Below are 72,089 nucleotides of genomic sequence, written 5' to 3' on the forward strand. Positions count from 1 at the left end.
ATGTAAATAAATGCATTCGTTTAATTCCGCCCTTTTCTGAGAGAGATGTTGATAAATACTTTGTGTTATTTGAGAGGGTAGCGACGACCTTAAAGTGGCCTAAAGAAATTTGGCCTCTCCTGCTGCAGTGTGTGTTTACGGGTAAAGCCCAGGAGGCGTATGCTTCTCTTTCACCTGAAGTAAGTTTAAATTATGATCAGGTGAAAGTTGCAGTCTTAAGGTCTTATGAGCTGGTTCCTGAGGCTTATAGGCAGAAATTCCGTAGCTATAAGAAAATTGAGGGTCAGAGTTATGTTGAGTTTGGTCGTGAGAAAATTGCACTTTTTGATCGTTGGTGTTCTGCACAAGACGTGAAAAATTTTGATCAGCTTCGCGATTTGGTTCTTATGGAGGAATTTAAAAATTGTCTACCGGACAAAATTGCAACATACTTGAATGAACAAAAAGTGACTAAGGTGTCTGCTGCTGCGATATTAGCAGATGAGTATGTTCTGACGCACAGAGAAAGTTTTGAGAAATCTTTCTTCTCTCCATCACAGCGTGGTCCTGTCACGCAAGTGTACTCTAGCGAGCAGGTCAATTTTAAAGATACTGCAGCTAAGGCGAGGCCTGTATGTGCTTATTGTAAAAAACGTGGGCATTTGATCAACAATTGTTTTTTGCTGAATAAAAAGAAACCTAAACCTGTCATGTTGATCGAAACCCCCTCAGGGTCACGACCTTTTCAGTCCGAATGTGCGGATTTGGACATTTATTCTCCTTTTATTATGAAGGGTATCGTTTCATTGACTAATAGCGGCGTAAAAGTTCCAGTAACTATTTTACGGGATACAGCGGCTTCTAGGTCTATTATTCTTCAAAATGTGTTGCCTCTTTCAAATGAAACTTCATTAAACTGTAGTGAGTTAGTGCAGGGCTTTGGAATGAAGTTTGTTAATTTGCCCATGCACTCAGTTAAGCTCGAGTCGGATTTGGTGTCCGGTCTAGTCGCGGTGGCTGCGTGCGACACCTTTCCCATTAAGGGAGTAGATTTCCTTTTAGGAAATGATTTGGCTGGTGGGAAAATTCTGGTAAACCCTGAGGTCACTGCTGTTCCTCTGGTTGCTGAAGGCCCGGATGAGTTACAGAAGAAATACCCTACAGTGTTTCCAGTGTGTGCTGTGACACGTGCTATGGCTAAAACTAAGGAGTGTGATGTCTTAAATTTAGAGGATGGCACTATATTAGATCTAAATAGAGAGTCTGAGTTGTCATCTGACAGTAGCTCTACCGTTATCGCACGTTCTACACTTATTGATGTCGATTCCACAGTAGTGGATGAAAGAAGTGTGCACAGTTCACTAGAGCTGCAGAAGTCGTTGGGGGGTGTTGGGGGTGAGCATATGTCTCGAAAGCATCTGATTTCTGAACAAAAATGTGACCAGTCACTAAATTCTTTGTTGGAATTGGTTGTTTCTGAGGAAAAGCTGGCAGATATGGCTACGGGTTATTTTATTAGAAATGATGTCCTGTTGCGTAAATGGACACCATCGTACGCTTCTGCACAGGATGATTGGAGCATTGTCACACAGATTGTTGTACCAAGTCGTTTTCGTGGTGAAATACTTAGCATGGCACATGATAATCCCTTAGCTGGTCATTTAGGGGTTAAGAAAACGTATGACCGTATCTTGAGACAGTTTTTTTGGCCAGGGTTAAAACGGGACGTGAAGCTACATTGTAGAACATGTCATACTTGTCAAATCTCTGGGAAGTCAAATCCGCCCATACCGCCATATCCTTTATATCCTATTCCAGCAGTAGATGCGCCATTTGATCATGTGGTCGTTGATTGTGTGGGTCCATTGCCCCGTACTAAATCCGGTAACCAATTTTTACTGACCATTATGTGTGCCTCAACGCGTTTTCCTGAAGCGATACCTATGCGTAAAATTACTGCGCCCGCTGTTGTAAAGGCACTAATTAAGTTCTTTTCATTGTTTGGACTCCCTAGGGTAATTCAAACTGACCAGGGGACAAACTTTATGTCTCGTGTTTTTGCACAGGTGGCCGATCAGCTGAACATCACCCACCGCTTTTCGAGTGCTTTCCATCCGGAGAGTCAAGGTGCACTGGAAAGGTTTCATCAAACCCTTAAATCGATGCTCCGTGCTTATTGTCTTGAATTTGAAAAGGAGTGGGATGATGGGGTACATCTCTTGATGTTTGCTGTTCGAGAAGTTGTGCAAGAGTCTACTGGTTTTAGTCCAGCAGACTTAGTATTTGCTCATAATGTGCGTGGCCCTTTAAAGTTACTGCAGGAGAATTGGTTGAGTGAGTTTAAACAAGAAAATTTGCTTGATTTTGTCAGCTCTTTTCGTTACAAGTTACACAGGGCTTGTGAGTTGGCTAGCAAAAATCTGATTGCTACTCAGTCCAAAATGAAAGGTTGGTTTGACAAAAAGGCCAAGATTAGACAATTTAAGGCTGGGGATAAAATTTTGGTATTTTTACCTATCCTTGGTTCTAGTCTTCAAGCACGCTATAGTGGCCCTTATGTCATAGAGAAGAAGGTTAGTGACAGGGACTATATTGTAGCTACTCCTGACCGTGCCCGTAGAAGCAGACTGTGCCATGTCAATATGATCAAACCTTATTATGATCGTGAGCAGTTGGACAAATCCAATTCAGGGGAGGTAAAGTCGGTTCTGGCTTTGTTCAATGTTGAACAGCCTCAAACTGTGTGTTCTCCTGTCTGTAGTGTTTTTCAGGTACCTGATTTCTCTGAGGTAACATCTGGAGCTGAAACTGTCCCTGAAGCCTGGGAGTTGCTGTCCGGTTCTGAAGTTGATTGTGGTATCGAGAGTCCTTTTCTGGCTACAGTTCAGGGCCGGTTAAACAACTCTGAAATGCTTGCTAACCTTGATTCCTGTTTTTTGCATCTGCCCTGTTCACAGCGTACAGATGTCGTAAATCTAATTAATCGTTATGTTTTACTCTTTTCAGATGTGCCGTCCCAAACACACATATTACAGCATGACATCGATGTGGGTGATAACATGCCGATTAAACAGCACCCGTATCGTGTCAATCCTGAGAAACGTCGGCGTTTACAAAATCAGGTTGACTATATGCTGCTGCATGGTATTGCAGAACGTAGTGCCAGCTCATGGAGTTCACCCTGTATTCTCGCTATTAAGTCTGATGGATCTGACCGTTTTTGTACAGACTTTAGGAAGGTTAACAATGTCACGAAGCCTGATTGTCATCCTCTTCCTCGTATGGAGGATTGTGTTGACCGCGTGGGGTCTGCAATTTTCGTGACAAAGTTGGACCTCCTTAAAGGCTATTGGCAGGTGCCATTAACTCCGCGTGCCAGGGAAGTTAGTGCATTTGTTACTCCGGATGCCTTTTTACAGTATTCTGTAATGCCTTTTGGGGTACGTAATGCGCCCGCTACCTTTCAACGATTGGTTAACTGCGTTTTGGGGGGGGTGCCGGGTTGCGAGGCATACTTGGATGACATTGTAATTCACTCTGCGACATGGGATGAGCACATCAATCAGCTACAACAAGTGTTTCACAGGTTGGCTGAGGCAAACTTAACGGTTAATTTGGCTAAATGTGAATTTGCGAAAGCAACCGTAACCTATCTAGGGAAAATTGTGGGTGGTGGCAAGGTAAAACCGGTAAATGCGAAAATTGAGGCTATTACATCATTTCCAGTTCCTTCTACTCGTCGTGAACTACAACGGTTTTTAGGAATGGCGGGGTATTACCGCAGTTTTTGTAAAAACTTTTCTGCTGTAGCTGCCCCACTTACTGACTTGCTGAGTCCAAAAAAAAGTTTTAAATGGTCACCGGAATGTCAGTATGCTTTTGAGTCCCTTAAAACTCTCCTGATGCAGGCACCTGTTCTCGCTGCTCCAGCGTACGATCGTGTGTTTAAACTAGCTGTGGATGCCAGTGATGCGGGAGCAGGTGCAGTTTTGTTGCAGGAGGGGCTTGATGGCATTGAACATCCGGTGTGCTACTTTTCAAAAAAATTTCAAAAACATCAAAAGTCATATTCAACAATTGAAAAAGAAGCGCTTGCCTTAATTCTGGCCCTTAATAATTTTGAGGTCTATATCGGCTCTTCTTCATGTCCGGTTACGGTTTACACGGACCACAACCCTCTCGTGTTTATTAACCAAATGCGCAACTCAAATCAGCGTTTAATGAGGTGGGCTTTGTTTGTCCAATCATTTAATTTGGAGATAAAACATGTAGCCGGGAAGAATAATGTGTTGGCAGATACATTGTCGCGCACTGTTATATGGTGATTGGTGGGTTGTTGCTGTTTTTTTTCTCACCATTTGGCGGTGGGGGTGTTACGCGCGTATCGCGAACGCCTGGCCTGGAGTCCTCTAATTAAGGTTTATTATGTTAATTATGTTAATGTTGTTTTGTTTCCGTTTTCCTTAGTTTTGATTGGTGGTGCTGGGGAAGGACCGGAGATAAAACGGAAGGAGGTGGCCTTGGGAGAGGAAGCCGCTCAACGCCGTTTTTGCCTTTTGTTTACCGTTTTGAACTTGAGTTAGGAGCGGGGAGTCTCAGCTGTGGGTTGTATTTCCTTTCCCTTTGTTGCTGAGCTCCCCGTCTCTTATTGTTTGGTTAATTTGTGAGTTGTTTGAGTTATAATAAATATATATTTTTGGATCACGCACTTCGTTGTCGATCTTTTATGTTATGTGTCCCTGAATCCTAGACGTATGTTTTGTGGGACCGTAACAATTAGTATATACACTACACAATTTTTGCCAATTGAGTATTCAATATTATCAATATTCTTTAAAATCTTATTTAGGTCTATGGTCTGTGTGTCTGCTGTTTCATGACACGACAACCATTAACAATGAGTAACTGTGTTTTTCTGAGAACTAACTCACTGCCACTGTTTTGAAGTAAATATTTTTTAAGTTGGATTCTTGCAAAATGCATATATGGGATTTCCATGTCAGTATGGGTCTTTAACAGCCTTTGAAACAATGTACTGAAAAGACGTATAAAAAAACATTCATTCTGGCTCCTGTGAGGACGTCTTCTGGATGTCTTACAATTACGTCTAGTGTTCTAGATGACTTTTTGCTCGCTGGGCAATTTTACCGTCATCAAGATGGCAGTGTTTTCACTTACAATCTGAGGCTTCGAATCTTTTCCCGAAACAATCAGAGAAAAGCTTCAAAGATTTAAGAGGCTTCAGTTCTCCATCCCTAATCAATAGTTTAGGCCCTTTTGCAAATGTTTCGAGAGCGTTTACTCTTGTTTTTGTATTTTTTAAATTGTTTTTAATATTAGGCCTATTATTATTTTTATAATCTAGTTGAAATCTGGTTTATCTTAGTCTATGGGTTTGGATGTTTTATTGTAATCAGTAAAATCAGTGTCCTTCAGTGAACCTGCAATGATGCTGAAAAAGTTAATAACGGCTGTAACTGTTCACTCATTTTGAGTCTGGTTTAAAACATGAACTGTATATCTGTAATGTTTTCGTGTGCGGAAAAAAAGCGCCAATACATCTTAAAACATCATTTAGCCTACATGTGTATTTTGTTCTTCCGGCTGTTTGATCTGTTCTTCCTCTTTTGAGGCGGGACTCAGAGAGAAGAAAGAAGAAGAAGAATGGCGGAGCATTGCAAGTTTGATGTTGTTCATTTTGGCTGATTTTTAACGATTTAGACCTTGTTTGCCTGTTATTTATGTTACGAAAATGGTTTAAACTAAACAGAATATATTAGTTCCGTACGTTAAGTATAATTTAGTTTCTATCGTCGCGCTTTAAAACTCTTCAAGCTCGAGCTTCGTCAGTTTCAATTTTCATGAGGACGCAAAATACAGAAGAGCTTCGATCAAGACTGCAACCAGGTTTGTCTAGTGTGATGGGTTACTAGTGTACAGTTTGCAATAACTGATTGAATTTGCGAGGATTAAGTAACGACGCACCGTAAACCTGACAAAAACGAAACCGAAAGGGACATTTGATATAGGCCTATTAGACTTTGTTTGGAATAGAAATAAGCGTAAGCTCGTGATTCGGCTATATGATTAGTGTCTTCAGTATATATATAATTTTTACTCAAAATGAGCCCTTTGTAGAGAAACTTGAAACTATATTTTACTGATATTACTGACCCGTTTCCACAGAGATGTTTGATTGGTCTGTTGAGGCTAAAGTGTGTCTTTATATGGCCATGTGCAACTATTATTTTTTTGCCTTCAATATCGTAACTTTTCAAGAAACAAATGAAAATATAAATACACGGTGAATAATATGTCGTTGAAACCAGAGAAAAAATAAGTCACGTGTGTTGTATTTGAGTTACTTCCTGTGTTTTTACAACTAGGTGGTGTTTTGGATTGGAAGAACACAGAAACGTATTGTTAACTTGTTTTTTGTAGTCCAGTGACATTTAATAAAGTATTGTTTAAAACCAATAAGAGCTTCTGTAGACGTCTGACAGAGATGCAGTTTATCTGGTTAATAACAAGTGAAAAGCGCAGTGAATGCAGCATTTGAAAAAGACAAGAGGTATGAAGTGATTGGCTGCCAAAAAACACCCTTCAATCTTTAAGGTTTTAAAAATTCATATTTTATTCATTTGTTTTCATTTATTGTATTATTTATTTTAGAGCTTTTATAGGAGACCATTTAAAATACATCTTATTTTGTCATAAACACAAAATACCTTCAACAGTTTTGTTTTATAACACACATCTTTTTACTGTGTGTGTGTGTGTGTGTGTGTATATATATATATATATATATATGTATATATATATATATATATATATATATATATATATATTAGATAGATAGATAGATAGATAGATAGATAGATAGATAGATAAACAGATAGACACACACACAGAGAGAGAGAGAGAGGGAGAGACCTATAATTATATTATATATCAAATTGTTTAAATACAAAAATTGGGGGAAAAAAATCTGAGTAATGAGTGTTTATTTGTAATTAATTATTTTGTGTTTAGCAGATAACTGAAGAGTTGTGGAGGTCTTCTGTGAGGAGGAAACAAGATGGAAGAAAACCCTGTGAGTTAAAGCTTATGTTCATTAAAGGGGGGGGGGGGGGGGTACAATGGTGTTTCATGTATTCAGAGTTGTTTACAGTGTTAAAGAGATGGATTCTCATGCTTAACATGGCCAAAGTTTTTTAAAAAAATTTTGGACGAATAACGGAGAATTTCTGTGCCGAAAATCTTACTTCCGGGTTATTACAAGTTTCGGCTGGTTTTTTTCCGACCGTGGATCTAATGACGTAGACCAGAGTGGAACTCCTTATATGAGCATTTCTCCCGGAAAAGCGCGCCCGCGCACACGTCGACCAGAGGAGAGCGAGACCGCGCACATCAACGCGCTTCAACAGGAAATCATCGGCAGCGCTGCATAGTGTCTCCAAAGTGTGTTTTTGGATGTGAGGGAAAGCTTCCCAAAGAACCCAGCGTTAGGAACAGTGGATGCAGATTGTTGTGTAGACTGTTTGTTCCCTGCATTTCGACGATGAATGTTTTATAAATGGATTCTCTCTATGGCTCTGGCTTCGCCCACACGGCCCGCCTCCAGGCGCTCGGGTTTTTCCGGAAAGACTCGGTACAGCCTATCTTACTTTTATAAATATAATAAAACTAAAGACTTTTTGGAGATATGAAGGATGCTATACTACTCTATAGGTACTCAAGATTAACAGGAGATTGAGTGAAAATGAGCATTTCACCCCCCCTTTAACCTTATTTGAAGACGTAAAACTATTAACCTGCAATAGTTTAATTTTAATACATTTGATGTATGATGATTTGATAGATCTGTTATTGAATTTGTAATCAATTGTAAGTTCTGTAACAAGTATGGCACCGTATACCAAAATATTTGTTGTTGATATTTTTTTTTTTTTTTTTGCCTTTGTGCAAAATGGAAATGCTATTTTAAAGGGGCTATATGCAACTGTTTCCCCAAAATAAACGTAACAATAGCCTTTTTATTTGACCATGTATGACTCAAACATCTCCTGATGAGCATACTGACACCTTGTCAGCTCACAGTGGGTGCACTTATAAGCCTGTATCCTATTTTTCCTATTTTCTGTCGGGTCGGATTTTTCGCGCGCTGTCTGCGGATGTGACGTCAAGCGCGTTCATGTTAAACGTTTCAGATCATTCTGCCACCACCACTAGTCAGCAAACAAACTTAGTTTCTCAAACAATATACTGTATGTATTTGACTGTTCTTACCTCTGTAAACATAATGTTGACTTCTTTGCAGCGGATGACTTGTGAAGTGTGCACGTACGAGAGCGAGCAGAAAGGAAGAGCAGTTCCGTTTTTTGGCCACAGGTGTCAGTCGCGAGTTTAAATTTCAGAAAAAAGCATATAGCCCCTTTAAATACTATACAATTAAAAAGGTTGACAGATGAGAATATAAATGTAAAAGTAAACACATCTTAAAGGGTTAGTTCACCCCAAAATTAAAATGATCCCATGATTTACTCACCCTCAAGCCACCCTAGATGTATATGACTTTCTTCTTTCAGCCAAACATAATCAGAGTTATATAAAATAATATCCTGCTCTTCAAAGCTTTATAATGGCAGTGAATGGTCCCTTAGGTTTTGAAGCCCCAAAAAGTGCATCCATCATCATAAAAGTAATCCATACAACTCCAATAAAGCGAATGTAATGTTACGTGACATTGTTTACAAGCTGTTTTATTTCTGCGGATGAAACACTGATTGAGCGATTACTCCAGATACTTTTCAGTAAGTTGTTCTGAATCTTTCAACGCTCTGATGTCATTCATGTTTATCTTGTTAATGATAGCGAAGAGGAAGATATGATAGCGTTATATCACGCTTGATTCACTCATCTCAGTGTCAATCCCTTATCAAAAGAGTTACATTATTAACAGACTTTAATGTGACTTAACCACCACTGTGAAACTACAGCAAGAGTTCCAACAACACTTCTTTATAATGATGGATTTTTAAGCGTCATGCACAAAAATTAAACAACATCCTTTAGAGTCACACACAAACATAAAAAATCAGCATATCAATCTCAACAATGGTGAAAAAACAGCTACAGAAGTCACAGCAAAAATACAAGCAAATAAAATACTGTAGAGCATTTTGCTAAAATTTTGTTTTACAATTGCAAACTGAGTGTAAAGCGTATAATGTGCTTCATGGGCGGCGCTAGGGAGGGGCTAGCAGGAGCTTCAGCACCCCCAAGAAAGACCAAAGCACCCCCATAGCACCCCCCATTAATTTCTGGAAGCATATATATATATATATATATATATATATATATATATATATATATATATATATATATATATATATATATATATATATTGCCTATAATTGCGCAGCTCCCCCTTGTCAATGATCTAGCACCCCCTCAGCACATGCGTTAAAAATGATCTGGCGCCACCCCTGATGTGCTTGTAGTTTTGCAGACTTGGTCTGAAGATTCGGCACATGAGTGAATGCTTTCACTGAGTGAGCCTCAAGTAACACTTTTACTGTGCAAGCAATTAAAAAAAATAGCCAGAGAAAAACCCAGACAATTTCCAGTAAATTTAGATTTGTTCTGCAAGTAGTCTGGCAAAGAGCTCATTCAAGCCCATTTCTAATCCGTCGAAATTGCGGCACCAATCAGAAATGTTGGGGTGGGCTTTACACAATGACGATCGCTCTGATTGGTTAAATGCCTATTCAATTGCGCCCAAAGGCATTTGAGCGACGTCCGTTGGTGAAGCCACCAACTTTTAAATGCATTATTATATTCAAATTGCAAACAAATGAGGACAGTCTCCATGAAAGACCCACTGGCAGATGAACGTGCGACTACATTTCTCTGAAACAGTAGGAAATGAAATTAGATTTAATAGAGGATTTTAACTGTGACACGATGATTGACAGGGCAGTTTACGTGACAGGATGCACGCGACAGATCCGTCCGATAAAGATGACGAAGTAGTATGTCCCAAAGTTTGCCTATTTTTTTGCTACACATTCAAAAGTAAATACATTTTCTTCACAAAAAGAGTACATACTTTTATGGCGTAGTGAAACTTAGGCGAATTGGGATTAGGGGTGGGAGATATTGACAAAAATCAATATCTCGATTTTTTTTTCCAATATCTCGATATCGATATTCAGACGATATTTTTGCCATCCTTCAAAGAAATGTGTGCAAACTGGCAAAGAAGGTCCAGTTGGTCTTTTGACTTGCTGCATTTGACCTATTATTGTAGGCTTTAGAAAAAAACAATAAAGGAGCTAACTAAGAATCTGAGGTAGCCCCTACTTTTTCCACTTAAAAAAAAAAAAACAAAAAAAACAAACGGAACTAGGCACCTCTGGCAACAGTGATTATTAAATCAAACAACAATATTGTTGATGATAAATTGAAAGTAAAAAAAATTTTTTTTTCAAAATGCTATAAATCCATCCATTTTTTTCACCAAAACGCTATAAATCCTTTTTTTTTTTTTTTTTTCAAAAAATTGATGGTTTGTCTTTTAAAAAAAGTCTTTTGTCTTTTATTTTTCGTGTTCGCATTTATGAGGAAAAAACAATATTACATGACAGTTCTCCATTATGGACGTGAGTGCTCTGAAAGCGGCACTAAAAGACTTTCAAAGTTTCACAGAGACCTCAAAACAGAAAGCACTTTAGCACTTTCTTTAAAACGAATTTCGTTTTGTATTAATTGTATCTTATTTTTTTATACATTTTTCATTAACACATTTCCTGGATTTAATACATAAAAAGTAAATATAGGCTAGCAATCACAACATAAGGTGCTTGAACTGGAGATCATCATGAACCGGACCGTAGCCTACTCGCCTCACAGGCCTAACAAATGTGAAATATATTTACAGAAAGCTGGTTCTAAACAAAACCATCCAAAAATAAAAGAAACTATGTAGCCTAATAAATGTGCATTTCTCCGGTGCGTTCACTAGCCTACTGCGAAGATCGCGAGTCAATAGCCTATCGTCAACTTCATCTTTGCCAGAAGTTAATAAACAATTAAAATGTCTTATTGCAATAGTTTACATATTCATAATCATTACTTTTGCTGGTTCTTTGAGGCAGCTTTTTAGGTTTATGGCGTTTTGGAAAAGAGCTCTTCACGTACAAACACCGTTTCACCAAGGCACAGCAGCCCTTCAGCACATAAGAACAAAAAGAGAAAAAGCACGGACTTACTAATTACGAAACTTTGATGTGGTTGAACAGCTGAAACAGTCACAAATTCCTCTGCAACTCAAACCTTCTCAGTACGAGTTATGAAGGAAGAGAACAGCATTACAGTTTTCAGCACGTCCTCCTTTGATTGCTGTGTTGTGACTGAAAAAGTGCATGCAGGAGCACATGCGCAAAACGTAGGTTTGTAAAATGTCCTTTTGTAAAATGACATATGATAAAATAAAAATAATTCATATATCATTTTACAAAACGGTTTTGCAGCTTCTGCGCGCACTATTTGGAATTTACGTATGAATGTGTGTTTTTGACGACATGGGACCATGGGCTGGGCCACTCGGAGGTTGCTTCCAGGAATAGTACTGCCCTACAGTATTAAAAATCGCTACATATAATTGTTTAGAAGGTTATAGTGTGCGTTATTTTTCTCTTTAACTTCTTTCAGCTCTTTTCATGTTTGGGGGGTCGGATTGTACAAATTATGAAATATTCGATATCCCAATTTTGCATATCGGATATTGGATATTTTGGTCTAAATGAAATATCGCCCACCTCTAATTGGGATGCAGCTAGTGCTGGCGGGTTGACCAAAAATTGATATCACGTTTTTTTTCAAAATTGTGCCGGTTTATTAGCCTGGCTAACGTCAGACCAAGTCTCATTGAGACTTGGTCTGGAAACTACGTGCGCATTTTCTCGTATTTGAGGCGTGGTTTACGAATGCCCAGAGCCGTTTATTGGGCGCTATGAATGTCTATCAAATGCGCCTGTATGTAGCTCATAGCCAATCGCTTCAATTATACCAGATGACGTATGTAGAGTGAGAGAAATTCGACGAGGAAAAAGACGATGGGTCAAAGATTTATTTGTACACGATGGCGTTTAGCGAATATTACCGTTTGTGCAAGATAAACATGAGGGTAGAAGGTAACGTCGAGTCTGATATAAACAAACTGCTTCGGTGTCGTCATCATCTTGCTGCTCCCTCCCCGTTCTGTGATTGGTTCCCTTTTTCAGGGGAAAAATTGTCCCATGGTGTCCAGACTGCCTAGCAGCGTGAATAGAATCGCGCTGCGAGCAAGGCAGTATGGGGAAACCCAGGCTACCGGTTTATGGTTTATGACGGGTTTTTTTTTCATGCATATACAGGTGTTCAATTCATTTTCTACTGGTTGAGAGAGGAATTACTGCAGTAAACTGACTTGGGATGGTCTACTTTACTGTCATTAGTGAATATTGTAGAATAATTCCACACTAGTAATACAGGTTTGCATGGCCCCAGAAAATTATGCTGTTGTTTGCAAATAAGAGCCATTCATGATTCTAATGAAGTGAGGAATCAGAATGCAAAGACAATTGCAGTCAAAATACAGAACTTTTATTTTTATATTTTATTTTGAACAACACAATTAGAACAACTTGGAATACTTTTGCTAGTTCAAGTACAAGCCCAGGAACATTGCATGTATTCAAGTAAATATAAAAAGAAAACTTGTCTTGCATTGCTTTTGAGGTCTATAAAAACAAAATTATGTATCGTTTGCTTTTTCTGTCGTAGTAAGTCCCTTTAGCAAACGCGTCTTTAAGTGACATTTGGCTCGACTTTTCTTTAGCTTTCCCCATGTTACCTGCTGATGTGGAGGGCGCTGAGTCCGCGGCTGACTTTAATTTAATACATTCTTGATATTCCAAGACGTGTTTGCGGCTAAGGTGCTGGAGCAAATTGCTCGTGTTGCCGCCTTTGGCGAGAATTTCAGCCCGACAGTACTTACATAAAATGGTTGGTTGGTCGACGTTGGATTTTTGGAAACCAAAAAACCTCCAAACAATAGACCCGGCTCCCCTTTTTGGCACAAGTTCTTCTATGTCATAATTCTGACAGCAGCATCCATCGTCCCTGTAACGTAACAGAGCACTGCTGTTTGTTTACCCTCACTCGTCGCTGCTTAGAAGTGCAACATTGTAAAGGGTCCGTCTGAAAGAGTCGCGCGGCGCAGCGTAACGTTCATTCCGAACGTTGTGTAATTTAATACACCGGTATGGCGGTTTATTAAAAATCAATATCGTAACGAAAATATAAACCGGTTTTCGGTTTGAACCGGTTTACCGCCCAGCACTAGATGCAGCATATGGCTTTACACATGATGACGATCGCTCTGATAGGTGTAGGTCTATCCAATAGGCTATGTGCACAAGCGTCCCGACGAACTTCCGCTATTGTCAGCTGTCGGCATATCAGTTTCCGGTTTACGGCCGCTTCATAGGCATCCGCTGTAAACAAACAAGATGAGTGCTGCTGTTGTACGAAATAAAGAGATACTATGTGCGTGACACATCTAAGTTTCTAAGAACTATAGGTGGATCTTACGGCCGTTTCCCACATACTCCGTGTGCAGTGTGTGTGTGTGTGTGTGTGCGGTGCAGGAGCAGCACGCGCTATAGTGCTTCATATATGATGCGTTTGCAGTGAATAACTGATTCACGGCTGTACCACAAACACTTACTATTTTTATTTAAAATCCAGAAGTTACGCTGCAACTTTTATTTAATAAAATGTTTTTTCAGCATTGCGATTCTCTTTGTACACATATAACCTACACTCTTTAATGGACGCATGCACGTTTGAACACAATTTAAACAACGTAGGGCTATTATTCCATGCATTACTTATATTAAGTTGCTCAAGCAAGTGGTCAAATATTTAACTGTAAATTGACAAAAACAGCCGACTCTCATGCCTTTTCTTTTCCATTTAAATTTTAATAAAATAAATCTTGCATGTCACAAAGAACTTGTTTTTCCACCTCCACGAATGAGACTACCATTTATTTAATTAAACGCATTTATGGTGAAATTACTACATTTTCATGTCAATCTTTGTTAATTTTGACCACGAAACATGCGCTGTCACTTTAATTCAGCGTTTGCAGCACAGCAGAAATAGACTCGGTGCGGAAACGATCTAGATAAATTGTAATTTGTCAATAAATTATAGTAATCTCACCATAAATGCATTTAATTCTATAGGCCTACTACTATTTTTCACAGTCATCTTTTTACTTTTAGAAGACCGGGGTAAAGCAAGGTAAACTACAATTTACTTCAACAATGCGACATTATGATCAACACTCTCATTCATGGAGGTGGAAAAACAAGTTCTTGTTTGTCCGGTAAACACTACACATCGGCCGGGCTGCGATCAGACAGGCAGACGGGTCATATAAACGCCTAAAAGTCGTTTAAAAATTACCCAGAGAAACAGTGCATTGCTGTGCTGTTGATACACACGTACATTGCACATTTGGCACAAATTAGCTTATCTTATGTGACATTTTATCAGTGAGACTTCTCTGCAGTTCTCCTCGAAATTGAATGAGGGTCCACTAAACCGGAAGTTGGTTTACAACGGAAGTACTGGACAGAAGTAAAAGTGGGGGGGGGGCGGAATAAGGTGAATAGCGCGTGCTGCTCCTGCACCGCACACACACACACACACACACACACACACACACACACACACACACACACACACACACACACTGCACACGGAGTATGTGGGAAACGGCCGTAAGATCCACCTACAGTTCTTAGAAACTTAGATGTGTCACGCACATAATATCTCTTTATTTCGTACAACAGCAGCACTCATCTTGTTTGTTTACAGCGGATGCCTATGAAGCGGCCGTAAACCGGAAACTGATATGCCGACAGCTGACAATAGCGGAAGTTCGTCGGGACGCTTGTACACATAGCCTATTGCGCCCAGAGGCATTTGAGCGACGTCCGTTGGTGACGCCCCTTTGGAAATGAGTTATTAATGAAGCTTTGCCAGACCATAACTCAGTTACTACTGAGAATGGTCTGGTTTTAACCAGGCTATTAAAAAACTGTAATGTTTCATAATCAGAAATTCAATAACAAGTTACCACAGATTTAAGATTCACAAGGAATATTTAGTTTTAATATTTGTTTTCATTCAACAATATTTAATATGTGAATTTCATAGATTCTTTATTAAGAGGATGCATTTTCTCCCCCCTAAAGATGCATCACTATCGCAAACTCCCTGATGCCAGTGCTGTCTGTGTTGACAGTGGTTTCAGTGATTCCTCAAATAGGAGCATTGGAAACCCTCCTTTATTCGGTAAGTAAATTTCATTATGAATTTGAGCAACAATAGTTTTATGTTAGCAGCTTTAAACATCAAATCACCCTCAGAAAAAGACAAATTGTGTTTGTACTAAATTTATTTGAAAACAATCATGTTTAAAGGGAAATTAATATTACATTTAGTCCTGTGTATTTGTGTATTTAATATCGATTGATCCATAAATTGAATGTGCTAAAATGTATCTCGATTCTCTCTTCTGAGCTTATTATATTTTTTCTTCAAAATGATTTATGATTTGATGGAATCCGAGAAAAAATGACACGCTACACATATTTAAAGTTCATAGTGAAAGTCAATTTTCAGAAAAAAAAATACTTTAAAATCCCTTGTAATTAGGGCTGGGTATCGTTAAAAAAAATTCGATATCTATACCTTGACTGATACCGGTTCCTGAACAATACCTTTTATCGATACCAATTTTATGAAATCCGATACCAAAAATATGAAATTACATTATATATTAGCTAAAAAAAGAACTTTTGTTGGTTTGTTAGCCCGATGGTGACCCACAAAACTCAGTTGTACAGTAAACTACTGGCTACAGTGTTTTGCCATTACATAACTGTTTTTTAACTTACTGTTTATTACTTTTATTATTATTATTACTTTTTAAATACATTTCATGGGTGTGTCTTTTTATCCTACACCTTTAATATGGGATCAATATCCCGTCAAACGAATTGCAGTCACGGATACAAAATTAATAAGCACGAATCAAAAATATAAAAAACACATGTAAAAAAATATTGCACAAAACTTAAACTTATGTTCATGTTTTCTTAAAAAATAATTTTCCTTGATTGTATTACTCTGTACTTTGTGCTCTCTTACATTTTCTGCTCTTATTTTACTCTTTTGGAGCTTTTGCTGTTTTTCTCTTCGCTCTTCTTTCCACTTTCTGCGCTTGCTCTTCCAAATGTTGTAGTTCTAGTTTCACTTCTCATGCGTTGCTCATTCATATAAGTGAAGATAACAGTCAGCTCAGCTGGCAAAATTCTTTCCATGTCAGGACACCGTTAAACTGCACGTGTGCCTGCAACTCAACCTGTTACCGATATACGTCTACCTGTCGATCCCTTTTCGTTAAATTTTTCATCTTATTGTGACTGAGCTGAGGCAAGTGGCTTTCGGAGAGAGAGACGACAGAGGTCGCTAGCCTAATATGAATAAAAGTTTACAGTTTTGAACAATGTACTCTTATTTGTATGACCCCAAAAGTATTAAGTTATTTTAGCTGTTGTGAGAAAAATAAAACCAAGTGAACGTGCTGCCGCGTTTGTCGAACACTACTGTAATTCAACATGCCAGAATAAAACCCGATTTTAGAACAATGCATAGCGCAACTCATCGTGGTGTGCCAAAATACTAATTATAAACTGCAATATTTCATTCAAACCAATCCCAAAACGCTTTGTGACAAAAGCCGTGCATTAAAGGGCACCTATTATGACCCTTTTCACAAGATGTAAAATAAGTCTCTGATGTCCCCAGAGTATGTATGTGAAGTCTTAGCTCAAAATACCCAACAGATAATGTTTAAATTGTCATTTTTTGGGGCTCAGAAAAACACACTTTAGTGTGTATCCCTTTAAATGCAAATGAGCTGCTGCTGCTGGCCCAGGGGGCGGAGCCTCAGAGTCAGGACAATCTCATCTGATAATATCAGAACAGAAACTCTCAGTTGTGGTGTTCATTTCGACTTGGAGTCGGACAATAATGCCCACAGAGCCAGATAGTATATGCTGTATGGAGATAGAACAGGTATAGTTTAGTTTAATTATGGTTAGAACTTACTTGTCATCTGCTTTTATCCACTATTAATACAAGCCTGCTGTAGCAGAACCCGTACAAATGATGACCAAAATATACTGATGAGTTCAGTGAAGTTTATTGTACATCACACAAAAGTTGAGCGTTAGTTTTACTCCAGAGAATCACTGTAAGAGCTGAATAAACACAGTATAAGAAGTGAGCATTAAAGTCTTATCCATAAACTCTCTCTCTCTCCATTTAAAACGTACACAGCAAAGTACACAAAACACTCGTTACAACTAACAGTAAACATATATACACACCTTTTCAGTGGGTGCTAAATAAACTGGTAAACTGTATATCCGTAAAACAATCAAAAGCTCTCACTTTCATTTTTGCCATGGTCAGTCACGTTAGTCCTGTCGCTCCGGAGAGTGTAAGCTTGATCACGAACAGTACAGATCCATCCTCGAGTAACAACGAGAGTAAATGAAGACTGCTATGTTCATTCTTACATCCAACAACAGCACACCTCAATCGCTTCGGAGACATTCATGTCTACAGCTGCTCCAGTGTCGAAACACTGGCAGACTCTGTGTCCAGCTCACTCAGGGCGGGTCTACGCTCAAACTGAATGCTATTTTACAGGTTTAGAAAACAGTTGCGCCACTAACCAGGAAAAAATAGTCTAAAGTCAGTGGCGCGTTGCACATGTTATTCATATGCTATTTTAAGGGCGCATGCTTGGCCATAATCAATGTAGCGTGTGCACAACATACACTTTGATTCTCTCATCTACACAGAAACAGCAGTTTTCATTTTTGAAAATCATACATTATTACGATAGATAGATAGATAGATAGATAGATAGATAGATAGATAGATAGATAGATAGATAGATAGATAGATAGATAGATAGATAGATAGATAGATAGATAGATAGATAGATAGATAGATAGATAGATAGATAGATAGATAGATAGATAGATAATTTATTATAAAAGCATACATCTAGCTTACACATTTACCCAAATTATCAAACGCCCGTTTAACCGAAGTTAATTTGGGTGGGTTTCTCCATTTCAATGCAACTTCTCTCTTTTACGGCCGTGGCGTCTTTTGCGCTTTGACACTTGCGTTTTAGATCGTTAAAATAGGGCCCTGAGTATTGCCTTTTAGAATTTGAAAATAATTCGAATTTTGCCAAATATTTAAGAAAGAAATTCTAATTTAGTTTTTCAGCCATTTGTACAGCCGTACTGAATACAATGATGTTGCTATTTGACATATTATTGAAATAGGTCTGGTGAGAGAGCATGCCCATAATTTTTGTGACAGTTTTGTTTGAGAATAGTTTAAGACTCAGATTAGCAACTAATAATTTTAATAAAGTGTTATATGTCTCAATCACTGTGCACATTTAGGTCTGCTGACATGTCTGTTGAGGGCATGTTGGAGGGATAGCTACTTACTGATTATACTAAGTGTTTTTATTGAATAGTATTATTATTTTTTTTCTGTCCTGGAATCATTATGTTGTGTCCTTTGTTGCCTTCACAAATAAGTTAGAGATAAGGAAATGTCTCCATCTCAAGGTTTTTAACATCATGAAATGATGACGCAGTTGAATCCCCAGTTGAAGCCCGACTGTGCACTGAGAAAGGCAAAACTGAAACTATTCAATAAACAGCTCATTTTTACAATCACTTTGCCTCATTCAATAATCTGGGTCCACTTTGTTGCTAAACTACCTGAAAAAAGCCCACGTGTGCTTTGAATGTTGTTCTGTGCCGCATTGTGTAACACAATATACTGTTTTGTTTTTTTAAGTACTGAATTTGAACCTCTTGTCCTATTTTCATAACAGCACAAAACAATGAAAATGATAGCAGAGCAACAGAAAGAGCAGGTGAGTATAATTAGTCAAAGTCTGAATGCTCCTATAACAATGACTGTGAGGGTCTTTTGTGATTTGCATATTTAAACTGAGTCTTCTGGCCTTTCTTAGCTGTGATGAAGTAAAACTTCTCTCAACAACCAGCTTAATTCCTTAAAGCAAAGTAAAGTAAACTGCAACTGATCCCGTGCGTGTGTGTGTTATCACAGTTGTTTCTACCTTCTAATTTTTATTAACATAAATTGTAAATAAATTAGGGCTGTCAAAAGATTAATCGTGATTAATCGCATCCAAAATAAAAGTTTGTTTAAATAATATATGTGTGTGTACTGTGTATAATTAAAATTGCATATAGAAATACACACACTTGCATGTATATATTTAAGAAAAATGTGTAATTTATATATAAAAATAAATATATACATGCATGTGTGTGTATTTATATATACAAAATAATTATACACAGTACACACACATACTGTTTATTATTTAAACACAAACTTTTATTTTGGATGTGATTAATCACGATTAATCTTTTGACAGCCCTAATATAAATATATTATACTTTTGTATATTATTATATAAATTATTATTTATATAATATTATGTAAATGAAATAGTAGTTTAATTTATATAATATTGTGTTATATTGAACATTGCACACAAATAATTGCAACCACAACACATTAGTATTGTATACTAATAAGTATTAGTGTTAAATAAATGTATTCAATAATTAGCATTAATAATCAATAAGCATAAGTTAATCAGTAGCTACTGAATATATTGTAAATACTTTTTTTGCCACTAATTTTTTGAGTAATATTTGTATTTATATAGTTTTAGTGTTTTGCTAATGGTAATTTTCGATTTGAATCTTGATTGTAGAAGTGTTAAAAAAACATGAATACACAATAACAGAAGAACTTGGAAAAGGGATTTCAGGAAGAGCGTTTCTGGTGAAGAGTCCAGATGAAGATTCCCTTGTGGTTAAAGAGATCAACTATAGAGATGTAAGTAAAATCAATAATTGTTTAAAGTATTAAATGTATTAATTAGGGACGGCACAGTGGCTCAATGGATAGCTCTGTCGTCTCACAGTAAGATGGTCCCTGGTTCGAAGCCAAAAAAATTGTACGTGTATCTGAATGTGTCCCAACTCTGGCATAAAACCTGTGCCAAATCCAAATGTGTGTGTGAAATGAACCCTGCAACAAGCTGAAATAATGCTAGGAAGATGGATGGATTGATTGAACATATTAATAAGATCCTATAGATAAACATGACATACTGTAGATTAAATGTGTTCTTTGCAGAATGTGAAATTGAATCTAGGCGTAGCCAAAAACGAAATCAACATCCTGAAGGATCTGCACCATGGATATATCGTTGGTTACGAGGATTCCTTTGAAGGTGTGTCTGTTTAAATTATAGAAATAGAAGCATGACAATGTTCCTTCAGTCTGAAAGTAAATGTTACAGTTTTTTTTAGAAAGTGTGAAACAACTAACAGTGAACATGTGGGGTAAGATGGGGTAAGATGAGTGATGTGCATTTACTTTTAATGTGTAATGTATACTTTTATATACTTTTAATATGTACGGGGTAAAAATACAAGTAATTGGGACCTGAAACTCATTCAGGTCCCAAAAAAGTGTTGTGGTTGAAATCTAAAAAAAATAACAAATCCTTCCTCCCCTCGCGGGTCAATTTGACCCCCGTATATGAAGGGAAAGCGAGCTATGCTTCACATAGAAATAACCTAAATGATCAAAATTCAAACTAAAAATGCTAAAACTACCAAAAAAGGATTTTATAATGTCTACATGATGTCTAGGACCCAGTGGAACAGCTCATTTGCTCCATATATAGAGCTATAAGCCCATCTAGTGGCAAGAGTCATGAAATATCGTTATATTATTTATTTTATTCCACAAGAGGTTGGCAAAGACGCCCAATGTAAGATATTTTGAGCTGAATTAAAAGGGTTATGAATAAAATTGTGTTATTTTAAATTTAAATTGAAAGAATATGAGGAATGTGCTTAAATTATTTAAATTATAAATTATTAAAACTATTTATTTATTATTTATTGATCAAATCTAGTGATTTAAAGGTAAATACAATTAAAAAAAAATAATCTCCCAAAAATTGCATTAAAAAAATAGAAAAAAAATAAAAAATAAAATCTTTGTTCAAAAAAAAAAAAAAATTTAAGAATAATTGTATAGGGCTTCGGGTGATTTTGACCTGCGAGGGGAAGATTTGTCAGGATTGTGAGTAAGGGATGAAGCGAGGACTCAATTTGCAGAGGTAATGGGCCCAAGGGGGGGAAACAAGAGACTTAAGTTAAGTTGACACATAAGGTAACAGTCAACATGACATTCGATCAGCACAAGGAGAATAAACAGAGAGCGAACAAGGCAGGTAACGAGGGAGGACAGGTAATGCTGGGTACACACCAGAAGATAATCAGGCTGATTTTGGCCGATTTCCCCCCTCCCGACAATCCTAGCTGTGTCCCTATTATCTTGATGGTTCTACAGATTATCTTATCAGATTTTCCCTTGGTGTGAGGTGTGTTAAGTGTGTTCGAACCTGATCGGAAGAACGTCGGAGCCGCTTCGATCGCGAATCGTAAATATTCAACATGTTTAATATTTACGATCAGAAATCCTGATGTGTGTGTGGGGGAACTCCGAGGACAAACACGTGCACGTTCTGGAGATTATCACGTGAAACGAAACAACATCCAATCAGAAAGCGAGATGAAGGAAGACGGAAGCACAACAAACACAGTCATGGCGCAACACAAAGTGAAATTGATGTGGACAGCAGAGATGGAGGATCAGATTGTTGATTTGTGGCGACAGCACAAATGTTTATACAACGTGTTCTGTGAAAATCATTCCAAACAATATCATCGCAATTTCTTCCTGCATATCGTCCGCCATACTTATTCTGAAGTTTCGCGAGATTCCCTGTGTTTATAGTTGAGACTCTCTGGTTGAAAATCTGTTTGTGTGTGGTAAGCTGTCTTTGTCACATCATGCACACACACACACACACACACTATAATAGCAAAATGCTTAAATCTAGGATTTGTTGTCCTCATTTGTGGTCTATCACATTGTGAAAATCTAATAAGATGTAAAAAATATTTTGGTGTGTACCCAGCATAACGAGGGAGGACAGGTGGGGCAAATGCAACAATAATCAGGTAACAAGATGGACGGGGTTAGGAAACGCATGACAAGCCATATGCTAACACAGAACAAGACATGAACACGCAGCTAATGATACTCATAAGCCACGTGTTCACACAAAACATTACAACATGAAAGCACACAGTCAGTGTAAAACACAAGCTGCATGCAACAGCACAAGACAAAACATGACATGACAGCACAAAACCTACGGACAGAAGAACACACGAGAATGAGTTAATACTCATTCCATGCGCTCATGACAGAAGAAAATAGGCTTGTTCGACTTGAACCGGCGCTGCACAGACGGATCGGTGAATGACATCAAAGTACCGTGAGAGCGTTTAGAGAGCAGACGGATCTGTGTGCTTTTGAATTTTCGGTACTTTGATGTCATAAACCGATACGTCTGTGCTGCGCCGGTTCAAGTCCAACAAGCCTAAACACTCGGAGCATTAAAGGGATAGTTCACTTTGAAATTAATTTTTGATATGTTTTAGCTTACCTCAAGGGCATCCAAGATGTAGGTGTCTTTTTTTCCGCAGTAGTTTCAATTTGGATATTTTTAGGTCAAACCGTTCTTGTCTGTCAGTCATATAATGCAGGTCTATGGTCACTGCCTCAAAACACAAGCACAGAGTCCAAATTAAAACAATTCCCCATCGTCCAAATGAAACAATTCCCCATCGTAAGTACACATTGATGGCCTAAGACACGAAACGAGCGGTTTGTGTGAGAAAACGAACAGTATTTATATCGTTGTTATCTCTTGAAAACAGCACACGTCCAAATGATCTGACGGCGCGGGCGGGTATAGATATATACATAGATGTCGCCTTGGCTACTGCAGTTCATTGGAACGAAACCGTAGCCAAGGCGACATCTATGTATAAAATATCAAAATTGAAACTACTGCGGAAAAAAAGACACCTACATCTTGGATGCCCTTGAGGTAAGCTAAAACATATCAAAAATTAATTTCAAAGTGAACTATCCCTTTAATGCTCCGAGTGTTTAGGCTTGTTGGACTTGAACCGGCGCAGCACAGACGTATCGGTTTATGACATCAAAGTACCGAAAATTCAAAAGCACACAGATCCGTCTGCTCTCTAATCGCTCTTGCGGTACTTTGAAACCAGGCACACAGACTAAGACAAGAAAATACAGGAGTGTCAGAGCTCTGTGACAAGAACAAACTAGACCGAAGTGACAGAACCCTGACAATGTGAGGGAAGGATGAATGTTAAAGAGGTCATTTTCCCATTGGCAAGAAGCCCTTAACTTTTAAAGAATATTGTATATTAATGACATATAGTGCATTTATTTAAAACTGTGTTTTGACAAATTAGTTTAATAAGTGAATAAACAATGACAGAAAGATCTGAATCTTAGTGTAAGAGATTATTCTTAAAGGTAAATGTATTACTTGTATATGACTTTTATACAGGCATATGAATACACTACCGGTCAGAAGTTTGGAATAAATATGATTTTGGGGTCACCAAGCCTTTATTTATTTGATCAAACATACAGTGATATTGTGAAATATTTGTTACTGTATCAAATAAGTGTTTTCTATGTGAATATATTGTAACATGTAATTTATCAGTGTGACACTGCAGACTGGAGTAATGAGGCTGCTGAAAATGTTTTGAAATAAGAAAATTTCCAAACTTTTGACTGGTAGTTTATACATATTTAATTTTCTACATTTGAAAATTAAAATATTCTATGATAATACATCATTTTTAATTTTTTGTAATGTTTTTTATGATGAAGAATCTGGGTACTTTTACATTGTGTCGGAGTACTGTGCAGGAGGAGATCTATACAAGAAAATGAAAGCACAAGAAGGAAGTTTTGAAGAAGAACAGGTGAGTGTTATATGCACTCTGTTGAGTCAGAGAGAGCTCATTCGCTCTAGAGCTGTTAATTATAGTATTTGATGCTAATTATGTATGTGATTCTCTAATTATATTTTATGATGTATTTTGTCAAAAGCATCTTAAGCGTTATAGTTTGTTTCTGGTGTAGCAACTTTATCTTAATTTACTGTTGTACGTGTGCAGGGAAAGAGGTTAAAGCCAAATGGATAAACCTTTGAGAGACACAAGGGAAAATACATTTTCAGTCAGCACTGGTGTACCGCGAGCAACTCAAGGCAATTAATATGCCAATGCAGCAGAGGCCCCGTCCACCTGAAACGAATGGTCTGACCACGGGCTGAAGGTTGGGAGGCAGTGCGGGGTGATGTGATCCCGGTACGTGCCACTCTGCCACGCCCATCTCAGGACTCGGCCGTGAAGCCAGTGTTGAAGTGGTCTCATATGAAGCAATCCGAGCAGCGTTACTGCGGCTGCAGATGCCATATGCCCCAGGAACCTCTGAAAAAGTTTCAGTGGGACTGCTGTCCTGCTCTTGATTGTACTCAAGCAGTTCAACACTGATCGGACACATTCCTCTGTGAGTTGCGCTGTCTGGTTGACCGAGTCCAGCATCATACCGAGATATGAGATCCTCTGCACAGGGGAGAGTTTGCTCTTGTCCCAGTTGACTCAAAGCCCCAACAGGTTGAGGTGACGGAGCACCATGTCCCTGTGTTCGCACAACTGCTCTCAGCCAGAATAAGCCAGTCGTCTAGATAGTTGAAAATATGAACGCCGTGTTCTCTGAGTGGACCAATATCTGCCTCCACGACCTTCGTAAAGGCTCGGGGCGACAGGGACAGCCCGACGGGTAGGACTCTGTACTTGTATGCCCGTCCCTCAAACTCAAACCGCAGAAACGGTCTGTGTCGAGGAAGAATCGAGACATGAAAGTACGCGTCCTTCAGGTCGATCTCGGGGACGGATGCATTAGAAAATGCGTTTCTGCGTTAACATCTTGAACGGGATCTTGTGCAGGGCCCATTTCAGGGCTTGCGGGTCCAAGATTGCCCGTAACCCACCGCATTTTTTGGGCACAATGAAGTAGGGGCTATATAACCCTGTCTTCATATCGACTGGAAGGACCGGTTCAATCGGCACTGAGGCGGCCCGAAGCAGAATCTTAATCTTAGGCTTGGTGGCTTTGCTCACTGCCCTCCGAGCCCTCTTGTGACCCAGAGAAGCTGCTCTTATTGAGAATTTGGGTACCACTGACTGAGACGCCAGCGGCGGAACAGAATTTGAATAAACAAAAAGATTCTCTGCCCGGCCCTCCACCAGGGAAGAGCAGCTGACTCTGGTTCTCAGGGCTGCTAAGACAGGTGGCTCCGTCTTCCTGCGAAAGCTTGACATCACAGTAGACCTGGCTGTGACAGTTGTGTTTTTTTGTTTTTTCGCAGGGGACTAACACCCTTGGCGACAAACAGACTGAGGGGAAGCCAATGAGTGAATCTGGTAGCACATTGGGTCAAGCTCTTGGTTATCTCAGCCTGTTTCTGAACTGTGGAAAACCGCTGGGTACAGTCTCCAACAGTGTATCCGAAAAAGGCCACCTCGTGAGATGCATCAAGAAAGCGAACTTTGGCGATGTCTCGCACCTCTGCAAGGTTTACCCCCTGGGGTGCTTCTAGACCACCACCGTGGACATCATCTGACCGAGGGCCAGTGCTGTGACTTAAACCACGGTCAGTCACTATGCGCAGCTCAACCCCGACTTAGAACTACCCCCATGTTTTTGGCCTTCCACAGACTTGTAGGGTGGCCCTCACATGCAGGGAAGAGGCGGTCTGTAATAAGCAAAGGCGCCCCACCACCAAGGGCAGTGAGAGAGGAAAAACTTTTTCTGCAGATTTTGGCATGTTTGGCTTTTCATATTGCTGCCAATATGCTTCCATACTGCCAAACTTTTTCACGCACATCCGGCAGCCACGGGGGCGGGGCAAGGCGATTACGCATCGCACTGCGCCCCCAGAGTAGCCCAGGAAAGTGTGGCTGTCAAGTCTTGAGTCTGATTCAGCATGAGCACACACACAATTACAGTAGAACTCAGCATCATCTTCATTTCCAGAGGGTAACAGCCCTCTCTCCGATACAGTAATCCCAGTAATCCCATCCGAAAGCTGCTAGGCATGCGAGACAGTGAACGTCAAACTCGATGGCACACGGCACGCTGAGCGTTCAAGCCCTCATGAGAGAGGCAAGACGAACAACATGGCGACGTGGTCATAAACCACCCACGAACGCAGTGTCAGCATGTGTGTGACGCCCTAGAGGAGTGAGGGGCCCGAGGAGGTGGTCTCGTTGGGGAACACTCACTGTAATCCTCAGATCACGAGAGCTATTAGCCAAATTAGCCCTTTTCTGGTGCACCAGAAGAGGAACTAGACCGGGGAATAGGCAAAGGGACTGAATGACATCTTGAAAAAGATGCCGATGCAAACCGTGTATCCTCTTTCAGGAAACCGCTCTCTCTAGTGCTGAAGCACCCAGGGATGACCGCAGCCTCACAAATGGGATGATAGCTGTTTCTAATATTCTAAGCTGTGAAAACAGCTGTTTTGCTCTCTGTGAGATTGTGGCCAGCGCTGTAACACCAACACCAGCTTAAAGAGGCATTCTCCTGAAGAAGCAGACTCGTCTGAAGTTAAAAGTTGAAGTTAAAACACTCTCAGATAAGACTGCAGAGCAGGAACAGCATTCACCACTTGGCTCCGAAGCGAAAGACAAGGATGCGATGCACCTGCTGCTCATATGCTCACGCCGCAATGCACAGCAGCTGGTGCAATTATCGCATGCCAATGTGCATTGGCTCGTTTAGTTTCTCTCGAAGTAGTTAGGCTCTCGCAAGCGATCCCCATTCGTCAGTCTTGACTTGCATAGTAGTGACTGACGAAGGGTTGTTGAATTGTTTTGCGTTCGGTGTGAAAGGACCTTAAGACACTTTAGTTGCTATGATACGGAATATCTGCTGAACTGTTACTAGCATCTGATTTCACAAATAGTTTGTTTCTGAATATAAAAATATCAAAACATTGTAAAGTGCTTACTTGTTTTGGATGAATGTGCTTGTATTGTCATCTGTTAGCGTTGTAACAGAATGTGACGGTTGGGTCTTTGTCCTCAGCTGTGATTTAGATGGCTTTGTAAAAAGACAGTGATTAGCACGTTTTACCCAAATTTCCATCTCTCAGCGACCAGAGAAATGCTTTAAAACTTGCTGCGCTTGTTTCGAAAGAATTGAAAAATTACGCTAAATACACTTTGGTGGACAAGCGACCTTAATGTCACATTTATTACAGAAAAGTTATCCATCCAATGATTACAGTTTGTTAGTTAGCTATAAAGTACTCCAGAGAAGAGCTAATATCACTCAGCCCTGTTAATACTCAACACTGAATGATACATTTGGGGCTATACTGTAAAACAAGAAGCATTTTTTTCACTATGGTAGACTAATGGCAAATATGCAACCTTTTTTTTTTTTACTCAAATCTACCAAATAAAACAAATACAATGCATGGAATAAATTACTGCTTTCTTGTTTCTTCTGTGTGTAGATCCTTGACTGGTTTGTTCAGATTTGTCTGGCTCTGCAGTATCTCCATAAGAACAATGTTCTCCACAGAGATATAAAACCACAGGTAGACATTGACCAAGGTCATTTAATCATTTATTAACATTAAAGACAAATGTGTTTATGTGTTCATATGATGATTTATGGTGTTTTTCTAGAATGTGTTTCTTACTGGGGATGGTTACATCAATCTAGGAGATTTTGGATTCTCAAAAGTGCTGCAAAGGTGAAATTAAATAGTAATAGGAGTTTTGAAGAGATTTTGTCAGTTTCATCCATTTGAATTTACATGTTTGATTTTTCTTTTTAAGTGCTGATGAATATGCAACATCGTTTGTGGGTTCAGATCTCTATGTCAGCCCAGAGATCTATACAAAACACAGACACAATTCAAAAAGGTAGGCTTTTTGTAAAAGATTATGTAATACATACATTGAGGCCTCGTTTCACAGACAATTTTAAATTAAACCAGGATTAGGCCTTAGTTCAATTAGGAAATTTAATAAACATGTCTAAAAAAACTACTAGTAAAAATTACTGGTGTCCAAATTACTGGTGTGTATCTTGAGACATATTTTAAGATATGCTTTCAGTTAAAACAGCTCAATAATGCAAATTAGTCTGAGACTTAAGAATTGTCTGTCAAACCGGGTGTTAAAGAACATGAAAGTTAAGTATTCAGATGAAGGTCATCCAAAACAATACAATTATGTAATGACTGACTGTTATAATAATGCGCAAAATGAAGAATAACTCTGAGTAGTCTTTAATCCAATAATTCATTTAGATTTAATCATTTTGCTGAGAAATGTTTTTGATGAAAATCATGCACCTTGAGTTGTTTCTTGAAAATGGCTAAAGATTATACAGGAGAATAGAAAGGAGAATCACAGGGAAACAAGACCAGTAAACTGAAACGACACCAAACTCAAAGAACACAGGTCTTAAATACACAGAAGATGACAATAACTAACATAATGGGGACAGGTGTAAACTAATTAACAATCAAGGAGATTAACTAGAACACAATCTAGCAGGCAAACAGGGAAAACTAAATCAATGCAAAACAGAACATAGATGTGACACTATATCACTGAAGTAACTAACTAAATTATACTGACTTTGTTTAGTGACATATGGTCATTGGGATGGTTGCTTCATGATCTCTGCATGCTGGATGTGTGGGTGAGTATATATGCATATTTAAGTTAATCCTATGGCTCAATCAATTAACTTCAAAGTGTACAAACAAAGAGAACAGTCCTAACCTATTTTAAGATCTTGGTAACTGCTATGGAGGAAAAGTTTGCCAAAAGTAAATATTATTTTACATTTGCACACACAGAAATCTTCTTTTTTCTCTCTCTGCATTTCTCCTCTTCTCTAGCTTGCTTCTTAATCTCTGGTATCATAAGTCTGGAATTGTGTCCTACAAATACTGTTGGCTTTGCTTAACAAATTGCCTTTGTTCTTCTATGGCAAGTTACTTTGAAAAAAAGTGTCTGAATTATAAATTCAGTCACATAATTAAAGGTAATAATTAAATATATTTGAAATGTTTAATAATCTAGAGGTTAATCAGACTTTTATTTTTCCTTTATCTGACAGTCAAACTTCATAGAGCGTCGCTGTCTACATGCCAATAGCTTGAGAGGAACCATAACCAAAATTTCAAATAGGTACTCGGAAGATCTAAAGGGATTAATCTGTCAAATGCTCAGCTGTGACCCTCATAGGAGACCTTCAGCTGATGAGATTCTGGAAAAACCATTCCTGAAAGAAGCAGTAGACAGAAACAGGGGAATTCCAGATGCACTGCAGCAAAGGTACTTGACTTCCATCAATAACTTTAAAGCTCCAGTATGTGACTTTGGTATTTGACCACAAGAGGGCGCAGTTTCCAACAATAACAAAGGCGAAGCTTGATGACGCTATGAAGGAGGTGACGATGGGAGATGTCGTTTTATTAATGCGTTTTCACCATCTAGCGATGTATCTAAATGGAATAAATGAATCATGATCACGGATGAGGTCATTTAATTGTTTTTGTATTACCTGCATGTCTGATTGTATTATTTTATGTCATCATAATTATTGAACTGCAAGGACCGTGAAATGTTATGCTGTATTTTTACAGGCATGTGGTGTAATTCATATCTATTAAAAGTACACACTTAAATGTTTATAAAGGTATATGGCTCATAAATGTGTGACAAGTATTCGCTGAGTTTTGTTTCAGTTTATAGTTTATAGACGTGCCCAAGAAAAAAAAGTTCACCGCGACGGAGAAGCAGAACGCACACCCTGTTTATTTTCTTTATTTTTCAAAAAGCACATTGTTTTGATTTGATTGTAAGTGGACACATACAAAAATAGAAATATCACATATTCTTTTTTTATATTTGTTTTTTCTGTATGACCATAAATGACGGAGTAATTTAAGTTTATAGTGCTACAATGTGGAGAAAATCCAGCAAAACGCGCCCGCGCGTTTGCCGACTTCAGAGGATTAAAATCATGTTTACTGTAACTATTATGTTACTGGTACAATAAAAAATAATTGATTTGCTTACCTGTCTATCAATACACTCGCGAGAGCAGAGTCTCTGTCTGTCAAGTCCAAGATTGTCGCGCAGCTCTCTCCATCTCGAAAACGCCGATTTTTATCCGGTTTTATTCCTCCGTTTGTCACACAGTCTGCGTGTATCCGAATATGGACGCTTTCGCTTTGTTGCCACTTCAATACTCGCCAAAGAGTAATCGTAATCCATAACAGCTATAACCATACAGTATGGATAACGCTATAACCACCACTTCCGCATTTGACCATGTGATATTCCGGTGTGGTGGAACATCACATCAGAGAATGAATGTAGACGGGCTCTGATCACATGGTCCACACCGGAAAAAAAGAATAGAGCGGACATTGCGTCACTAAGAGGCGACATTTCTTTTCCGGGACGGCCAGTTATTTAAAATCTGAATTTCTCTGAAATAAAAAATCTTTGGAGACATTTGAGATATTGTAAGTACACAACTGGAGGAAATATATCACACTGTGCAAGTTATTTTCGATATTTTATTACAAAATTGTTACATATTAGACCTTTAATGAGGCTTACGACATGCACTATAATGACTTTAAGACTGTAGTTAGTGAGTGGAAAACAGCAACAGATTCACTAGAGGAGATACACCGTAAATGCACTGTGGGCAGTCTGTCAGGTGCAGTGATCGGGGCAGCTGGAAGAATCACTGCATTAGTTGGTGCATGTTTGGCACCGGTCACATTTGGAGCGTCTCTGATTGTAGCAGGAGTTGGGATTGGTGTTGGAGTTGCAGGTGGTGTAACAGGTGCTGCATCCAACATTACCAATACAGTCAAACAAAAATCACTCCATGAGAGGTTTGAAAGAATTCAGCAAGACTACAAAAAAGCAAGTGAACCGATTCTTAAGTCACTCAGAAAACTGAGAAAGTTACTGAGAAAAATTACAAGGTTCAGTGATTTTGTGCGTATCTCAACTCTTGATAATGTGCAAATGTCATGGAGAATAGGCAGAACCACAGTAGCAGGCGTCACAGAGTTCGTGACTCTTGGAATGTTGGCAAGTTTCGGCAGAATCGCTGTTCAGTCTGCCGGTGTCGGGCGAGCAGTAGCCGCAGCTTCAGGAGTGTTGAGTGGAATCTTAGTCATAGCTGACATCGCCTTCATCGTGAAAGATTCCAGAGAGATTCACCGGATGAGACAGGGAAGAGTAGATGATCCAGAAAAGGTCCAATCCCCTGTACTCAAAGCCATTGCGCAGATGAGGAAAACACATACAGAGCTTTGCCAGGTCTTGAATTCACAAATCATATAAATTATATATCCGCGAATTAATTAGTTTTTGTATCACCTGAACGTTTGATCACACTATTTGGTGTCATCATAATGAATTAACTGCTAGGATTCGTGAAATGTAATGCTTTAGCCTGTTACTGATACGTGACTATTTGTCAAAAGATTTGGAGAGTTAAACTGCTCAGTTTTACACGTTTAAATATATATTTGCTAATATATATTAGCTTACCTGTCTATTAAAACACATGCGAGAGCGGAGTCTCTGTCGACAGATCAAGTCTCGCAATCAATAATCGCGAACCGTGATGACTGAATGACACAACAGCGGCGTGTGAGATATTGTATCATAGATATACAGTACATACATAGAACCTCGTTAGCGGTTTACGTATAGTGGTCCGTTGAAACGGCCACTAATGAGGAATCTATGTAATCTATGGTTTCTACAAGCGGAAACTGAGGATAGCGCAAATATTACGTAATTTATATTAATATCATAATATTATATTATACCTTTAAGTCACATCAATATAATATAAAGCTGCTTGTCTTGGAAGAAAAAAGTTACAAGCTTCTCAAAAACTTTAAAACTCTAAAAAGAATGAAAAATAATAATCAGTGTATGGAAATTAATTTAAAATAATTAATAAACTCCACTAACAGTTATAAAGTCACTGCAAACCAGAAAATATAGTAATAAATAGCTGATTTAAATAATGTTGATGCTAAATCAATTCTCTCTTGTGTAGATCACGTCCTGATGCCACACTATTGAGTCCAGGTCCTCCAGCACTTTATCGTCTGAACACAGAAAGAAAATACATTTGTGGGACAGACAGAAAGGTCAGACAGTGGACATATGGAAGAAGAGACAGAAGAAAGAAGAACAAAGTCATCCTGATGGTGGGAGAAACCGGCGCTGGGAAAACCACCATGATCAACACCATGATCAACTGCTTACTGGGAGTGAAGTTTGAGGATCAAGAGTTTTATCAAATCACAAAAGAAGAAACATATCAAGATCAGTCACAATCCCAGACGCGTGAGATCACTGTTTATGAGGCGTTTGCAAAAAAAAAAAAAACATCTCTGACCATCATTAACACTCCAGGATACGGAAACACTGAAGGATTCGAGAAAGACAGAGAGATTGCTGAGTATCTGACCAGATTATTTTCTGATAAGGATGATGGGATTCATTATATTGATGCAGTGTGTTTTGTGATGAAGGCGTCTCAGAATCGTCTCTCTGGAAAAGAGCATTACATATTTCACTCAGTTCTGTCTCTGTTTGGTAGAGATATAGAGAATAACATAGTGTTTCTACTCACACAGTCAGATGGAGGACCTCCAACATATGCTCTCAATTCCATTAACACAGCAGAAATACCCTGCAGAAGAGATGAAGACAATGAACCTGTTCACTTCTTATTCAACAACCGACAGAAAGAGAAAAGAGACAAACGGAATAATCGAGTTTTGAGATCATCATGGGAAATGGGAGACGAAAGCATGAATGAGTTCTTCACACTCCTGAAAGAAGAGAACAGAAAAAGTGTTCAGATGACATTAGATGTTCTGAAAGAGCGAAGACGACTTGAGGCCTGTGTCTCTAATCTGAAGGACCGAATAGATCTGAATGAGTCAAAAATCTGGAAGAGCGCTCTGGAGAAGATTAAGAAAGAAAAGTCCGACCTGCTCTGTGAAGCTTATATCAGCATCATGAGTCTGTCTAAGATCGCATTAAAAGCCGACAGCGCTTTCACTCTTCAACATCTGGATTTCCTGATTCCCAGACTGAAGGAGGAGGGAAAAGATGAATGGATAAATAACCTGGAGGATCTTAGGAAAGCTGGAGAAGAAAGGAAAAACAAGGGGGCTTTGCGTTATGTGATGGGTTTTTTGAGCCGTTTCACAGGTAAAAAATAATACAACAAACATGAAAATACAAGATGAAAAAGCAGAACAGATGCTATTTCATTACAGAAAATAAAGAGGGTTTGTTGAGTTTAATGATGAAATTATTGAATATATGAATATGTTGAAAATGACATGATTATAACAATTTAAGTTGGCACTGTCTTTATTTTAACTTTAGATATTATCATTTAACAGGTTTATAATTACACAGTTCTGGCATGAAACTCTGAATGGTTCAGGCTGATAGGTCTTTAACTTATTGGTAGCAATCATGTCGTCATCTGCATGGCACAGCTGATTGGTTGCCGATGCACCAGTGGCCAATGAGCTTCCTGCTCAAACAGTCAAATACTGTATACTGCAAATACTGTAATTTTCATATTGTTTAAATTCCTCTTATTTAAGTGATCATTAATTTTGATGGTGTAAATGCATATGTTTGCAATGAGTAGTGTGATGGCCATGGTTGCCAACCTTGATTACCTGGTTGAAGTTTGACTTTCTTGACGGCCTAATATATCACACACGTTTGCTAGTATTCTCTTTAAATTGTAACAGCTCAACCTAATCAGAGCCTGACATGCAAAAGAATCATCAGGAATAAACAAATATTCTCAGAAAACATTGGACACTATACAATATTTTAAAGCAGAACTTGGTAACTTTTTTAACTTAAAGGTGCATTAAAGCTAGGGTAGGTAGGATTTTTCTAAAAAAAAAAAAACATTCCAAATTTGTTTAAACTGTCTTTATATACCAATACATAATTAAAATGTAAGTACTCTGAAAAAGAGAGTATAAAAATAGAGTGACTATAGACCTTTTAATCTGCAATAAACATAGCTCATTATTTCCATTCACTCCACCCCCTCCCTTCTGAGCTCCTTCCAAAGCCACGCCCCCAAAACACATGAACGCGCGACGCCAAACGCCAGGCTCAGCTGGAAGACGCATTTATTACCTGAGACGAGTGGAGAGGACGGAGCGCAGTGACATCATGTCAGAATCACATGAGAATCACAATAAAATACCTAACTTTATCACTATGAATATAAACAAATAAGATTTCTTTTAGTACTCACTATCAAGCTAGCATATCGATACTGGTAAAGTTTGATTCGGTAACGAGCTATATTTATAGGTAACGAGCTATATTTATAAGGCAAAGCTAAAAACAGGTTGCAATGATACACGTTTTTCCATTACCATCAGTTACACTGTGATGAAGGTGAATTTCGTGTAAGATTCATAACATATACGGTGTTTTGCATGTAAGAGTTTCCATAATGAAAGCATTGTTGACTCTAATGAAGACTAACGTCCGAGTCCGGAGACAAGTACCGCATCGTTGGTTCGAGGACAGGTCCGGGGTTGAGGGCGAAGCAGAGGAGGTCGTTCAAGAGTGCGGGCAGGGTCCGAGGAAGTAGTTTTTGCCTTGTTTGCCTTCGCTGACTGCATATGCAGGTGCTTTGAGCTGAATATTTCTGGGAACGGTGACATGTGATGAGCGCACGCAGTGGGGCGCGGGCAGGAGACATGAAGGCATCTGATTGGTTCTTTACACTCGGACCGAGTGGCAGTGATTGGTCAGAGTTTTTCCTATCCTGCAGCTGCTACAGAGGTCTGATTGTTTTCATTCCTTTTTCTGAACACATAATGTATTGACTACTCTCAGGATGGAAGGACCGTTTCACCCAGTATAAAAAAAAGTGTTTCTGAACAGGAAACCTAGCTTTAAACAAGTCTCTGAGTTTTTGCAGAACTATGCCCCCTCTGGCGGCAAGCGAAACTGCAACCAGAGGTGTGCACGCTCACGGACAAAAGTTTTCTTTTTTTTATCTTACGTGGAGTTTGCGTTGGTGTTTGAAATTAACTATAAGCAGGTCTCTTACAATCCATCTTCTACGGAGAATGCCGGCGAATACACAAACCTGCCAGGCATAGCCAGGTGAGCTTCCCGTGAACGCGCAAATTCCGGCCCGAATCCCTCTTATTTATTTTACTTTACAGGATTATAGAGACAATCTCAGTGATCAGAGAAGGGCTCATTCAGCCCATCAGGCAATTGTTTAACCCCCTGAGGTCGGTGGTATCGCCGGCGATACCAGCTCGCTTTTTTTCAGTTCAGTTCAAAAGAAATTAATTTTGCTCTGTGGACTTTGATATTACAAGCAAGTTTCATACATCAATCGATTCTGTTAAATGTGTATTATTTTTGTGTATACTCACAATAAAAACAAAGTGTTGTGCTTTTTGCCAAATAAAGAAAAATAAACGTGATGCGAGTTCTGCCTTCTATCTGCCAGTGTAGTCCATTCTGAAACGCGTCCGAAAATGAACAATAACTCAGCGAATACTCAGTCAAACAGGCATTCAGACACACAGGCATGAACCTTGAATTCTCTTCTTTTTAATGAAGTAATTTATATAAAAAACAAATATTCTCATCTTGTGAAATCTGTATTAAAAGAGAGCGATTCCAGTCGACCTCATTAGAGCTAATTCAAATGTAATGTGACTCCGCCCACGGAGAGCGCGTGCTATTCAAACGCAAACGGCTGAGGTAATCCGCGCAATCCTGTGAACGCCCCCTGTATCAGCTCGAGAAAACCAAAACACAAGTTTATTCAGAACATTACTTGTTTACAACACAGCGCTGTGAGGAATAATGAGGAATACGAGCTGAGGAATACTAGTAAGTTTTTCCTTCTCGGGTTTCTGTTTATGAATGAATGAATGGCATAGATGCGCGCTGTTTACCACAGTTCTCCATTATGGACGCGAGCGCTCTAAAACTTTCACAGAGACCTCAAAACAGAAAGTACAAATTCTTTCTTTAAAACGAATTTCGTTTTGTATCAATTGTATCTTAATTTTAATCATTTTTTCATTAACAAATTTCCTGGATTTAAAGTAAATATCATGGGCTAGCAATCACAACATAAGGTGCTTGAACTGGAGATCATCATGAATCATGAGCCTACTCGCCTCACATGTCTAAAAAATGTGAAATATATTTACAGAAAGCTGTTTCTAAACAAAACCATCCAAAAAAAAAAAAACCTATAGCCTAATAAAAGTGCATTTATCCGGTGCGTTCACTAGCCTACTGCAAAGATCGCGAGTCAAAAGCCTATCGTCAACGAATGATGATTTTTTTAGCAAACCGTATTGCTATACTGAGATGGGTAAAAATCAACTGAAATATGTTGAAATAAAATGTAGGCTATTTGTATAAGCAACGTAAACTGCAAATTAACATTTATATGCCCTAATATTTCATGAAAACAACGTTACAGTCAGGCGAAATATGAAAGACAACATTTTGTTTAGTATATTTGGGTACAGTTTTTACTGTAGAATATACTGCCTCGTCAAATAAGCTTTTGTTTAGCAATTTCTATATATAAAATAGCCTAATATTTTTGTCAAAAATAAAGTCATCAACTAAGATGTTAGCTGTTCCAATGTTGGCTATATTCAAAGTAATGAATACATAGATAAAATGTTAATTTACAAAGAAAGAGTACACTTGAAATATTGTTGAAATTGTAATTATTGTTGTAATTGTAACCTTTTTAATAAAATAGCAAAACATATGTACAAGATAGATGTAAGCAAAATCTTAAATGGTCAATATAAGTCTTCTTCTAAATTTCTTTTGTCCTTGCATTGTGGCTCAGCCAGTTTCACACCTGTGTGAATGGCTCATTATGCAGAGTGGGTGGTAATTCAGGTGTAAACCACTCCTCGTTCACGCCCCCTCGCATATTGGCTTTCCAAGCAAAACCTGTTTTACATCAATTTAAATCAATGTATGGTTTTATTTGAACGATAAAGCAAGACTATTTTCACATAATTTTGAAGAAAAAACACTGGGCGAGGACATCCATTGGTCAAAAGTCTTATTGACACATATTTACTATGTGTTTTGTGGCCTTATTTCAGAAATTTTAGTTTTTAGTTTTTTCAATATCCACGCATAAACATTATTCTCTCAAAAATGAAAACATGTACATACACGTGGCTCACATATTATGGTAGCCCTGTTTGTGCTTTATAGAGTGAATTTACACCTTTGCCATTAATATGTTTATAAGCAACTGAAAAAAGCACAAATGTCAGGGCATGTCAGAACATCTCAAGGGCCCAGAAAACCGCTCAGACTCCAGAGGGTTAAGCATGTATGGGTTAGAAAACGGGTATTTTTAACATGAAAAGTTGTTTAATGCACCTTTAATAAAACTGTCTAGAAATTATTGGGGTGGATAAACAACCTGTTCTGTTGATATTGGTGACTTTCCCCAGCGTTCCCAGGGGGAAAACCAACCATGCAACTTGGGGACTACCATCCCGGCAAGATAGAAATTGGAAGTCTCGTGAGAACGAGAATGAGCGCGAAACACGAATTGCTTTATGGCAATTCGACATAAACACACGTTCTATGATAATGTGTATGATGTATTACCCACCTCGGTCGACATAGCTCCACGCGATACAGTTGGCTTGCTCCGATCAAAACAAACGCACATGAGCAGCGGTAGAGAGGAGGAGGAGGCCGCCGCAAGTGAGTTTTTTACGACCATGTTGTGATATATACGCCCCTCTAGGGGGAGCTTGTGGGGAAAACATGCGACAACAAAAGGGAAAATCAGCGAAGAAGAAGAAGTGACTAGAGTTCGCTAGAGTTGCCGAGTTCAGCTTTAAGTATTATATACACAAGGGATAATGCAGAGCAAGGCAGTTGTTATAGCGAATAACACCCCAACAGGCTGATCAGGACCCCGACGCGAAGCCTGAAGGGGTAGTATTCGCTATAACAACTGCCTTGCTCTGCATTATCCCACTTATTACATGGCTACCTACCAAATAAATCAATAATTTGACACAAAATATCGATTTAAAAACGACTGTATTGCTTCCACTAAAGAAAATAGTCTGTTGCGTCCATAGCAACGCTCTGTTTTTCATGGCAACGGTCTGTTATACTTAGAAGCGGTCTGTTATCAAGAAATAACACACCGCATTCTACATTGGAATTCAACCAAGCCATGTAATAAAGTACTTTAATGTACAATTACACCTGAATAGACTGAATATATCTCTTGTGCTCCTAAAATCTTCTGTCGACAAAGTAGTAGCAGCAGGTAAATACAGATAAAATTAAAAAACAAACATAACTTAATATCACTAAAATGAAATAGAAAGCTGCACTTACAGACGCTCAAATCCACACATAAATACACCACTGACGTCTTCACTTCCAGGTGAAGAAGCTGTCAATCAAAAACTCAGTAGCCAATGAGAACACACTGCTGCTAGCCCCGCCCCCACGAGAGAAATGTTTCAGAACGGCGAACGCAAACTCAGGGAATGTAAACGAAAACTTCAGAAGCGTAAATGAAAACTCTGGAAGTGCATTTGTAAGTTCAGATCAGCGATAGAAAGATGAGAAAACAGTTAGCAGAACATGCCGTGTATTAAAAACGAAGTAAAAAAATTGCCTGCGAATTATTCTTTTTCAGTTTCAAAGATATGTTTTTCAGTTTCAGCTGATATTTTCATAAGTTTCTTGAAAAGTTACGTTCATTATTGGCCCAAAAGTAATTCCATAAGGGTCAGGTGTAGGGTAGGTTTAGGGGTTAGTATTTGTTGTAGCCTCGGAGTTTGCGCTGAACTAGATTGGTGGGAATAATCGGGCACGCGTGTCATGTGCCTGTCTGCCTATGAGAGGAAGCCACGCCCTATTTTATTATAAAACTCCACTCTGCCCCTTTTAATTTCCATTAAAAAAATAAAAACTAGATGTACCGCATCGCAGTACAAAATATGACCGCCGCTCAGGCCTGCACTGGCTTTCCACAAAAATAAATGACGTGGAGTAATTTGGCTGTATTGCGTGTTTATGTATATACCTAAAAAAAGTAAAAGTATTTGCATGTCTGTCTGTGTGTGTGTGTGTGTGTGTGTGTGTGTGTGTGTGTGTGTGTGTGTGTGTGTGTGTGTGTGTGTGTGTCTGTGCGTGTATGTATGTGTGCGCGTGTGTGTTTGTGTGTCTGTGCATGTGGATTTGTATGTGTGTGTATGGGTGTGTGTCTGTGCGTGTGGATGTCAGTGTGTGTGCATGCTTGCATTTGTTTGTATTCCTGCATGTGTGTGTGTGTGACAGTATCATCCTAAACCAGCAACCCTTCGCTCAACAGCACCATCTACAGGCCGATGAGTGTACAGTCAAAAAATGTGCACATAAATGAATTGATTTTATACCCCCCCCCCCCCCCCATGGATGAAATTCTACAAAACTTAGCAGAGGATACCCCCAGAGGATGTCAAGTTAATCATACACATGAAATATGGTGCAGTTCTGAACATCTCCACTGAAGATAGGGGTGATTAAAGCAGAATAATATTGCATGTTCATTTTTTATGGGAGGGGCGCAAATCACAAATGAGTGATTATGGGCTAGGTTGATGTGGGCCCTTAAGAGTGGGCCCTACATACCATAAAAATTTCTTCATCCTCGGTGCCATGGTTCAGGTAGTTATTTAGGAAAAACTGCATTTTTTTGGGTTTGGGGGGGCCCAGCGCGGGGGGGGGGGGGGGGGGGGGGAGTGGCCCCCGGGGACCAAACGAAATCTTTCCTTAGAAGTCTAGTGGGGCTACATGCCCACCAAATTTCATGTTCCTCGGTGCTTCGGTGTCCCTGGTATCGTTGACGAAAAATTTACGGGGGCCCCAGCGCGCAGAGTGGCCCCCGGGGACCAAACGAAAATTTTCCGTAAAAGTCTAGTAGACTAACATACCATAAAAATTTATTCATCCTCGGTGCCACGGTTCAGGTAGTTATTTAGGAAAAACTGAATTTTTTTGGGTTGGTGGGGGCCCAGTGCGGGGGGGGGGAGGGGAGTGGCCCCCGGGGACCAAACGAAATTTTTCCGTAGAAGTCTAGTGGGGCTACATGCCCACCAAATTTCATGTTCCCCGGTGCTTCGGTGTCCCTGGTATCGTTGACGAAAAATTCAGTAAGGGACTGTTCGTTATTTATTTAAGGGGCCACCGGAGGAGTTTTGAGATCTGTTGTCAAAAAAGACATGACCCTCCCTTCGCCAGCAATAAATTTTTCTATGACCCTCCAAAATGATTGTGAAAAAAGGCATGACCCTCCCCGATAATTTATTGATTAGCCTACTTCTGCAAAGATGTTCAGATAGCCATTGTTTTTTTGTTTTTTTACACCATAAACTCTTGCTTTCTCATCTTACTAGGGCTGTAACGATAGACCAAACCCACGATTCGGTTCGTATCAAGATTTTTGATTTTAGATTTGAAAAAAATCATGTTTTCGGTGCTGATGCGGTGTGACTCTTCAACATGTGGGTGGCGCTGCCAACAAAGCATCTAAAAGCTGTCACAAAATAACCGGCAAAAGTAATGATTATTAGCCTAATATGTCAGATATAGCAGATATAGCAAGGAGACATTTTAATTGTTTATTAATAAACAAGTGTTTTCTGTGTCGACTGCAAAGATGAAGTTGACAATGAAGTTGACAATGCGTCGCGATCTTCTCAGAACGCGCCAGAGAGAAATGCACATTTCAAAAGCAGAAAGCAGTCTGTTTTCCTTCGTTTTGAATTGTTCTGTTTAAAAGTAGACATTTCAAGCTTTCTATATATTTCTCAGGTCTGTAAGGCAAGTAGCATAGCATACCTTACGCTGAGTTTCGGTTCATTTATGAGACAAGAGTCCAGTTCACTCGCCCGCGCCTCCGTGTCATGATCACCTAGACAGTTCTACTATATTTACTTCTTAGGCTATTTATTAAATACAGATGAAACATTGATTAAAATTAAGATACAATTAATAAAGAATCGAAATTCACTTTAAAGAAAGGCTTTGTGCTTTCTGTTTGAGGTCTCTGGGATATTTTTAAAGTCGCTTTCAGACGCAGAGCAGTCATGTCTGTAATGGAGAACTGTCACGCCCGTAACATTGTTTTTATTTTATTTTTTCACATAAATGCGAACACGAAAAATAAAATAAAAATAGCCTAATATTTGATGTTCTGTGGAGGCCGATCTTTATTCATCCGGTGTGTATATATCTTGGTTTGCACAGTGTAATTTATAGAATTACTAACAAATATTTTGCCACCTAAAAGTTAAAGATTTTTTGTCACGTCACATGTGTATTTCCCTCATATTAAATATAAAACGCATTTGTAGACTGATATTTTTCTAATGTCTTGACTCCTTTGAGACGTTTCAACATATTGGTATTAAATGCATTTTCTGAGAATTTATATTTCAAGTTTTGACTGCAAATGTCACGTCCATAACACTGGAATCGCCCAATTTTAACGAATTTATCCTCAACTAGTTTTTGTGGTGTAGGTCTATGTATTTAATGTTAACTTAAATAATACTAATAGTAATTTAAAGATGTGGTAGCCCTACATCTTACACATCGTGGAAACAAAATAAGAATAGAAACTAAAATAATGTATCGCGCTAGCGCACATTCTATCAGCAGTTCTGGTGCCTCAGTCCCAATACTGTAAAACTCGACGTACGTTCACATCACATGTTAATTCAGTGGTAAAGGTACACTCACAGGACACTGTGCACTTATTCGCATTCACAAAAGTTCATTATTAGCTTGTGCTTTAAAGCTTTGCCGGGTAAACATTTCTTTGGCATTCTGTTCTGACATGATGCACTTTTTCTAAGCACGAACTGAAGTGCGCGAACAGCGGCAAACGTGATTTTTGTTGGGTCAAACCCATCTGATATCGAAGGGGGGCTGATAACGCGAGATCAACATGCCATGGAGCTAAATGGAACAAAATAGCACCAAACAAGCCACTTTGAAATGTTGCTATTTTCATGAATATAAAAGTTGGGTGACCCTCCCCTTAGACTTAAAAAAAAGTTGGATGACCCTCCCCTCAACAAAGAATAAAAAGACATGACCCTCCCCTATTTTCCTCCGGTGGCCCCTTCCATAAATACCGAACGGTCCCTAAGGTGACAAAAAAAAAAAAAAAAAAAAAACTTTGACAATCCCTATATGACCGCTTTCGCTAGCGGCGGTCATAATAAATGATTGAACATACAGTAAGTATTTCGAAAACAATAACACCAACTCCTGGTAGTGTGTGTGCAACAAAGCATTTTTGTGTTTAGTGGACTTAATGACATTCCCTAAAACATTTCCTCCTTTTTATGTGGATATGATTTTATTGTGTATTCATTTATTTTAAAGTAGAGAGCGATTGTTCTGTCAGAAATAATTATATGTCATGTGGAGAAGACCTTAGAAAACATGCAGAATCTCAACAAACACATGATTTGAGGCGTCATTCATCTCTGGAGCACAAAACAATTTACAGACTGAAGATTAATACTGAGGTTACCAGTTTGTTTAAGTCATATTTCCTTTATTTTGAAGCACTCATATAAAAATGTAGTATATCTTACAGATTCATCTGCTACTATGTCGAACAAATACCAAGAGAAGAGAAGCACAGAGTCTGACCAGACCAAAGAGCAACATGCACATCTCAACAGGTAAGAGTCATAATACATGTAACAAAACAGTTTTCATTCTTAACAAATTCATTTCATACATTTGAAAAAAGATTGGTACAAACTTAAAAATATAGAGTAAAGTATATTGAAGCGGTGCGGCTTCAATAATCATCCAGACTCTTGACTGTTCATTAAGTCACATCAATATAATGTAATGCTGCTTCTCTTGGGAGAAAGAAAAAAGAAAAATTACAAGCTTCTCAAAAACGTCAAAAACTCAAAAAAAAAAAAGAGAGAATAAATAATAATAGTTGTGTATGAAAAAAAAAAAAAAAACATTATACTGATAAATAGCTGAAAAAAATATGTTGATGCTAAATCAATTCTCTCTTGTGTAGATCACGTCCTGATACCACACTATTGAATCCAGGTCCTCCAGCGCTTTATCGTCTGAACACTGTAATAAAATATCTTGATGGGACTGATAAAAAGGTCAGACAGTGGACATATGGAAGAAGAGACAGAAACAAGCAGAACAAAGTCATACTGATGGTGGGAGAAACCGGCTCTGGGAAAACCACCATGATCAACACCATGATCAACTACTTACTGGGAGTGAAGTTTGAGGATCAAGAGTTTTATCAAATCACAGAAGAAGAAACATATCAAGATCAGTCACAATCCCAGACACGCGAGATCACTGTTTATGAGGCGTTTGTTGAAGAAAACCCAACATCTCTGACCATCATTAACACTCCAGGATACGGAGACACTGAAGGATTCGAGAAAGACAGAGAGTATCTGACCAGATTATTTTCAGATAAGGATGATGGGATTCATTATATTGATGCAGTGTGTTTTGTGATGAAGGCGTCTGAGAATCGTCTCTCTGGAAGAGAGCTTTACATATTTCACTCAGTTCTGTCTCTGTTTGGTAGAGATATAGAGAATAACATAGTGTTTCTACTCACACAGTCAGATGGAGGACCTCCAACATATGCTCTAAATGCCATTAAGAAAGCAGAAATACCCTGCAGAAGAGATGAAGACAATGAACCTGTTCACTTCTTATTCAACAACCGACAGAAACAGAAAAGAGACAAACGGTACAAGCATCTTGACAGATCAGTCTGGGAAATGGGAGACGAAAGCATGAATGAGTTCTTCAAACTCCTGGAAGAAAAGAACAGAAAAAGTGTTCAGATGACATTAGATGTTCTGATAGAGCGAAGACGACTTGAGGCCTGTGTCTCTAATCTGAAGGACCGAATAGATGAGAATGAGTCAAAAATCTGGAAGAGCGCTCTGGAGAAGATTAAGAAAGAAAAGTCCGACCTGCTCTGTGAAGCTTATATCAGCATCATGAGTCTGTCTAAGATCGCATTAAAAGCCGACAGCGCTTTCACTCTTCAACATCTGGATTTCCTGATTGACAGACTGAAGGAAGAGGGAAAAGATGAATGGATAAATAACCTGGAGGATCTTAGGAAAGCTGGAGAAGAAAGGAAAAACAAGGGGGCTTTGCGTTATGTGTGGGGTTTAATGGATCGTTTCACAGGTAAAAAATAATACAATAAATATGAAAATACAAGATGAAAAAGCAGAACAGATGCTGTTTCATTACAGAAAATAAAGGGGGTTTGTTGAGTTTAATGATGAAATTATTGAATATATGAATATATTGAAAATGACAAATGATTATAACAATTTAAGTTGGCACTGTTATTTTGTGTCTTTATTTTAACTTTAGATATTATCACGTACCAGGTTTATAATCATATAATGCCGACTTTCACCACATTATCACTAATGTCCTATAAATATTGTATTTTATAAATACGTTCTTTTATTCAGGTATATCACTTCTTCTCTAGTTCTCATGTATTACTCCAGCGTACTCTTGTATCTCTGTCTTACAGTAATGTGTTTTGTTTCACTTATATGATAAATTGCATGTGATGATTATCATTTAAAAGTATGATGTAGTTCTCTGTGCTCTTTCTCTCTAATGTCCTGATCTAAATCTGCTTTGTGTATCGTAATGAACAACTATTCAAATAAATCTGAGATGAATTGACCTTTTTTGACTTGTGCTTTACTGGTTAATCTGGTTAGAGTCTGTTCTGGTGATCAATCCACAGTTTCAGCAGTTCTCTAACTGTGTGCATATAAAAACTGGCTTGAGGCAATTCATCATCTTTTTTTTTTAATGTCCCTTTATTAATTTTGGTTTAATCTGTCTAAATTATTCACTTCAAAAACTGAATCAGAGATTGCATTAACATTGTGTTATAAGTTTATGTTTTTATCATTATAATTATAATTTAGAATATATAGAGAATGTAATTATTGTATTGGCAACATATTATATTCATACTGTAAATGTAAATTGTCAGTAACTTTATTTTGTTGGTCCCTTTTGAACATTCTCTGAAAATAAGTAACTTTGCAACTACATGACAACTTATTCTACTAACCCAAACCTTAGTCTAATAAATACTCTACTAATACTCTACCAATACTGTAATGAGAGCTAGTAGACGTGTAAGTGTAATTACTTAGTCAACAGATTGTGTTAAAAAGACCATCAAAAGTAAAAAACAAATTTTACTCAACAATACCTAAATTTAACAGTTTTCTTCCTGACCTCAACTACTTAATTAGGACATTACAATTTATAAACAATAAAAAGTGTCACAATTTTGTAATTGAAAAATCAATAAATCAATGAAAAACATGAATGCATTAAAAAACAATGCTCCTCTTGAAAAAAGACTAATTCATTAAAAACTTAAGTATTTTTGTAGTGTAAAATAAATAAAGAGGTTCACTACTCAATGTTGTCACACTGCGTTACAATAAGCCCCTATTGGAACTATGCAATTATATTCTATAATTTTATGAATTATATTGAGAAACCATGAGGAAAAGGTGAATAAAGACTGAGAGTCAATGTCCAGAAATGATTAATTGTGAGTACTTTTGTCATGTCCATTCTTTCGGGGTAAGTCAAGAAAAAAGTATACACTGTATTACTATAAAGTATACACATAATTGTACTAGACGTGGGAAATTTCAGCAGCGGTTGTTAATTTGATGTTGTAGTGGTGCCCTCATGTGGTTTGTTTGGGGACTGCACGCAGTTGTAATGTGTAGCCTACTGCACGTTGTGGGTGGGTATATTTGCTCCGTCTCAGTTCAGTATGTTAATTTGATTATGCAAAATAAGTAGAGTTTTCGAGTATTTTGTGTTTGTGATTTGGTTTGGCTAATATTTTGACCATTGAATTAGAGAATTAACATATATTTTGTTAGTTATATGGCCTTTTGTGAACTCTTGTTGTGCCACACTCTCGTTAGCAAGGCCACAAGGTTAATTTTATTTCACATTTTATTTAGGTCAGTTTTGCCTGCAGCGAAATGCCACTAAAAATGGTGCTTTATTTAATTCGATGTCTTTTTTTATATGTTGTGATGCTAATATAAATTCTGTTAAAGCAGCATTATGCTGCTTTGCCGATTTCTTCGCTGTTTTCTCGCTTTTTGCTCGTGGGTTTCTCTATAGAGCTCCCCCTACAGATTCGGAATAGAAATTTGACAAAACTGTCGTCAAAACTCGTCGGCGACTCTCCCCCCTCCCATATCCTCTCTCCTGTCATGTGCATTTGTTTTCAAAGAAGCCGGCGAACGCACGGAGCCATGTCCACTGAGGTATGTATGATAGACAGAAGGCTAGCATATGTTTAAATAGTGTATGTGTGCAGTGCCGTAAAGCAATTCATTTCATCGCAAGACCTGGGGCCTGATGTATAAACGTTGCGTACGCACAAAATGGGCATAGAAATATGCGTAGCCTACGCATTTTTCCACGCACATATCGGGATTTATAAAAAATAAACTAGGCGTAGATAAGTGCGCACCGTGCTCTTGACCGTGCGTACGCACTCTTTTAGAAGAGTATGTGTTTTGGCGACACCAACTGGCCCAAATAGCAATAACTATTTAAAATGAAAAACTTCTAAATTATCCTATTACATCACCCAATAAATCAAATTGCATCAACCTGAATTATCATTATGATATGATAATGATGGAGTTTGATGGATTCATTGATTTTAATAAAATTTGGACTCTATTTCATTATAGTTCTGCACTGGTGTCTTGCAGAAGATCACTTTTAGACAGAAAATCTAAAGAAATTCAAGATAATACAAATATAATTTCGCTCACCAACCTGTCACTTGAAGCAAATATCCATCCCTTCTTAAATGTCCGCGCCAGCGAGCGCGTTGGGCCGTTTAGTGAAACTGATGCAAATAACAGTTTAAATAAATAAAATACTTCTGATATAAACTATGTTTTAAATGATATAAACATTTAGATTAAATATGCCATTCAAATCAATGGAGAACACTTAAACATTAAATCATTACTGAGAAGTTACAACATTTCTTATATTCAAATTCAATCAATAGAAATATTTGTTGTGGACGCGATGTTTTTGAACACTTTTCCTCTGGCATGCTGTGTTTAAATGTTTTAACCACAGAGATAATTGCTTATCATGATAATATCAGATTGTCTGAGAAAATAGTTTCGTGCAAATAATGCCCAAGGCCTATCTGTTTCCATTAAAAATATAAATCAATTAAAAATACTATTTGGCCAGTGGAAAAGATTAAATGTATTTTACACTATTTGATTTATGTATTCAAAAACAAGGCAAGGATAGGCAAATACATGATTTTCATTAATGTAATGTGTCTTGTACCGTTAAACGTTATCACGTGGATGAATAATCATATGCAAATGATATGCAGATGAGGATATGCATAGTAAAACTAGGCATTGTAAGCTCCATATATGGTTATTTCAGGGAGGAGACGCATGTACGCACAATCTTCCGCTGACTGGGATTTATAAAGTGAATTCTGCGCAGGTTCTGGCGTACGGACGGTTTTATAAATCTGAAAACTTTTGTGCGTACGCAAATTCTGCCTTATGTGCGTACGCACACTTTAAGGATGAAATCTACGCAAAGTTTTATACATGAGGCCCCAGATATCAATATGCGTTCTTGTCTGTACTTGTGTTCTTGTGGACTTGTGAAACGTCATCAGTTGCTGCCCTAGTACTGTGCCAATTCAAAGTTCACATCTAGCCAAGTCCAGTTCGAATCCCCGGATGTGTTCTTGATCCGCCCCTTTTACAGAGGATGCATCGAGAGGTGACTTGTGCGGACTTGACAAGCCAGGTATCCCAGAATGCATCTCACACCACCAACCAGCAAGCGTCAATAGCAGATGAGAAACCCTGCGTAATTTAAAAATACTGCTGTAATTGTGTCACGAAATGTAGTTTTAAGAGTATTTCAGGCGAGAATGTAGTTGTTTAAAGCTCAAATCTTTGGTTTATTTATAAAGATAGCGCCTATTTGAAAATTTGATCTGACGTTTTCGGAGTTGTGAGAACCAGGCAATCGGACGCTCGGCGCTCGTACCCCGCCGAGAACAGCCTTTTCTCGGCTAGTGCTGCTGACTTGCCGTTGGCTCGGATGTCTCTAGTCTAGTGGTATAACCTTTTACAGTCTATGGGTATAACATGAGATTTAAATCGTCTTGTGTATATCCAACAGGCGATTTATTTATTTTATTTGTCTCATTAATGTATTATTTGTTCCCTGGCAAAACGTTTTAGCTGAGGGCAAAGTGAAGTTTCATAGCTTTATTTAACGTTAGTCTGTTTAACTTTTAACGTTGTAGCCTAGAGAGCTGACTTATGTTTGACTGAATCGTTGGCTTTATTATTGTATAGCTTCTTATACCTTTTAGGCTACTTATACTTTTAGAATGGCTGTTATTGATCATCAAAACTGACATTTAGCAAAAAAGGTTATGTCATTTTTTTTATATATGTGACAGTGTGTGTTTGTGTGTGGATGGAATCACACGGAGAGCAGGTGGATGGTTACTCAAGATCTTTACTGAGCCTGGAACAGACAGACTTAGTGATCGTATAGTGGAATTAATCTCAAAATAAAACATACATTAAAGAAATAAAATGTACATCACTTTCTCTGTTCTCATTTCTCATAAATTCACATAAATGCAGAGAACTAAATTTAAGCAACCATCATTTTGTATATTTTTGTATAAAATGGAATACAGAAAGAAAAGAACAGCCACCTAAAATGGCGCAGTTACACAGTTCAGCACGTGCGAGCACGTGAGAGCACATAGCACATGTGATAATGCTAACACTCAGTTCGACTAATATATTCTTACACAGAACATGAAAAATCCGAATATAAAACATACCTGGGACAAACAGGACCAAAAGCTGGTTAAAGGACAGTGCATCACGCATCAATGTTGCTCATAGATCTTAAATGAAATCATAGATTCGGAGTTCACAAGCAGGTTAAAACACACACACACACACTCTCATCACATTTCATCATCGCAAATAACATATTTGACTCGACTGACAGAACTAGGGACTGACAGGCACATGAAGTAAACTTGTGTGTAGTTTAAAAGTCTAACCTTACACTTGAAAACAATCTAAACTCAGTTTTTATGACGCAGCGCTTATTGATGCGACTTACCAGCAGCGAGAGATGTGAAACTCTGCTGGTGGTGGCGTAGCTCCGCCCTTAATATCACGCGAGCAAATGCAAGGGACGCAACAGCCAATGTCGAGTTTTCCCAATTAATGCATGAATTTAACAGCATTATTTAAACTCCGTTACATACACCCCCCTTAAATTCTGCTAAATTGGGCTAGAACCGGAATATGTAACAAACTAAATATACAGTAAAGATAGCAGAGAAAAAAATGAAAATAGAAATAGGTGCGAGTAAAAGAGCTTTACAATACAGTATGTCAGAATTGATCTCTTCCCCAGGAAGTATGAAAGAATGGAATGGTACCAGGTTCCACACTTAACACAGACTATAGGAGGTGCAGTCTACACACTCCTAGTGGTTACAAATGTATCTCTGCTCTTCAAATATCTTTTGATGCAAACAACAAACTTCTCAGACTCTTTCTCAGAAAAAAACTCACTTCAAAAGTCATACTCTTAACATCAGTCGACTCTTAGATATGAATCATCATTTAGACTCAGTCATTCTAAACAAAAATGTTCCTTAACAACTCCACTACAAAGTTAGTTCCTTGAAAAATAACTTGTGCATCACTGTGCGAATCACTTTCCACAATTTTCTGACTATCAATTTCACAAATAAGTCTGTTAGGGGGCTTAACTGATCTCCCTAATCGTGTAGTGATGTGGCCTGTATATGTACTTGTGGGCTGTTTGCAAATGACAGGGGCAAGTCTGTTATCAGGTTCTTGCAAACAACTGGGGTACTCATTTGGCTTGGTTGCAGGTAAACTCTTTACACTCTCAGCAGGTTCAGGAACATGCTCAGGTTCTGCACTGTACTGATCATTGCCAGAGCACTCAGGAGTCATCTCATCAGGAATGTCTGAAACTCCACAAGTGGCATCTTGCATTTCGTCACCGTCATGTGTTCCACCCATCTGCATTAACCATTCTGATGTTTTTGAAACAGGATCAGGATCATCCATCAGAGCGGAATCGAGAGCACTGCCACGGGTAGCACCAGTGGAATCTGATCGAACGGATTCTTCCTCACCATCATCCCAGAATAAAAAATTAACTGGAAGCAACAGATTTCTGTGCACCACTTTTTCTTTGCCAGTCTGAACATCCGTAATCCTGTACACATTAATCTCTGGTCTCACTGATTGAACCTCATACAAAACAGAGTCCCACTTGTCCGCAACTTTCCTCTTGCCTTTCTCTCCACGGTTAGCCAGCAAAACTCTATCTCCCACTGCTAAGGGTGAACCTCTGACCTTCCGATTGTAAAGAATGGCATGGCGGTTCTGCTCTTTTAGACTGTGTTTCCGGGCAATTTCTGCAGCTGTGCTCAGATCTCTTCTCAGTGCAGTGACAATCTCATGGTGGCTGACCACCCTCTCATCGCAAAGGACATGCTGAAACATGATGTCGATCGGCAGCCTCGGAATACGCCCAAACATAAGATAAAAAGGAGCGAACCCGGTTGTTTCATGCACAGTACAATTGTAACTGAAGGTTAACATTCTTAGAAGCTGTGGCCACCTCGCCTTGGATTTCACTGGGAGAGCTCTTATCATATTGCCCAATGTCCTATTGAAACGTTCTGCCAGACCGTTACCCATAGGGTGGTATGGTGTGGTGTGTGATTTTTGAACACCAGCCATCTCAAGCAAGTTCTTAATGATTTTGCTTTCAAAATTTGCACCCTGGTCCGAATGTATTCTCTTTGGAAATCCATAAATGCAGAAGAGGTCATTCAAAAGGCGATGGGCAACTTGCTTAGCCGACTGGTTGTGACAGGGAAAGGCGTGTGCCATCTTAGAAAAGTGATCCGTCACTACTAGGACATCGACGACCTTCCCTGAAGTCTGTTCAGCACTCCAAAAGTCAATACATACTAATTCCATAGGCTCAGAGGTGCGAATATGTTCAAGGGGCGCACGAGCATTTGGCTCTGGTGTTTTTCCGACAACACACCTCTGGCAGTTTTTCACATAAAGCTTGATGTCTTTACTCATTCCTGGCCAAAAGAACCTTTCAGCTGCAAGGGAGAGAGTTCTTGCACCACCTTGATGTCCAGCTGAGTCATGAACACCACGGAGAACATCATGCTTCAGGGAATCTGGTACAACGTATTGAAAGAGTTTCTTATTCATCAGTCGATCTTTCTTCACTCTGTACAGCACACGATTACGAATCTTTAGCTTTTTCCAGTGCTTCAAAAGGTTTGTCACAGAGCTAGACTCCTTCGCTTTCTCACTCTTTGAAGGACGTTTATGTCTCAGAACATAGTTGATGACTCTACCGACTATGTTGTCCTGCTCTTGGAGATTTGCAAGTCTGGAAAACGGGATTGCAACAGATGGATCTTCATCAGGGAGCTGGAGTGACGTTGGACTTGTCACGGGCAATGGACTAACTCCACCATCGCAGTGAGCACCCAGAAAAGCAGAAACTTCAGCAGCATCAATAGATCCAGGACATGAGTCATTTACATCATCCTGCAACTCGTTCTCGGTTTCGTCGTCACTGGTAGCCTGCACATTCTGACAGTTGTTAGTGACACGGAAGGCATCTTGCACGGTTCCAGTAACAACACCATTTACCTCATCCAAGAGAGAAATGTATGGTTCTTTCAACAGACGATGGCTGACACAAGACTTGACAAAGGGCTCTCTGCTCAAGGCATCTGCAACAACGTTCTTCGTGCCTGGCACATACTTCAGGTCAAAGTCGTAAGCAGCGAGCTTCGCCACCCATCGCTGTTCACACGCATCCAATCTGGGTTTGGTTAGAATATAGGTCAAGGGGTTATTATCAGACCATGCAGTGAAATGTCTCCCTTTTAGCCAGTGGCTAAACTTGTCAGAAACGGCCCACTTTAAAGCCAGAAATTCGAGTCTATGTGCTGGGTAGTTCATCTGAGACTTGGAGAGCGTTTTGCTGGCAAAAGCGACTGGACGTGCAATTTTCTCCCCAGGGGGCACTTGAGATAACACAGCTCCTATGCCATCAAATGAAGCATCAACAGAGAGAATAAAGGGATGACTGAAATCTGGGTGTGCTAAAGTAACACTAAGCAGTAAGTCTTGCTTTAAAGTTTCAAAAGCAGTACGACATTCACTAGTCCAATCCTCTGGTGAAAGCTTCACGACACTGAGTGGCTTCCTCATCCGACCACACTTCCTCTGAGCTCTTTTCTGTGACTGACCTGATAGGAGACTAAAAAGAGGTTTCGCCTTAGCAGAGCAGTCTATAATGAAATGCTGATAATACAAAATCATACCCAGGAAAGACCTGATCTTCTTTTGAGAAGGAGTTATACTATCTGCTTCCATGAGGTCAGCAATCTGGATGTCACTGATCACCTTCACCTTTTCTGGGTCGGTCTGGACACCATTCCCAGTGACAATGTGTCCCAAGAACCTGACAGATCTCCTGAGGAACATACACTTCTTTGGCGCTAGCTTTAAGTTGTGCTTAGACAGGCGTGAGAAAACAAGTTCCAGTCGGTCAAGAGCTACTTGCTCACTTGGAGCAAAAACCATCAGATCGTCCAAGTAGCAGAGAAGGCTTGTGAAATTTTCATCCCCGAAAATGGACATCATCATCCTCATAAAGGTTGCTGGACTGTTGGTCAAACCCTGAGGTAGACGATTGTACTCGTGGAGGCCGAAAGGAGAGGAAAAGGCAGTGTACTTCTTATGCTCTTCAAACAAGGGGACATTATAAAAGCCAGAAGTCAAGTCCATAGTTGAAAAGAAAACGTTACCTCCCAAAGCTGCGAGTGCATCCGCTTGATGTGGGAGTGGGTGAGCGTCCTTCACTGTCTTCGCATTCAGCCATCTAAAATCTGTACAAATACGAAGGTCACCATTCTTTTTCCACACTAAAACTAGCGGCGATGCATATTCACTCTGAGACTTCCTTATAATGCCTTTTACTTCCATCTCACTCAAGGCAGTGCGCAGCTTATCATAGTGGCTGGGGGCTACACGTCGGTAAGGGAGTCGAAACGGCTTCTCGTCCACCAAGTGGATTTTGTGGACAAAGTCAGTGGCTTCTCCACAATCCATTTTTCCACGTGAAAAGGTTGACTCATACTTTTCAATGAGGTTCAGAAGTCTATCCTTCCACTCCTCTGACACTTCACAAACATCCAGATTCAAATCCTGCAGTTCTAATTTATCCAGCACGTTTCTCCTTTCATCACTGGTCCGTACATGATTTACAGGACTTGCAGCACACTGAACGTTACTCTTCAGGGACTCGGGTGTAGACAACTCTTCCACAGCAATACAAGTAAAAACATCCACAATCTTTGTGTTTTTCTTAAGAATGATTACTTTGTCTGTAGGGTTCATTATTTTGAACGGCACCCATCTACTGCCCCACATAGGTGTGATGACTCTCCCTATGATCACGTTCCTTGGACGGCACTTACAGAGGGTTGGCTCAACAATGACTGTGCTCCCCACAGAAACAGCTGTTGACTCAGGAAGCTGAGCCCAAGCGAGATGTTCATGGTGCGGTTCTAGAGTTATTTTCTCCTTCAACTTAGCAGTGCCCACTCTATCAGGTATGTCTTCACCCTTCCATCGTTCCACATTTGAAAGTAGAGACAGGAATTGGTGACATTCAACATCTTCAGAGTTAACCGGGCTGGACACGAGTCTCCAGTATCCGTCGGTCTCTTTCATTTTTTGAATCAGCCACTTGATAGCATTGCTGCCCAGGATCAAATCGTCGGTTTGCCCTGGAACCACTAAAACTGGAACAACCATCTTGCAGGCATAAACTGAGAGCTCAAGCTCATACATCACTTTCGGTGTAACACGCTGTCCACCACAACCAATTATGACAACATCACTGGCAGGGAAATTTCGTAAATCAGGCTTGTACTGTAACAAGAGACGTTCAGCAGCTTCACTCATCGTGCATGCCATGGAGCCACTGTCAACCATAGCTCTCAGCTGAAGGTCGCCCCATACTGTTGCCGGTGTGTAAAACAGACTATCAATTCGCTGTACTCAGTGCGTGTTCTGAAAAATTAAAGTTTTCCCTGCAGGCTCAACAGAACTAGAAAGACTATAAACGGAGGTTGGATCATTCATACAACACTGGTTTGGAGGAATAAACTCACGATCTACACGGTCCTCCTTTAAGTGCAGATCTTCTAGTTTCCCAGCCCTTGAAAAGACGGAGACTTCACTCTCTCAGGACAGACAAAGCGGGAATGGTCAGGAGAGTGACACTGGAAGCACAACTTTTTCTCAAGACAATGCGTGAGGCCAGAATGATCAGGGCTCGAACAGACAGTGCATGGCAAGTCATTGAGGCCTTTTACTCGAGGCAGGCTTCCTTTGGGCTTCACACGTGAACTTGGCTCTTTCCTGGCAGACTCTTTTAACAGGACTTTTTCCAACAAGCTCATGACTCGCTCCAATGCAGACACTTCCAGGGACCTAGACTGCTGGGCATCAGGAGAAGCTGAAAGTGCTGCAGACGACAGTTCCACCTCAGTTCTGTTCACAGGAATTTTAGTGGGTGCTGCCTTCCTTACTGCTGGTACAAGACTGGAATCAGAGGGATATTCGTTCAAAATATCTTGAACTTCTCGCACAGACCATGCGGCAATTGTTTTAGATCGAAAGGTGATGGCAAGCTCTTTACACGGACAGTGTCTGATGAACATGCGCGTTACCTCTGTTCCTGGACAATCCAGTACTTTACCCTGTTCTTTCAAGCGCTCAGCAGCGACGTCAACTGCACGGTTTAGCCTGATCCAGTACTCATAAGCATCCTCATCTGGTCTGGGTAAGGTGGTATAAAAGTCAGCCAGTGGGAGAGGAGAACAAGGAGCAGCTTCAAAGTGTTTCCTGAGAATACTAAAGATTGCATCAGGGTTATGCACAATGTCAATGTCACAGTTTCTTATGCCAAACTTGACCACATCCCTTGCTTTGCCTCTTAGATGGGCTATAATCTCCTCCGCTTGATTCTCTTTCCTCAAATTATTGCGTTTTATATAGTCTCTCATGATATCTATCCACTCATTTAAGTCAACAGCATCAGAAACTTCTCCCCTGAAGCTAGGAGGTTCTCTCACATTTCTGGAAAAGGACAACTGGCTTTGTATCAGGTCCAGCATTTGTGAAGCTGATCCATCTGCAGTCACATTTTTGGAAGAATTGTCAACTGAATGTGCGTCAACTTTACGTGTTGGGCTTAGTCTGGTGACAATGCTATCAGCAATTTGCTGACCAACTTGGCTGATTATGTCAGTCATTGCAGTGATTACATTTGGTGGCTGTGAGTTAGGGTATGGAGTAGACGAAAACGCACCCTGCTGCCCTCTTGAAGCATCTGATTCATAACTTGTGGATGGGCCCTCACAAACTAATGGATCTGAATTTGAAGTGTTACTGTCTATGACTACATGAGCTTCATCCTGTACACCAGGCCCACTGAACTGTAATGTCTTTGGCACTTTCAATAAACCCCACCCTCTACCTTTACTACCACAGACTGGAGTGTGATAATTATCAAAACCACTCATAATGAATATCAGTACTTGTAAAAAAAATGAATACAATAAATCAAAACATAAAATGTGCTGTTGTCTCTATAGCAAATTGTCCTTGGCAAATGTTGCAAACTGTTTGAGTGCAGTCACTGAATGAAAAAAATAGTCTCTTTTTTTTTTTTTTTAGTTCAAAAAAAAAAAAAAAAAAAAAACCTGTTCCTGAGCAAAATTATGTCCACCTGACTCCAGCAGAAGCTTTAAGAAGAACCCTCGGCCGCTTCAGGAAACATCTTGATTGAAGAAACAACGGGTCACGGCACCAATGTGACAGTGTGTGTTTGTGTATGGATGGAATCACACGGAGAGCAGGTGGATGGTTACTCAAGATCTTTACTGAGCCTGGAACAGACAGACTGGGACAAACAGGACCAAAAGCTGGTTAAAGGACAGTGCATCACGCATCAATGTTGCTCATAGATCAGCAGCGAGAGATGTGAAACTCTGCTGAATATACATTTTTACTTAGTGATCGTATAGTGGAATTAATCTCAAAATAAAACATACATTAAAGAAATAAAATGTACATCACTTTCTCTGTTCTCATTTCTCATAAATTCACATAAATGCAGAGAACTAAATTTAAGCAACCATCATTTTGTATATTTTTGTATAAAATGGAATACAGAAAGAAAAGAACAGCCACCTAAAATGGCGCAGTTACACAGTTCAGCACGTGCGAGCACGTGAGAGCACATAGCACATGTGATAATGCTAACACTCAGTTCGACTAATATATTCTTACACAGAACATGAAAAATCCGAATATAAAACATACCTGGGACAAACAGGACCAAAAGCTGGTTAAAGGACAGTGCATCACGCATCAATGTTGCTCATAGATCTTAAATGAAATCATAGATTCGGAGTTCACAAGCAGGTTAAAACACACACACACACACTCTCATCACATTTCATCATCGCAAATAACATATTTGACTCGACTGACAGAACTAGGGACTGACAGGCACATGAAGTAAACTTGTGTGTAGTTTAAAAGTCTAACCTTACACTTGAAAACAATCTAAACTCAGTTTTTATGACGCAGCGCTTATTGATGCGACTTACCAGCAGCGAGAGATGTGAAACTCTGCTGGTGGTGGCGTAGCTCCGCCCTTAATATCACGCGAGCAAATGCAAGGGACGCAACAGCCAATGTCGAGTTTTCCCAATTAATGCATGAATTTAACAGCATTATTTAAACTCCGTTACATATATTTAAAACATATAAAATATTTTATTATAATAGCCTATGTTGCCTACATTCTCTTCACTGTATACATATATGACACAACCCTGTCTCTTTTTGCTAAATGTTCGTTTTAATGATCAATATTATAATGTTTTTTATTCATCATATTTTTTAAATGAAAACAAAAAGAGTCAGGGTTGTGCTTTATATTTCGTGTTGTTGTAAATATGCAGTGAAGATAATCAATTGCGTTGCCTGAACCTCATTTGTGTGGCCATTATGTTAAAGATCTTTTTTAAATGAAAATGAAAAGAGGCAAAGTGGTGGTTTATAACATATTTTGTTTTATTTGTAGCCTATAAAGAGATAACCGGAGTAGCCAGAGCGAGCTAAGTGACGCTATCAAGTACGCCACTGTTCCATTTGCAGAATTATCGGACTCGCGTCCTCCCGTCCTCGGGAGTTCGTTCTCCTGAGTCGAACTTGTCAGTCCGAACTACCAAGGACTCAAGTCCGAACTTTGCGTACTTGGTATTGAGAAACGGCTTTACTGACGCTGAGGCCACCGCCCCAAAGTTGCAAGGGTGGTTTTTCGGCTCATAGGCGCTCGGGGTGTGCGAGACGACCACCATTTAACCCGAAAACAGTCTGTTTTCTGGTTGAACGGTGGTCGTCTCGCACACCCCGAACACCCTTGCATCATTCTAATGACTCCGAAGCTGTTCAGTTAAGGTAAAAAAGTTACTTAGTTCACCTTTAAGATAACACAACACAGAGTTGCACTGTGTACGGCACGCTGTGGGTCAGTTATGCCTGCAGCGAAACTCCACTAAAAACTGCAACCACAACAGCCGCAGTAAACAGATTTACACAGTCAGCATCTGTGTTTGTGCATTCATTGGGGGGTTCGTCCAGAGATCGAGCCTGTCATACAGATGGTGTCTATCGGATCTCGGGAATGTTTGTGTAAACCACATCGCAGAGTGAAGGAGAAAGACCAGATCCGGCACTAGTATCATGGTAACCCATTAGTAATGACTCAAGTGTTACTACACAAATTATATCAGAATTACTATCTAAAACTTCACCAAAAACCTTAAAAGCTTAAAATGACTTCAGTAACTAGTTAGTTACCATGATCTTCACTTTATAATACGGATCCTAATAATTAATAATTCCCATAGAAGTATGCAGTAACACTTGAGTCATTATTAGTTAGTTACAATGATTCTTACAGTAGTTACTAATGAAAAGCCAATCCAAAAGTAGAATCTTTTAATCATTCACAAGATATTCACACACACACACACACACACACACACACACACACACACGTATATATGAGCTAGCTAAATATTGCTATATGACAGCATAGGCTAATTATTGACAGCTTTCTGAAATCATAAGTCTGCTATGCTATTACATATTGCTAATGTAAATAACCTTGTGTATTTGTTTACAATAGCAGTTAAAATGTTAATGTAGTGCTAGACATTTGTCCTGCATTAGTTATTGATTAGTTTTGCATGAATTATGAAACTTTTTCAGTAGTTCTCTGGGAAGCAGTAAAAAAAAATAGTAGTTATTGATTAGTTAATAGTGAACTACCACTTTCATCTGTGTGCTATTACTTACTAATTTGTTAATCAGAGTTTCTTGTTAGTTAATATTAGTTACTAGATTGTTAATATTGTGTTATCATTTGTTCCTTTGTAGTTATTCATTAACAAAGGAACCTTATTCTAAAGTGTTACCCAGAAACACTTTAAATTATTTGACTGTGATTTGAAGTGAAGAAGAAAACGAGTTGTGCAGAAATGTATTTAAGCGAAACAACAGAAGTCATGATGAGGCTTGGTTTTTGGCCATTTTATACTGTAAATAACATAATGCATATCTACTATAACATAAAACATACAGAGCTGCAGGATTGTTTATGGATTATTAATCTCAGCATACACTGGTGTGTTTTAGATGTGTTTTGAGGGTAATATAATCAAATCAAACCAGATCTGCTAAAAACACTATATCACGGTCTCTTAATCTCTGCTTCTCTTCCTTCACTGACACTTCCGAGTTATCGTCACATAAACTCTCAGATATTCATCTTTCCTGATTATTGAATGATATCAACAAAAATAAAGGAAACTAATTAGAAATGTGGTCTTATACAATGGACATATAATAAAAATGAAGGTCTACTCTACTGTTCCAGAGATCAGGAGAGTCCAGAGTAGAGATATAGAGGTGAATGGACTGTTATCAGAAAGCTCAGATGTCTCCTGCTCTTGAGCATCACCTGGTGGACAGTGACCAGCATTACTGTGATTCTAGAGCTCCTGCTTCTCTCTTTTACTTACTCTTTATGATTAATATAATCCATTTGAGCAAACATCTGATCTGTCATAATGCACATGGTTTTGACTGGAAGTAACAATCCCTGACACTGTATGTAACGTCCAGTACATTTTTACTAATTATCTCACTGTACTGTAGTCTTGACTCTACCCAGATTCCAGAGCTCATCCCCCGAAAATGGCTTAATTATCATAGAAATGAAAGTCAAGTTATGTTTCTTCACCATTTGGGTTGATCACATCCTGAGCAAATGCTCATCCTCAGCTTTAGAATGGGAATGAGGGCAGGGGCAAGTCTAAGATTATTCAACTGGGGCCACAAGAGGGGCCAAAATTAATACAGATCTTATGTTGAGTTTATATGTAAAACGTCTCCGCTTTCTTTCGTAACCTGGGTTCCCTGAAAGGCAAGGAACGAGACATTACGGATGTCGTATATGGGAACTCCTCTCCTCCTTCACTTCTGCTGAAATGTTATAGGCTAACGCCAGCAGAGCTGGCCAATTGACGCAAAATATGCAAATACTGAAACACCATTGCACACTCAAAAAAGTGCTCATGGGCATTCATTGGATGAACATAAATCACTCATTTTAGATCAATTCAAATATTATACATTTATAAGGAGATGTATTTTTGTTTTTTTGAAGAAATGTAAATTACCTAGGTTGTACATGTAATGAGAGTGAATTTACTTGGATCAATGACTGAAATTTACGTTTGTGGCCTGACCCCGCCTACTGCGCGTGTCACTGAGAGCTGTGGACTGTGTTCGAGAAACTTTTTTTGCCGCCATTGGAGTCGAGAACTTTCGACGGATCCTGCTAAAGTTGGGTGAGTAACGTTATTCAAGACATTTCTAACAATAACAATGCATTTCATACCCAGTTACAGTTAAAAAAGTATTTTACCCCCTCTTTATGTACACTTTGTTAGGTGAAGCTGTATTCCATGGTGAAAAAAAAAAAAACGTTTGCGTTGACATTGAAATCAGTAGTTTTACCATTAGCTTTAAGTCTGTGAGATGTTACAATTGTCTGTATTCTGAGGTGTTTTGTGTATTGTTTAAACTATAATAATCAAATTTTCTGGCGATACAGTAAGGAAGCGATCGCATTACTGACAGTTCTCCGCACTTTGCAACGGTCGTGATATGACGTCACATTCTGCGGCATCTTTTTTAAAAGCATAAATTCAGTAATAGATAACAAATAATGATATATCTAAATGTAAAAATATACAATCTACTCCAGTGATGGGTCGTTCATTTTGAACGAATCTTTTACTCAGTAATGAGTCGCCAGAGTGATTTGAAGTGCGTTCCAATCGACCGTAGTGGATGTAACAGAGGGCATTCCGCCATCTGAGTGAGATTCGAATAATAAATCGAATGATCTCCTCCAGAGGTTGAAGGCTGTCTATGAAGCAGTGTTAAAAAGTTTGTATTCTTATATTTTCCTGCTATTTCTGAGGGAGCATGTGAAACCCCGAGGGAGAGGTTCTGGCAGACCAATCACAGCGCTTTGCGTCCGCGTAGAATTGACTTGTTGTTACATTTTTGGAGAGGTGCACGTCAGGGTATGCCGTACGCACGCTACACACAGCCTATGACATAGCTACGGCGGCAGTTCGACGCAGAAGTATAAATAGGCCTTAAGTGTAACCAGGCTACGTTTGAATGTTTAATTCTGTCCTCCGTCGTCACTCATTAAGCAGGGCTGTAGTGTTGTGCTAGCTGTGGCACCGCGTGAGAGAAGAGTGTGAGTTCCCATGAGTGTGACTTCTGTCAAAGGAGAACAAACGCTTAGTTCGTGGAGGGGCAGCGGATGCGAGGACGTAAGGTGCACCGCTGCGACCTAGGCAATGTTTTAGTCGCACCCTTACAAAATTTGGTTGCACTCTAGAGCCCTAATATCAAATAATAAAATAATTATGTTGTCATGGTCCTTTGAGATAGCCTCTGAGAAAATACGTAACTTACAAAGCATGCTTGGAAGAAGTCTGTGGGGTTGAGCCCTCTGAGCACCAGTGACCCATCAGTTGGCTCTTGAGTCTGGTGGGTAGTAAAATAAAAAAAAGTTATATAGCTGTACTATCAAGAAATTTTCTACAAGAATGCAAAACCAACAAAGCACAATTTTGATTTTCTGGGTGTTTCTCCCTCATATGCTTCAAACTCTTGACTGTGGAATTTATTTAAGGTTAAGAATCCATTATTTCTGTAATTCTTTTGTCTTCTATGAATTTAATAAAGAACTCTGCCTCGTATTCTGTCCAAACATACCGCGTTTTACATTTTACTGGAAGACATGGTGAGGATGTACTCATCCTGATTTGTGTCACTTCTCTCTGTAGGTTTTGAAGAGTCTGACAGCACATCTCTGACTGAGACTGTATTAAGAGACACTAACAAATTCATTGTGACGACAGCATGGAGCATCTTCCTCGAATGAAATGTGAGTAAATTACATTATGAATTTTTGAGCCACGTTTTGCTCAGGCAGCTCTTATAATCGTGGCATGATAGAACCACACTTCAATCCTTAGTGAACTGAGTGTTGATAATTCAAACCGATATGCAAGATGTTTTGAAAATGTTTATTTTTGCAATTCCTGCATGCTCCAACATTTCTGAAATAAAAATATCTAATAAGAGTGTATAAACCCTTTAATAAAAAAAAAATAGATATGGGAATATACAGAAAATGTGATATATTTCATAATACATTTCCATATATGGGAAACTATTATATTTGTCAATATACTGCAATTATATGCATTGACCATGTATGGCTGTATATTAAATGCATATAAAATATAAATGAAGACAAAAATAGCATTACATGTAATATTCACAAAGTTTTATCCTTTATTGTTTACATATATTACAGATACATGTTCCCATATAAATGTGAATGTATGTTCACACATATACAGCTCTGGAAAAAATTAAGAGATGATCAAAAAATGTAGTTTCAATATCAATATCAAAGTGGATATCAAGGAAACTCCTCTGTAATGTCAAGTAGGGCTGCACGATGTATCGTTTTAGCATCGATATTGTGGTGTGCGCATCCACCATAGTCACATCGCAGGATGTGGGATGTTAAGAATAGGTAGTTGATTTGTGATTCATGATCCGTACGGGCCAGCTGCCCCCCAGCCCGTAACGCTTGTGATTCGTGGATTAATTGCAAAGTTTAACCAGCATAGAGTGAAAGTTTATCATTTGCATGTCTGTAAGTACTGTCAGTTTAAACATCAAGTGCAAGAAGACTGGAACTTGCGAGCTGTTTTCTGTGTGTGCGCACAGAGCTAAAAACTAATTCAGAGGACCTTTAGTCATTACTTAAATATATATATATATATATATTGTTGTGAAATAAAAAATCAAGTTCTGAGATACTGTTAGACTTTTTACTTGTAATTGTTATTTTATTGAGTTGGGATGACACACAAATTATGCCTATTGATTAAATATACTATCATGACTTGTCAGAGTTTAACATTTTCAGTTAATCAAAAATTAATTTAATTTTAAGTTCTGTTAATGTAAAAAACAATGTGATGACATGTAAACGGCCCATGGTTTCTGTGTGAATGTTCAAGGCCAGACAAGTGTGGCCACAGCTGAAACTCGCTGAAGCGTAATGTGGTAATGGTAAGTAATTTATGTTTACACATATTCGCATTCGCTCAGGATTCTGTTGGTGATAGCCTACTGTAACCAGATACCGAAATCTGGAAGTCCTTACTCTGAAATTTGAGCAGTGTTGATATACGTTAGTCTGTGTCATCATCATCATCATCATATTCTTTATTCAGGACAAACATAAGCACATAGCACTATACAAACACATGAACTTCTTCACTGAGAAAATGGAAAGCATCAGAACCACAACTGTAAACGTTCAATCTTCAAGCCTTATAGCTCAGCCTCAATTATCACACCGCATGAACAATTAAGTGCTTTACAACTGTAGAACAAAAAGAGTTAAATAAACTTATCACAAAACAACAACATGTTTACTAGATCCAATACCAACTAAACTACTGAAAGAAGTGTTACCTGTAGTGGAAGAGCCTCTCCTCAATATTAATAACTCGTCTTTATCTTTAAGACGAGTTCAATTTTCAATATTTCTTTTATTAAATCCAGACAAGACAGAGGTAATACTTATCGGTTCAAAAAACCGCCCACAAAACCTCTTACAATACAACTTTAACATAGTAGGATGTCCCGTTACTTTATCCTCTACTGTAAAAGACCTGGGTGTTATATTAGATTGTAACCTGTCTTTTGAAAATCATATTTCATATGTTACAAAAACAGCCTTTTTCCACCTCAGAAACATTGCTAAGCTACGTAATATGCTCTCTGTTTCTGATGCAGAAAAGTTAGTTCATGCGTTCATGACCTCGAGATTAGATTACTGTAATGCTTTATTGGCTGGTTGTCCTGCATCCTCAATAAACAAGCTACAGTTAGTCCAAAATGCCGCCGCTAGAGTTCTTACTAGATCAAGAAAATTTGAGCATATAACACCAATTTTATCATCACTGCATTGGTTACCTATAAAGTTCTGTATTAATTACAAGGTATTGCTACTGACTTATAAAGCCCTAAACGGCTTAGCTCCAGTCTATTTAACGGATCTTCTATCGCCCTATAATCCATCGCGCTCTTTTAGATCACTAAATTCGAGGCTTTTGGTCATACCTAGGATATCTAGATCAACTAAAGGAGGGAGAGCATTTTCACATTTAGCACCAAAACTCTGGAATAGTCTTCCGAATACTGTTCGTTGCTCAGACTCGCTCTCCCAGTTTAAAACTAGATTAAAGACGCATCTCTTCAGCCAGGCATTTATATAATATTTTTAATCTTACAGTAAAATCCGGTCTTTACTTCATAAACGCCAGAGGAGAACTGGCCCCCGACTGAGCCTGGGTTCTCCCAAGGTTTTTTTTTTCTCCATTAGGTCACCTGATGGAGTTTTTCGGTTCCTTGCCACTGTTGCCTTTGGCTTGCTCAGTTGGGGATACTTAATTTAATTAATCAATCAACAATACTATTGATCAGCATTATCAAACATGGATGTTTTAAACTAGAAACAAACACTGATGTACTATTTTATTTAATCCTGTGAAGCTGCTTTGATACAATCTGTATTGTGAAAAGCGCTATATAAATAAAGTTGACTTGACTTGACTTGACTTTAGGTCATGTTCCAAGAACATTTAAATTGGCAGTTATAAAACCTCTCATTAAGAAACCACAATTAGATCATAATAATCTAGCAAATTACAGACCCATTTCAAATCTTCCATTTATGTCTAAAATATTAGAAAAAGTTGTGTCCGCTCAACTGGGCTCTTTCTTGCAAGAAAATGACATCTATGAAAAGTTTCAGTCTGGATTCAGGCCGCATCATAGCACTGAAACTGCGCTTGTTAAAATCACAAATGATTTACTTTTAGCTTATGACCAAGGCTGTATCTCAATATTAGTTTTACTTGATCTTAGTGCTGCGTTTGATACTATAGATCATACAATACTCTTGCCATCGCTTTACATGCACTGGTGAGGCTGATCCCGATCTTGAACCAGCTGCGTGATGGATTGAGGCTCTACGGATTAGATTAGGTGTTAGCACAGCACACCCAGATGTGCCAGCAGTTTGTCCCCGGCCACTTACAGGAAGCCAGTAACGTTGTGAATGAACAATTATTTTATTAGAACAGCCACTGTTAGAGACACTGATGACTTGCTCTTATGGCATATTCTGCATTTTTACTTTAAGCTGCCTTCAAATGTGTGTTCAAAGAGCTAAACGCTACAGGCCAAAACATAAAATGAATCTTTAATTCAAATCTGCAATCCTTACTGTTTTACCGTGTTTAAGCATTTGATTTGCTTCCTTATTTTAGGTGAATGTAGACTTCCTTCTGCTTGTGCTATCTCCTGATTTCAGTGAGAAAGGGTCTGTGAGACGGCAGCAAGAGATGCAGATCATCAAATTTCTGCAGGATTTCTTGCAAAAGTTGGAAGACAGAGGTAGCACACTGCTTAGCACATTTTTCTATAATACTTGTCCATCACTCTTAGGCGGTGTGTCCACCAAAGCGTTTTTTTTTTCACGCGGCTGGCGTGTTTTTTCAATTGTTTTCAATGGGAGCGCCGCGTTTTTAACCCTCTGAGGTCTGAGCTGTTTTCTGGGCCCTGGAGGTGTTCTGACATGCTCTGACATTTGTGCTTATTTCTGTTACTTGTGACATTTTCATGGCTAAAGTCTAATTACACTGTATTCAGCACAAACTCTGCTACAATAATATATCAGCAGCATGTGTGTAAAAGTTTGTTGTTTTGAGATAATGACATTTATGCGTGGTTTGTGAAAATATAAAAAAAAATTCTCACTGAAATAAGGCCATGAAACCCATACTGATTATTTCTTCACAAGACTTTTGAAAATTGTATGACGTAGCCTAGAATATTTGCTCCAAAACTATGTGAAAATCACCCTGACTGCTCATTCAGATAAGACAATATATTGATTTAAAAATTTTACGACGTGTTTTGTGTGAAAAAGCCTTATGCGAGAGCTCATTAATATGTAAGCTTTTCTCACCTGAGAAATACAAAGACACTCCCTAATGGCCCTATTAGGAGCTATCAGGGCCCTATCATTCTGAGCAACCTTGCACAATACTGTAAATGAGGAGATTTAAAAAAAGAATGGCTTTTAAATTGTTTGGATTTATTTACAACACAACATAATACAAAGATACAAAACAAATGACAAAAAAGCACTCACTGAAAACTATTATCCAAAGACAGAGACCTTTGTGCCATTCCTAAAAACATTGTACATACCTTTCATTTCCAAGGTGTTTGATTTTCACTTTACCGTGTTCATGTACAGAGACTCATGTGAATGTTGAAGTCAGCAGGAGTGGCATCTGGGCCCTAAAAGAAAAAAAAAAAGTGAACATACTGATATCAAGAGAAACTATAGGCCTGCACGATTTTGGGTATAAATTTGAGATTTTTCTGGTTAAAATTGCTTTTTAAAATTCACAGAATACACACATACACACACACATAAATGTTTCAAATAATAATGAACATCAGGTTTATTGTGCCTTATAGGCATAGGCTATGCGCAGCGCTGCATAAAATAATAACAATAACCATATTAGCAGCCTATAAATCTTCCAAAATATTTCAGTAACAACTAAGTTAGAGAAAAATATATTGATTATCATGTTACTTCAAATGTTTCCATTTGTTATGATGATATGGCATGAGATAATAGTAAAAACATGAAGCCGTTTGGTGCTTTTCACCAAATATGATACATTCAAACGCGATCGCGCTCCAAATATGATACATTCAAACGCTATCGCGATCCAAATATGATACATTCAAACGCGATCGCGCTCCAAATATGATACATTCAAACGCGACCGCGCTCCAAATATGATACATTCAAACGCGATCGCACTCAAATATAAAACATTATGATTACCATATCTACATTTGAGCAGATATCCACAAACACAGTAACAGTAAACACGGGTCTAAATATTATAATATTCACCATATAGGCCTATCTAGCAACAGTTCAACTGCAATGTGAAATTTATGCAACAATAACCAACTAATATGTAAGAATTTCTTACCTTACATCTTTCTTGCGTTCTTCTTCTTCTGAGGTAATTCCAATGTAAGCTCACGGCGCTCGACGAAAAGCAGAGACTTGTGAAGTGTTTTGGTGTTTTGTTTCTGAGGTAATGAGCGCGATCACGTTCCACGTGGAGATTTGCATGTGAATCTCTTTTGCGCGAGTGGGCGTGTTCAAATTAAAAATAATTAGGAAGCGTTTGAGAAGCTGGACATCTTGTTGGTTTTATACAAATTACTTAAACAGAGAATTATTTGTTTTCAGTATGAATCCGATCATTTAAAAGTACATACTTAAGTGTTTATAAAGGTATATGGCTCATACATGTGTGACAAGTATTCGCCGAGTTTTGTTTCAGTTTATAGACGTGCTCAAGAAAAAAAAGTTCACCGCGACGGAGAGGCAGAACGCACACCCTGTTTATTTTCTTTATTTTACAAAAGCACAATGTTTTGATTTGATTGTAAGTGGACACATACAAAAGGAGAAATATCACAGATTATTTTTTTATATTTCTTTTTTCTGTATGACCATAAATGATGGAGTAATTTAAGTTTATAGTGCTACAATGTGGAGAAAATCCGGCAAAACGCGCCGGTGCGTTTGCCGACCTCAGAGGGTTAAAACGCCATGAGCGTAGCGAGGTGCTGAGCGTTTTTTTTTTCACGCTGATGCGCCGAGCGCTCGCCGTTTTTTACAGGTCGCCGAGAGTTGAAGAATGTTCAAGTTTTTGGGTAAAACGCTGTGCTCATCACTGTCACTTTTTACCCAACCGTCCAATCACAGTGGAGGAGGGGCGGGACTAAGACCACACCGACCAACCACAACATTCTGCTTGTACAACGTCAACAGATGATAACGACAAGCATAATAACGAAAAAAGAAAAAAAAAAAAAACATTTAAAACAAGAGCCAGAGAAAATACATTACATTGGATCGACATTTTAATATAGAATCAACACAGAAACAAAATATGTGTGAATTGAGATACTAGTAACATTTTCTCGGATCTTCCGTATCATAACAAGTGTCTCAACTGAAAAAAATGCAACGCTTCCAAAACGCTCTCAAAAGCTCACAGCTAGGCAGCTTTTCAGCAGAGCGTCTAGCGTTTTCAGCTGGCTAAAAACGCTTTGGTGGACACACGGCCTTACCATACTATCATACACTTGTTTTCCACCGGTTTCATTTTATTCTATTTTTATTAGTTACTCCCTCTTTAGGTTTATATTCGTATGTGTATTCTGTCAAACCCCCGCCATGTATATGACGAATGCATTTGTACTAACAGAAATGTTGGAAATTACTTATTTGGGCAGATGACGTGACGCGTGTTTTTTCTGTAACTAAGTGTAAATGTTTACTGAACTGCATTTCTCAACTAAAACAACACACGCCAGTGGGGCATAGAACATCATTTTATTTTAATATTATGATTTTGGGACGTAAAATGTATTTGGTGTTGTTCATATTTCAAGGTGAATAGCAAAATGTCCTGCGGTGTGACTGTAACATTGATGACTCATCAAATGTAAATATCAGTAAAATAAAGCAGATATGTTTGGAGCAGCTAATAAATGCCTTGGCATTATTTTGTATGTATTTACTTAATTAACTTAAGTTTTCAAAATGCTAAAAGTACTAAAATAATATTTACAGTACATTTAGTTTTGTAACACAAATGCTGTCCTGCAGTGTGACATAGGATATTAGATTTTTGTACTGGCAGTTACATGGACAGCCATAGGGGTTCTTTAGTCAAGACCCCTACCAGGAAGTCCCCCAGATTTTTGGATGTGCTAAGGAGGTTAAAAGATGAGTGTTAATCTCTTATTAATTTCATATATTTCATCATTTCTGTCAGACCATGAACGTGTCCATTTTTTATAGTCCTGTGGTGTGACTGATCTAGACTGATCTAGTTCGAGAAAAAATAAAAATATAAAAAAAAAAGAATCATATTCAGGTTTAAAACAATGAACTTATTCCGTTATTGTAATGCCAAAGGTCAGTCTTGTATAGCAATGACTCAAAATGGCTGCAAAGGTGAAGGAGTCCTGTGGTGTGACAGCCCATCCTGTAGTGTGACATAATTAAGTCAGATGTCTAGCTAGATTCACGTCTGTTATGTTTGCAATTTTAAACATAAATATAAATATATCTCTGTCTCTATAATATATATATTAAACAAATCTTGCAAATATTAAATATAATATATATTATACAAATATTAAACATAAATATATATCTTTCCTCATTATACATAATATACCTATATTATACATATATTAAACTTAAATATATATCTGTCTTCATTTGTTTGTTGTATGTGTATGTTAACAGTCACTTATCATTGCTTTAAAGTCAGTTTTAGGCATGAGCAAAGAAAGGACAAGGGTTAGCACAGGATGAAGTCAAATTTCTCTTGTTCACGGGAATCTTTGTTCAAAGAACTGATGATTTTAACATGCTTTTAATTATTTTAGCATGATTTTAATGACTTTCTCCTGAGAAACAAGATATTTGTTTAGTCTTTTAAGTTAAAAATAGAAATTAATGGTCTTTATGACTGGGTCTGATTTGACGCCTCCAAAATGTTAATTATTCAGTATGTCTTGTTCACTATGTTTTTAGCTCAAATTCATACACTGACTAAGTAATAAGATTGTACTGATATGTTGCATTTTCATTAATGTTCAAATAGAGATGCAAATTAATTTGTTTGTTACAAAAGTATTCAATAAATTTCACCATAAATGTTTCATTTCGTCCTGGGGTGTGACGGAATGTCCTGTGGTGTGACATCACTTCAAACACTATTAAACGACTTTTACTATGTTAACTAGCTTAATGATTATATGCATTTGAAAACATTGCATAATATAACTATATAAAAAAATAATAAATATTTTCAAATATTTTTTTCTCATTTTACACAATATTTCCACTTGAGAGAGTGGTAAAAGATGGCACAAGCAAAGAATATAATCGAAAAACAGCTGTGAAAAAAAATATATATGCAGAATTTTAATGATCATTCTTTAAGAATACTTGATACATACCTGATTTGTATTTGAAATTAATAATACTTCAATATTTGAATTTTATAGTAATGTCATGTCACACCGCATGACATATTTTGCCTGGAGCTGTGAGAAAAGCTTAATAAATTACATAATGAGAAAAAAAATCTGCTAACCTCTAACAGTTTCAAAAACAACAGTAATTGAACTTTACAAATTCATGCAATTCTCAAGCAATTTAGAACTTTGTTTTAAAAAATCCTGTTTCACCCTTATTTGTCATCTACCCATTTTGTATTTGTCTCTGAGAAGAAGCAGACAGCCAAGAAGAGGGCAGCCCTGAAGGTCAAAGTCACGTGGCAGCTGTGCACGAAACAAATGGTGGGGGGAAGCGCCTGTAAATCTGGAGCTTCCTTCAGTGGGTCACAGGTCAGGCACATGTTCCACTGATCGAATCCAAGAGAGAGGCATTCACGATAACTGTTAATTTTGATCATGACTGCAACTCCCGCTATGGGGCACATAGCCTTTGTTACCCCATTGCCAATACAATGCTTGTGCTGTTGCCATTACATTTCCTACACGCCACTTAGCCACCTCCCAAGAGTTTGAAAACAACCTAACCGAGGCAATCTGTGGTGGTTACGAGTTCAGCAGACACTAAAGTAGCATTTTAAGGTCCTTTTTCCTTGTTTTAGTTACTTGGTAACTTTGTTACCCTTTTTGTGCTATGTTTCTATGTTCTACTGTGTACAAACAAGTGTACAACAAAGTTGTTCTATTGTTAAAAAGAAATCTAAAGATTTAACTGTGGTTGATGTATATTTTATTTACATCACTTTCTGATCACAAAAACAAACATTAAACACCTGACAAAGCCTGAAGCACATATTCATGACATAGGTGGTAAAGGTCTCTATGCAACTATGCAACAAATTGATTTGATCAGGTGCTTAAATATTCATATTGGTGTTAAACAGTACAAGTGTACCTAATGAAGAGGTTACTGAGTGCATATGAACTGTATTACCAACATTTGCATCAATTGTGATTGTTTCACCAGCTGAAGATGTGTTACACTGCTTAGAGCCTGGTTGGCCATTTCAAGGTTACATTAACAGCTTATTTTGGATATAACATTTACTGTAGCAACTTAGTTGTTTTAAAAGAAAAAAAAAAAGAACCTCAAGATTCTCTGGCTGGTCAATCGGTCGAAGCATCATTCCTGAATGCCAAATCTGCTCAGGAGTTTTATTCCCTTCTGTTCTCAGTGGGTGGTTGTTCCAACCTTCCACAAAAGCCACCAGGTCTGCCTTCAGTTTAGGAAGGAATGTCAGGTGGACTGTCAAAAGATCTTCTATAAAGGGACAGGGTAGGAGTATGTTACTTTTCACAGGTGAGCTTTGAAAACATAACATTAATCATTGAATTGCCTTTCGTAAATACATCTCATTGATTTATGTTTTTTTTTCCCAGTATTTAACCATTTCTAAAATTCCACAATGATTTACAATGATATACGACTAGCCATTAATGTTTATTAAAGTGCTCCAGACATCTGTTA

General features: G+C 38.5%; 2 protein-coding genes across 5 annotated transcripts; both read left to right on the forward strand.

Moving 5' to 3' along the window:
- The first annotated feature begins 5,601 nt into the window (after positions 1 to 5,601).
- On the forward strand, positions 5,602 to 45,151 carry LOC308686993 (uncharacterized protein). Of its 4 annotated transcripts, none has more exons than XM_081359151.1 (15): positions 5,602 to 5,886; positions 7,012 to 7,072; positions 15,294 to 15,393; positions 19,040 to 19,081; positions 19,958 to 20,082; positions 20,386 to 20,482; positions 24,055 to 24,149; positions 27,758 to 27,841; positions 27,933 to 28,000; positions 28,086 to 28,172; positions 28,905 to 28,959; positions 29,383 to 29,600; positions 32,368 to 33,536; positions 43,021 to 43,108; positions 43,468 to 45,151. In XM_081359151.1, the coding sequence occupies exons 2-15, from the start codon at positions 7,058 to 7,060 to the stop codon at positions 44,636 to 44,638; spliced, it is 3,414 nt and encodes a 1,137-aa protein (XP_081215277.1). In that variant the 5' UTR covers positions 5,602 to 5,886; positions 7,012 to 7,057; the 3' UTR covers positions 44,639 to 45,151. The 4 variants fall into 4 exon arrangements, with proteins under 4 accessions (XP_081215277.1, XP_081215278.1, XP_081215279.1 ...); XM_081359152.1 differs by having other exon boundaries at positions 7,015 to 7,072; XM_081359153.1 differs by having other exon boundaries at positions 5,609 to 5,656; positions 7,015 to 7,072.
- LOC308685882 (uncharacterized protein) lies at positions 30,900 to 31,637 on the forward strand (the record flags this gene model as incomplete). The annotated part of the gene is made up of 1 exon (XM_081357992.1): positions 30,900 to 31,637. The coding sequence occupies one exon, from the start codon at positions 30,900 to 30,902 to the stop codon at positions 31,635 to 31,637; it is 738 nt and encodes a 245-aa protein (XP_081214118.1).
- Positions 45,152 to 72,089: the final 26,938 nt, after the last annotated feature.

This window comes from Scardinius erythrophthalmus (assembly GCF_964197995.2).
Source record: "Scardinius erythrophthalmus genome assembly, chromosome: 2".
NCBI lineage: Eukaryota > Metazoa > Chordata > Actinopteri > Cypriniformes > Leuciscidae > Scardinius > Scardinius erythrophthalmus.

Bases quoted from the DNA above. Each gene is read 5' to 3' on its own strand.
- LOC308686993 (XM_081359151.1), top strand. The intron at 20,483-24,054 runs GTGTGTCTGTTT...TTTATGATGAAG, and splicing joins TTACGAGGATTCCTTTGAAG to AATCTGGGTACTTTTACATT. The intron at 28,960-29,382 runs GTGAGTATATAT...TTTATCTGACAG, and splicing joins TCTGCATGCTGGATGTGTGG to TCAAACTTCATAGAGCGTCG.